Source organism: Eleutherodactylus coqui, chromosome 2 (genome assembly GCF_035609145.1).
Source record: "Eleutherodactylus coqui strain aEleCoq1 chromosome 2, aEleCoq1.hap1, whole genome shotgun sequence".
NCBI lineage: Eukaryota > Metazoa > Chordata > Amphibia > Anura > Eleutherodactylidae > Eleutherodactylus > Eleutherodactylus coqui.
Window position 1 is genome coordinate 92,504,411 of NC_089838.1, and position 60,948 is coordinate 92,565,358.

A 60,948-nucleotide genomic window follows, 5' to 3' on the forward strand; every position below is an offset into this window, starting at 1 on the left:
TTTTAGTTTTTTATGCCCAATAAAACTAAAAAACGGGGGGGAAAGTCAGTGAAAAAAGATATTAAAAAATTGCTTTATATGTCTCGGAAAAAAAATACAGCAAAAATATTTTTTGTAGCTGAAGAAAAAAAATAGGACAGTAAAAACACCACATGTGTAAAATCCCTTAAACGTGTCTGGTTGTTAAGGTGTTAAATACACTTGTAAAAATTATAAAAGTATTATGGAGGTGATACCCTTATTGGCTAAACAGAAAAATTATATTTGCAAGCTTTCAATGCTACTTCGGCCTTTTCACTAAGCTATGAGATTTTTTACTTTCACCTTCAATCAATCACATGATGCAGCAGCACAGCATTAGTTAATAGTATCCCATTTTTGCCTGCAGTGGGGGCAGTATAATTATCTTATTTTTTATAGTCGCCTAAATAAGCTACAGCCCATAAGTATACAGTCAGGAGGATGAGCTGTGATCTCCTCTATTATAACTGCGTGACATGAGCTGTGTGATTACCAGCAGTAACTGTGAAAGGAGTGCTTGTGCTCCTCTGTAAGCAGTTTTTGTGATTGCTCCATGTAACAGCATCACACAGACTGAGACTCTGACTACAAAATAAATATATCACCCCCAAGAAGATCTGAGCTGGTCAAAATTGAGTTCACGTGACCACCTGAGGAAAGAAACTGAGAAATTAAGACAGAAATAACTGATCAAAGTAACACTAGCTGATATATATATATACTGTGGTGGGTGTGGGGGGAGGTAATAGCTACATAACAAATCAATTTAAAAAAAAATCCCTGGACTGGCTTTTTAATGCAGGGATTTTTATGTTCAATCAATTTTATTAAATTTCCAAATATACACTTAAGAAACAGTACCATCATCAGGAATACCTTCTCATGACCTTATCGGTATAGCATCTGACACAGCTAGGTACAAGGTATCATGTCTCAAATAACATATAATACTTCTGTATCTTTTAACCAAGAGAAAATGAAAATTGCACATGGTAGAAAATATTTTAACTAAACAAAACAAAACGTATCCGGGCTGGGAGGGGGGAGGGATGGAGGAGATAGAAAAACAGGGGAGGGGGAGGAGGGGTATAGGGCGTAGGGGCGACCTCGCTTACCCTTGTCGAATGTTGTCTACTAGGCCAGGCTGCCTGTCTCCAACCAAGATTTGAAGCAGTCAGAGGCTCTCATTGCGATCCAAGGGCTCCATAGGTCGTGGGTGCCCGCTCTCTCTTCCTCACTCTCAGAGCCCTCCTCTTCATATCTCATGAGTAGGTTTAACTTCTCGGTCCAAAGCAATCTCGAGGGAGGGGTCGTGGATCTCCACAAACCAGGGACGGACATCCTCACCGCCAATATGACCAGCCTCAGAAGGTCCGCCTTTATTCTGGCAATGTACCCAGGGAGCATCCAAAGGAGGGCCATCTCCGTTGTTATGGACACCGCCGATCTCGCCATCTCGTTGTAAATTTCTACATTGTGCCACAGGTCTCTAACTGGGGGGGATTCCCACCATATGTGGAGCAGTGTTCCTGGGCCGTTTTGACACCTCCAACATATCGGAGGGATCCGATTGTCGAGTTGGTGCAGCCTCGACGGCGTCCAGTACCAGCGGGATAAGATTTTGAAGTTCTGCTCCTGTAGCCTGCCGAATCCAGAGCTCTTGTGACACATTTGGAATGCTCTCTGCCAATCAGCCTCAGTTTTGCTCTCGCGCAGCTCAGTTTCCCACTGCCCCGTGTATCCGGGGGGTTCGTCCCTTGTCTCCTTTTTTAGCAACATCTTGTAAATGATGGAAATCCCGTGTTCAATAGGAGTCGCTGTCATACACAGGGACTCAAATGGCGTCATCTGCTTACATCCACAACCTCCGGGCGTCAAGGACTCCACGAATCCCCTCACTTGAAGGTAGCCCAGCCAGGTTCCCGGGGGAGGGGTCTCGCTCCCGTATATCTCCACTAGGGATTTCATTCCGGCATGCGTGACCACGTCTCTAACTCTTGCGGTCGGGGCGTCGGGTAGGGACAATAATGATGTTTTGTTCTTAGTTGCTGGAAACTGTGGGTTGACCAGTAGCGGTGTGAGGGTCCCCGGTATAGATACTAGCCCTAGTCTCGGGGCAAATGTCCCCCAAGTCCTGAGGACCCCTAGCATGAGGGGTGACAAGGATTTTATGTCACCCAGGAGCCCTTTAAGGATCCACGGGGCCCCCTGAATCCCCCTGGCATCCCTTTCGTATTCCATTTCTACCCATATTTTTGACATTCTGCCTTGCATTAGGGTGAGGACAAAGTTGGCCAGGCTAGCTTTATAGTATAATGCAAAATCAGGGAGTCCCAGTCCTCTTTCCTCTTTAGCCCGTGTAAGCAATCTGTGGCCCCATCCATATGAAGTTAATGATTAGCGAGCGGATATTGAGAAGGTATTGCCAGTTGTGGCGTATCGGGAGGGTTTGGCAGAGGTATAAGAACTTTGGGAGGGAGTCCATCTTTATGGTGTTAATCCGTCCCGTCCAAGATACGTACAATGGGCTCCACCTATTCAGATCCGCCTTAAGGTTATCTGCATAAGGGAGAAAATTTTACTCAAAAATCCGTGCCGTATCTGCTGGGAGCTGGACCCCTAGGTATTTTATGGACACGGACTTCATTTGAAGGGGAAGGCCTCTGAAAGTGCCTCGACCTCTGCCTGAGGGAGAGATACGTTGAGAATCTCAGACTTCTGGAGGTTGACCTTAAAAGTACTAACCCGACCGTATCTTTCAAATTCCCTCATCACCACCGGTAACCCCACCCTAGGGTTCGACAGGAACAGGAGGAGATCGTCTGCGAACAGAGCCATCTTGTGCTCAGAGGGACCCTCCATCTGACCCCTGCCTGAACCGTTTTTCCTGATGGCGTTAGCCAGGGATTCCATGGATAAGGCGTACAGCAAAGGCAAGAGGGGGCAGCCTTGACGTGTCCCGTTCTTTATCTGTATGGTGTCTGACAGACTACCATTTACTCGCACTCTTGTGGAGGGGCCATTGTATAGGGCCATAATCAACTCTCTCATCCTCTGCCCCAACCCCACCCGACGGAGGGTTCCCTCCAAGAATCTCCACCTGACCCTGTCGAACGCCTTTTCTGCATCCACCGCCAGCAGGCACAGCGGCCTACCCGCAGATCTCGCGCGGTTGATCAGGGAAATAGCTTTAATAGTATTATCCCTGGCTTCTGTACCGGGGATGAATCCTACATGGTCCTTATGTATTAGGCCTGGTATGTGGCTATTGAGCCTGTTTGCCAAGATTTTGCTAGCATTTTTACGTCGATATTTAACAGGAATATAGGCCTGTAACTGGCGCACGAAGTGGGGTCTTTACCCGGCTTTGGGATTACCACTATGTAGGCCTGGAGGGCCTGGGGGGGAGGGGACTTCCCTTGGAGATCTTGTTAAAAACTTGTGTCAAGAATGGAGATAGTTCTTCTGCGAAGAGTTTAAAAAATCTAGCCGAGAACCCGTCAGGGCCAGGGCTTTTCCCTATCTTGAGGTTTCTGATTGTTTCAACTACCTCTTCACAGGTAAAATCTTCCTCCATAGCCCCAGACTCTCCCGCATCCAAAGGGCCCGGGCCATAGTCATCAAGATAGGAGCTTTCCTCTTCTCTCTCCCCGTCTACTACCTGAGAGGGCCGTTCTATATCGTATAATTTCTCGTAGTACAGGCGGAATTCCTCTAGAATATCTTTAGTGGCGACCGCAATCCCACCTCTGACCCTCTGAATCTTGCGGACGAACGTTGGCTGAGTTCTAGGATGAAGCACTCGCGCCAGCTTACGTCCCCGACCTCGTACGCTTCCCTGCGGAGCCTATCTCTGAAAGCTAGCGTCTTTTGATCTAGGATTAATAGGATCTTTTGCCTCAACGCCGATATTTCGGCTCGACAGATGTCGTTCGGGGACTTCTTGTTTGCTAACTCCCTCTCCTGCAGTGAGAGCAACAGATTTTTCAGTTCCTTTGAGCGTTCTCTTTTTAGTCTCGCCCGTGCGAAATTAGGATACCTCTCAAGACACATTTTAAAGCTTCCCATTTGAGTGGGGACCCTGTAGGGTCATTTTTGTGGTCAGTTAAGAAGTTATTTATGGCCAGTTTAACTTCCTGGACACAAAGGGGGTCTTTCAGGATATTATCATTTAATTTCCACCCTCATATTCGGGGGTCTCTTAGGCTGCCGTCAAAATCTGCATATACCGGGGTGTGATCAGACCAGACAAACGGTCCGAACGAGCTCGCGGGCTGGGAGTCGAGGAGGGCATGGGAGATCCAGATGTAGTCGAGTCTGCCACAGCTATTGTGGGCTAGCGAGTGGAATGTGTAGTCCCTGACTCCCGGGTGCAGCAGCCGCCAAAGGTGCACTAGGTGCATATTCCTCAACTCCTTCAACAGGGATCGTGTAGCCGAGCGGGAGACAGAGGACTTACCTGAGAACGAATCCAGTTCTGGGTCCGCAGTCAGGTTGAAATTGCCCCCCAAGATGATGGAAGTACCGTCCGCGAATTTCGATAGTTCTCTCAGAGCAGCGCTTCCGAAGGCGGTCCGTCCCTGGTTTGGGAAATAAAGATTAGCCAGTGTGATTAATCTGCCGTATAAGTCAACTTTGGTAAAAAGGAACCTGCCCTCAGGGTCACTCATTATGCCAAGGGGTTGAACCTGTAGAGAATTGTGAAATGCTATGGATACTCCGCCCGCTTTGCAGGACAGGTTTGGGCTGTGAAACCAGGATGGGTATGTTTTCGTAGAGCAGGAGGGGATCTCCCCAGACTTGAAATGTGTCTCCTGTAGGAGGAGCACTTTCCTCCCTTTTTTCTGCATGGGATAAAGGATTTGTCCCCTTTTGGAGGGCATATTCAACCCCTTGGCATTGTAGGAGCACACAGTCAGGCTAGCCATGGTCTCCCTGTCGAGAGAATTCTCAGCAACATGTAAGTGAGGTCAAGGTTAGGTAAAGGGAAAGAGGAGGTTGGGAGGGATCCGGGATGGGTTGGGCGGGAAGGGAAACACATAATTAACATTAGTTGGCCTTAACAGGGCCTCACCAAATTACATAAAAGAGAAAGAAAAGAAAAAAAAAACTAGACTCTAACACACTATCCGTTAGTGCAGCTAGGAGCTGCCTATTTTAAATGGAGGAGAGGGGAAACCGCAGACGGAGGTCTGCCCCCGCCTTCACCGCTGGTCAGTAATGTACCTGTATCCTCTAGCGAGGAGAGAGAGAGAGAGAAAGGGAGAAAGAAGAGAGGGGGGGGGAAGGAGGGAGGGGAGTAGGGAGAAGAAGGGGAAAGAAGAAAAAAAAAAGGAGGGTGGGGATAGGAAAGGAGAAAGTAAGGAAGATTTGCTTGTCTGCAGACTTCCGTTGTGTCCACCGCAGGACCCTTAAACATCTTGAGTGGAGGGGATCAGTAGCTCGGGTATGATGAGATTGTTCTTTCTTGGCCTCTGGCTCGGGAGGCTGCCTCGAGGACTTGCATCAGCATAGAATTTTCCGTCCGTCTTGTTGTCCGACGGCCTTCATTCAGCTTCTTGCTCTCTCGCCAGTCTTCTTCTGGCCCCTTTTGTTGATTCGCTTGCGACTTGCCACTCCATTCTGGGTGGGGGGACCGACATCCCTCCTATTTTGGGCCAGTCCAGGATTGCTATTTGGGGTAGCTCGAAGGTCCCCAGAAACCTGGGCAGGTCTTCCAGATGTCTGAAGACCGCAGTTTTCCCATCTTTTTTGGCTTGAGGTTGCAAAGGAAATCCCCATCTATATGCGATGTCCTTTTCTCTTAGGACGTTCAATAGCGGTTTGGGGGCTCTCCGGAGTTGAAGCGTGCGCTTGGATAAGTCCGTATATAAGGCCACCGAGCGACCCTTGAACGGTACTTCCTCCATTGTTCGTGTTCGTTGCAGGATTTGGTCTTTTTCTCTGCAAAAGTGGACATGGCAAACCACGTCTCTGAGCTTCGTGGGGTCCGACGGTTTTGGGCCTAGCGCCCTGTGCACTCTGTCTAACTCTAAGACAGAATCTAAGGGTATTTCTAGGAGATGGTTGAATCGTTCTGTGACCCAGTCTTCTAGTTGGCTATTGCCGATCTCTTCCGAAAACCCTCTGATGCGGATGTTATTACGTCTATGACGGTTTTCTAGGTCGTCCAAATGGTTGGTTAATTCTGCAATTTGATGTGCTTGCATTTCCATAATGTACACATTTTCTGACAGGGTGTTTTGAAACTTGTCTTGGGTCTCCTCCACTTCAGCTACCCTCTGACCTATGTTTCTAATGTCCTTTTGCAAGACTGCAATGTGTTGTTTGTGAGCTGCATCCAACTTCTGCAGCAGATCATTCATTTCCCCTTTTGTGGGGATAGCCTTCAGATGGGCCCTCCAATCCCATTCGTCATCAGTTGTCTGGGGAGTGAGAGCTGTTCCTTGTCCAGGTTGGCGCGTAGAGCTAGGGCTCGGAACGTCTTCTTTTCTGGCCTTGTGGGAGGGTGTGGTCCGCCCTTTCCTCTAGGGGGGTCCTTCTCCTCCTGGGGCCGCGGGCGTACTATGGGCCACTGGTCGTTCCATGCCTCGGGGGGCCTCTGCGGGAGGTGGGTGGGAGCAGGGTCTGGACTCCTCAGGTGCTGCGCATCTGTGCTGCAATCCGTACTGCATTCTGGGACTACTTCCATGTCCCCCTGCTTCTTAGGGCTCTGATGTGTTGCCCGGGGGTCTGCTTGTGGTCGGCTGGACATGGGGGGCACTTTGGGGCTGAGGACAACGTGTCCTTTATTGCCTCCTTTCATAGGGGAGCCAGCCTTCTCTAACTGGAGGGGTTTGCTTGCTGCTGCTGCTGCTGCCCCCTTGCTGTTGGCCGCGCTGCTGCACTCCTTCCCCCCTCCTTCCTATACGTCTCCCTCTTCACCTGCCTGCCTTGCCGGTATGCGGCTGGTAGCTGCCTCCACCGACTTTCCTTCCCCTGGGAGCACAGGTGAGCTGCTGGCTTGCGGAGGGCACAGCGCTTCGGCATTCTGCGCTGCTTCCTCCTTCTCTCCTTTCCCCTCCCGGGTCGGGCGGCGCGGCGCCATCTTGCCTTTCCTGTTCGGTGCTGGGGTCTCGTCGGGCGAGCAGAGGAAGCGCTCCATAGCTGTCGCGGCTGTTCACAGCGGGTGGCTGGAGGTCTCTGGCGTCTTCTTCCTCGTCATAATCCTGGACTCACGGGTCTGTGGCGGCTCGGGAGTCTGATTTTCCGGCGGGTCCGGCGGGAGCTCAGGACGGGTGCGACTTACTCCATCCGCGGTAAGCCACGCCCCCCCCCCTTAATGCAGGGAGTTTTGTGTTATTGCTAGAGATGAGCGAACATACTCGGATAAGTGGTACTCGCTCGAGTAATTGGCTTTATCCGAGTACCGCTGTGCTTGGGGCTAAAGATTCGGGTGCCGGCACGGAGCGGGGAGCTGCAGGGGAGAGCGGGGAGGAACGGAGGTAAGATCTTTCTCTCCTTCTCTCCCGCCCGCTCTCCCCTGCTCCACGCTGCGACTCACCTGGCACCCGAACCTTTAGCCCCGAGCACAGCGATACTCGGATAAAGCCAATAACTCGAGCGAGTACCGCTTATCCGAGTAAGCTCGCTCATCTCTAGTTATTGCACATTAAATTGTGAGTCCATCACTCCATTTACATGGGACAGCTGTCGGCTAAACTATCTGCAACAGGGGGGGGGGCGTTACCGCTAGTTAGCACTCATGCAAAGCATTTAGAGAGGCAGATCAGCACTGAGTATCGCTCACTTCTTGCTGACTTCTTGCTCAGCGCTTCACATTCTGTGAAATTGTTTTTTATTACTATTAAAATGCGATTTTCACAGCGATGAGTTTCTGCAGTCCTCATTCACTTTCATTGTACTGTACATTGCTGTGTAATTTTGACTCGCATTCCACAGCAATTCTGCTATGTGTGAACATGTGGCAGATGTGTTGTAAAAAATTCTACAAGTGTTCCATTCACCTGAATGTGATTTGCAAAAATCCATGTACTGCTCTCAAAAACAACCCAATTCAAATGATTGGAACTGATTTTCAGTCAAAGGGATTTCTATGAAGATATCATTAAAGGGTCACTGGTGAAAACACATTTTTCCATCTCTGCTTTCCGCAACTGATTGCTATTACACTCTGGAGGTCTCCTTTGTGTATTGCAACTACTTCTATGCAGTTCAGCCCCCTGTCTGATACTTATCAGCCACCATCTTGAAAGTGAGATTTTTAACTTTCAGTTTCAAATCAATTCTATGACGCATCAGTACAGCATTAGCTACAGGTTGTACGATTTCTGCCTGTTCAGAGGACAGTTTAATTATTATTACGTTCAATATTTACCTAAATAAGCTACAGACAGGAGGATGAGCTATATTCTCCTCTATTATAACTGTGTGACAGGAGCCTCCAATCATCATTAGTAACTGTGATAGGAATGTCTGTGTCCTACTCGGCAGTTTCTATGGTAGGATTCAGACATCAGCATCACTCAGATTATGAAATTGACTAGTTTCAGACAGCATAAACCCAAATAGATCTGAAATAATCAGAACTGAGATTACATGACAATGTGAAGAAAAATAGGTCAGAAGTTTCAGATACAAAGGAATAACTAAAGCCCCATTTACACGCAAAGATGATCGCTCAAAATTCGTTCAAAAGATAGCTTGAATGACAGTTTTGAGAGATCATTTTACATAAACTACTGTAAGTAGCTTTTTAGCTTCATTTGCATACAAATGAGCCCCCATTTGTGGTAAGCAGATAACAGCAGGAGGTCAAATGATGGAAAAGTGAGAGTACAGGGGATGACCTGGTAGGTACATTTTGGGAAGAGAAGAGCACCTACTCCTCCATCACATCTGTCATTCAGTCAGTGCAGCAGGGGAGGCTGTGTCAGACTGCTGTATCCCCATTTCTGTGAGAGCTAGCAGATTAAGGCCTCATGTCCACGGGCAAAATAAGAATTAAAATCCGCAGCGGATTTTAACTCTTCTCCTGCCCGCGGATCCGCACCCCATAGGGATGCATTGACCACCCGCGGGGTAGATAAATACCCGCAGATGGTCAATAAAAGTGATTTTAAAAAAAATGGAGCATGAAAAAATCTGGACCATGCTCCATTTTCATGCGGGTCTCCCGCGGGGACGGCTCCCGCGGGCTTCTATTGAAGCCTATGCAAGCCGTCCGGATCCGCGGGAGACAAAATTCGGAATTTACTCACACGCTCCGTTTCTTCTCTTCGCGGCGGCGCCATCTTTTCTCCGTCGCGGCCGGATCTTTTTTCTTCGGGACGGCGCATGCGCGGTGCACGTCTCCGAGCCAAAGAAAGAAGATCCGGCCGCGACGCAGAGAAGATGACGCCGCGGCGAAGAGAAGAAACGGAGCGGATGGGAGGTGAGTTTATTCTCATTTATTCTTATTTTCAGCGCTCATGTCCGCGGGGCAGGAGGGACCCGCTGCAGATTCTACATGTAGAATCCGTAGCGGGCCTGATTTTCCCCGTGGACATGAGGCCTTAGAGATTTAGCAGTAAAAAAGTCATGGATGGTCGGGAGTTTATTACATGCTGACTGGCAGTTCCAGAGCATACATTTAAAGGAGTCAGGGGAAAGTATGCATGGGCTAGCAGTTGGGCTTGAGGGTTTTCTTAGTGAGTCAGGCAGGCCCAGGCAGCGACCCTCTTTAAAAGGGGCAGGGCAATAGCCCACAATGCTGTACAGAAGCAATGAGAAATCCAATCCTGTGCCACCTCCGTCAGGAGCTGCAAACGTGGGCATAGCAATGGGGAATCCATGTGCCACACAGTATTCATTCTGTCAAGGTGTCGCATAGCTCAATCCACACTGCAAGGGGAAAGCCGTCTGCGCTCTGCCCTCTACCCAAGTCAGTCAGTGCCTTTGTGCCAGACAGGTCAAACACCGCAATGGGAACTAAGTTTGCACCAACAGCATAGGTGGGTCCTAGGAAACCCAAGACATGAACAAAAAATTGATCTGAGCGGCCAAACATGGCAGACTTGCACCGCGCACACGACATAGGCCTCGGTCCACAGCTTCAGCAATCCTAGGCAGGAAGCGGACTTTCACTGCACCCAGGACATAGGCCTCTGCACAAACCCTCAGCAATCGCGGGCCTACAGCGGACTCCAATGCTAGCGTAGCTGTGCACATCTCATTAGCACTGTATTGCTCCTGTAGTTTGTCCCAATGCATTGCCCAGCACAGCTGAGGTAATGTCAGATTAAATGCAGGTGGGCTTCAGCCCACACTGTATGCCCCAGTCAGACTGGGGTTCTTTATAAGTGGACACATGCAGTTACAACTCCGTGAGGACCGACAGCATGGGTGGGTCCCAGGAAGCCACCGGCAGGTACATAAATATATCCCATTACATTGCCCAGCACAGCTGAGGTAAGGTCAGATTAAATGCAGGTGGGCTTTGGCCCACACTGCATTCCCCAGTCAGACTGGGGTTCTTTATAAGTAGACACATGCAGTTACAACTCCGTGTGGACCGACAGCATGGGTGGGTCCCAGGAAGCCACCGGCGGTACATAAATAAATCCCATTGCATTGCCCAGCACAGCTGAGGTAACGTCAGATTAAATGCAGGTGGGCTTCGGCCCACACTGCATGCCCCAGTCAGACTGGGGTTTTTTATAAGTATACACAGGCAGGTACAACTCCCTAATGTGAAGTCCGTGTGGACCGACAGCATGGGAGGGTCCCAGGAAGCCACCGGCGGTACATAAATAAATCCCATTGCATTGTCCAGCACAGCTGAGGTAACGTCAGAATAAATGCAGGTGGGCTTCGGCCCACACTGCATGCCCCAGCCTGACCGGGGTTTTTAAAACATAGACACAGGCAGGTACAAATCCCCTATGTGAAGTCCCTGTGGACCGACAGCATGGATGGCTCATTGGAACCCACCAGCGGTACATAAATAGATCCCATTGCAGTACCCTGGACAGCAGAGCTAACGTCAGATTAAATGCAGGTGGGCTTCGGCCCACAGTGCATGCCCCAGTCAGACTGGGGTTTTTTATAAGTATGCACAGGCAGGTACAACTCCCTAATGTGAAGTCCGTGTGGACCGACAGCATGGGAGGGTCCCAGGAAGCCACCGGCGGTACATAAATAAATCCCATTGCATTGCCCAGCACTGCTGAGGTTACGTCAGATTAAATGCAGGTGGGCTTTGGCCCACACTGCATGCCCCAGTCAGACCGTGGTTTTTATAAGTCAACATAGGCAGGTACAATTCCCTAATGTGACGTCCGTGTGGACCGACAGCATGGGTGGCTCCCTGGAACCCACCGGCGGTACATAAATAGATCCCATTGCAGTGCCCTGGACAGCAGAGCTAACGTCAGATTAAATGCAGGTGGCCTTTGGCCAAGAATGTTTTCATTGTTGGAGGAGGAGGACGGGGACGTTTTTAAGGCAGTACGTGTCCTGTCCCCGTGTCCGTGGTTATATGCACCTTCCCAGTGACCGCGTCGCTGAAAAGTTGTCGCGCCTGTGGAACCTGGAAGTGCGGCCTCGCCACCATCATGTCTTTGGGAAGCCTCCATTTCCACTACCCTGTAACATTGCAGTAGCAGCAGTATATGCAGAGTCGAGAATTAGCAACATTTCAGCGGTAAGAGTATGCACAAACCCCTAACATTTCATTGGCAGCAGTGAGGACAGACCCCACTAACATTTCATTTGCAGCAGTATATACAGACCCCAGTAACATTTCAGTAGTATCAGTATAGACAGACCCCAGTAACAGTTCAGTAGTATAAGTCTAGACAGACCCCAGTAACATTTCAGTTCCAGCAGTATTGACAGACCCCAGTAACATTTCAGTAGTATCCGTTGCGACATGCCCCAGTCACATTTCAGGTCCAGCAGTGCAGACAGACCCCAGTAACAGTAACGTTGAAGCAGTATGGGCAAAGCAGCAGATTCACATTTTCCTTGCAGCAGGGTAGGGAGAGCAAAGTATTTGTAACATTTCAGCAGTAGCAGTATAGTCAGACCCCAGTAACAGTTACGTAGAAGCAGTATGGGCAAAGCAGCAGATAAACATTTCCCTGGCAGCAGTGTAGGGAGAGCATAGTATTGGTAAGTTTTCAGTAGTCGCAGTATAGACGGCCCCAGTAACAGTAACTTAGAAGCAGTAGGGACAAAGCAGCAGATTCACATTTCCCTGGCAGCAGTGTATGGAGAGCATAGTATTGGTAAGATTTCAGTAGTAGCAGTATAGACAGGCCCCTGTAACAGTAACGTAGAAACAGTATGGGCAAAGCAGCAGATTCACATTTCCCTGGCAGCAGTGTAGGGAGAGCATAGTATTGGTAAGATTTCAGTAGTAGGAGTATAGACAGGCCCCAGTAACAGTGACGTAGAAGCAGTATGGGCAAAGCAGCAGATTCACATTTCCCTGGCAGCAGTGTAGGGAGAGCACAGCATTTGTAACATTTCAGTAGTAGCAATATAGTCAGACCCCAGTAACAGTAACGTAGAAGCAGTATGGGCAAAGCAGCAGATTCACATTTCCCTGGCAGCAGTGTAGGGAGAGCGTAGTATTGGTAAGATTTCAGTAGTAGGAGTATAGACAGGCCCCAGTAACAGTAACGTTGAAGCAGTATGGGCAAAGCAGCAGATTCACATTTCCCTGGCAGTAATGTAGGGAGAGCATAGTATTGATAAGATTTCAGTAGTAGCAGTATAGACAGGCCCCAGTAACATTAACGTAGAAGCAGTATGGGCAGAGCCCACTATTAGTTACATTTCTGTTATAGCAGTATAGACCTGCCCCAGTAACATTTCCGTTGAAGCATTATGGGCAGAGCCCAGTATTAGTAAAATTACAGTAGTAACAGTATACACCAACCAAGGTAACATTTCAGGAGCACAAGTATCGGCAGACCGAAGTAACATTTCTGTTGCTGAAGTATAGTCAGACCCCTGTAGCATTACTGTGGCAGAAGTATAGGTAGGCAGAACAGAGTTACATTTCTGTAGCAAAAGTGTAGGCCAACCCCAGACACAGTGGTGTACCATGAGTGCAGGAGAAGCCCATAAAAATTACTTGGATTACATTGTAGGTGAGGACCCGAAAAACTGTTGTACCGACAGTACAAATGTACCCCAGAAAAATTGCCCATGCCCAACCCAGAGGGCAGGTGAAACCCATTAATCGCTTAGCGTACTGTGGCTTAATTTTTAACTAGGCCTGAAGGCAGCCCAGTCAAAAAAACAATTGGTTCAGGTGGAAGTTTCAATGCTTAAATGAGAATCGAAACAGATAAATATTATTTAGAAAAGTTATATGAGCCTTTTGGCCCACAGAAAAATTGCCCGTTCGCGGTGATTACGAGAGGTTTCAGGAGGAGGAGCCGGAGGAGGAGGACGAATATCATACACAGATTGACAAAGGTATTTAGGTAGTGCTGCTGTCCGCTGGTGGTGAAGAGAAGTCTGGGGAAATCCAGGCTTTGTTCATCTTTATGAGTGTAAGCCTGTCGGCGCTGTCAGTTGACAGGCGGGTACGCTTGTCCGTGATGATTCCCCCAGCTGCACTAAACACCCTCTCTGACAAGACGCAAGCCGCAGGACAAGCAAGCACCTCCAGGGCATACAGCGCTAGTTCAGGCCACGTGTCCAGCTTCGACACCCAGTAGTTGTAGGGGGCAGAGGCGTCACGGAGGACAGTGGTACGATCGACTGCATACTCCCTCACCATCTTCTTACAGTGCTCCCTCCGACTCAGCCTGGACTGGGGAGGTGTGAGACAGTCTTGCTGGGGAGCCATAAAACTGAAGTTTACCATCAGTTTGTCCACCAGGGCCCTGTGGTATTGCATCACTCTCAAACCCCTTTGCTCTTCGGGAATGAGAGTGGAAAGGTTCTCCTTATACCATGGGTCAAGCAGTGTGTACACCCAGTAATCCATAGTGGCCAGAATGCATCTAACACGAGGGTCACGAGAAAGGCATGCTAACATAAAGTCAGCCATGTGTGCCAGGGTACCTGTATGCAACATATGGCTGTCCTCACTAGGAAGATCACTTTGAGTATCCTCCTCCTCCTCCTCCTCCAGCCATACACGCTGAATAGATGAGAGGCAATCAGCATGGGTACCCTCTGCAGTCGGCCCATCTGTCTCTTCCTCCTCAGGCTCCTCCCCCTCCTCCTCCTCCTTCATGCGCTGAGATATAGACATGAGGGTGCTCTGACTATCCAGCGACATACTGTCTTCCCCCGCCTCCGTTTCCGCCTGCAACGCATCAGCCTTTATGCTTTGCAGGGAACTACTCAACAGGCAAAGCAGAGGAATGGTGACGCTAATGATTGCAGCATCGCCGCTCACCATCAGGGTGGACTCCTCAAAGTTTCCAAGGACCTGGCAGATATCTGCCATCCAGGCCCACTCCTCTGTAAAGAATTGAGGAGGCTGACTCCCAATTCGCCGCCCATGTTGGAGTTGGTATTCCACTATAGCTCTACGCTACTCATACAGCCGGGACAATATGTCGCAAAGCAGTCGGTGCACTGGCAGATTAAACCGATGTTGCAGGGTCCGCAGGGTGGCAGCGTCTGTGTTGGACTTGCGGAAATGTGCGCTGACCCGGCGCACCTTGCCGAGGAGGTCTGACAAGTGTGGGTAGCCTTTCAGAAACCGCTGAACCACCAAATTAAAGACGTGGGCCAGGCATGGCACGTGCGTGAGGCTGCCGAGCTGCAGAGCCGCCACCAGGTTACGGCCGTTGTCACACACGACCATGCCCGGTTGGAGGCTCAGTGGCGAAAGCCAGCGGTCCCTCTGCTCTGTCAGACCGTGCAACAGTTCGTGGGCCGTGTGCCTCTTCTCTCCTAAACTGAGTAGTTTCAGCACGGCCTGCTGACGCTTGCCCACCGCTGTGCTGCTGCGCCGCGCAACACCGACTGCTGGCGACGTGCTGCTGCTGACAAATCTTGATTGCGAGGTAGAGGTTGCATTGGAGGAGGAGGAGGAGGGTGGTTTAGTGGAGGTGGCATACACCGCCGCAGATACCAGCACCGATCTGGTGCCCGCAATTCTGGGGGTGGGTGGTACATGAGCGGTCCCAGGCTCTGACTCGGTCCCACTCTCCACTAAATTCACCCAATGTGCCCCTCAGGGAGATATAGTGGCCCTGCCCGCCTGTGCTTGTCCACGTGTCCGTTGTTAAGTGGACCTTGGCAGTAACCGAGTTGGTGAGGGCGCATACGATGTTGCGTGAGACGTGGTTGTGCAGGGCTTGAACGGCACACCGTGAAAAATAGTGGCGACTGGGGACAGAGTAGCACTGCCGCCGCCATCATGTTTTTGAACGTCTCAGTTTCCGCCAGCCTGTGGGGAGCATCTCCAGGCTGATCAATTTGGCTATGTGGACATTTAAAGCTTGAGCGTGCGGGTGCGTGGCGGCGTATTTGCGCTTTTGCTCCAACGATTCACTTAGCGACAGCTGGACGCTGCGCTGAGAAACATTGCTGGATGGGGCTGAGGACAGCGGACGTGAGGGTGTGGGTCCAGGCCAGGAGACGGTCGTGCCTGTGTCGTGAGAGGTGGGTTGGATCTCAGTGGCAGGTTGGGGCCCAGGGGGGAGAGGCAGTGGCGCAAGCTGGAGGCGGTGAACGGCCATCGTCCCACCTTGTGGGGTGCTTGGCCATCATATGCCCTCGCATAGTGGTGGTGGTGAGGCTGCTGGTGGTGGCTCCCCGGCTGATCTTGGCGCAACAAAGGTTGCACACCACTGTTTGTCGGTCGTCCGCCATCTCAGTGAAAAACTGCCACACCTTAGAGCACCTTGGCTTCTGCACGGTGGTTTGGCGCGAGGGGGTGCTTTGGGAAACAGCTGGTGGATTATTCGCTCTTGCCCTGCCTCTACCCCTGGCCACCCCACTGCCTCTTCCAACCTGTCCTGCTGCTGCAATTGCCTCCCCCTCTGAAGACCTGTCCTCAGTTGGCTTATCAGACCAGGTGGGGTCAGTCACCTCATCGTCCAGCGGCCCTTCCTCTGAATCCTATGTGCGTTCCTCCCTCGGACTTACTGCCCTCACTACTACCTCACTGATAGACAACTGTGCCTCATCGTCATCGTCCTCCTCACCCACTGAAAGCTCTTGAGACAGTTGCCGGAAGTCCCCAGCCTCATCTCCCGGACCCCGGGAACTTTCCAAAGGTTGGGCATCGGTCACGACAAACTCCTCCAGTGGGAGAGGAACCATTGTTGCCCAATCTGGGCAGGGGCCCAAGAACAGTTCCTGAGAGTCTGCCTGCTCTTCAGAATGTGTCATTTTCATGGAGTGAGGAGGCAGGGAGGAAGGAGGAGCAGCAGCCAGAGGATTCAGAGTTGCAGCAGTGGACAGCGTAGAAGACTGGGTGGTCGATACATTGCTGGATGCACTTTCTGCCATCCACGACAGGACCTGCTCACACTGCTCATTTTTTAATAAAGGTCTACGACGTGAACCCAGAAATTGCGATATGAAGCTGGGGGCCCCAGAAACTGTCCTCTCTCCTACGTCCGCAGCAGCCGGCTGCGATTCACCTGGACCAGGAACTCGTCCTATGCCCACACCCTCACTTGGGACTCCGCGTCCTCGACCGCAACCGCGTCCACGTCCTCTGCCCCTACCCCTACCCCTCAGCATGCTGGATTAAGAATCGAGCAAAGACAGAGCGGTGTAAGAATGTTTGTGAATTATTGCCGCGCAGTTGGTGGCTGCCAACGGTAATATAACGCAAAATGAAGCCAGAGATAAATTATAAGGAAGGCTGCACTTAGGCCTTGCTGTGAACTATGCAGTTTGGATGGACGTGAAGTCCCACAGGCCACGCAGGCAAATACACTGGGTCACCGGTAGCCGTAAAAAGGAAGTTTTTTAAAAAAATCTCCTTATTTTTCTATGCAATGCAGGCTGAGGCTATGCAGTGTGTATTGCACTTTTAATCTATGGGTGTTGGGCAGACCGTGCACTTGTGAGACAGCACACGTATAACACAGAGCGTTGTAAAAAATGTGTGGTTTCTTGGCGTACACTTAGAGGCAGAGTAAACTGAGGCAACGCAAAGTGCGGACAGAAAAATGTTTAAATGAAGGCTGCACTTAGGCCTAGCTGTGAACTATGCAGTTTGGATGGACGTGAAGTCCCACAGGCCATGCAGGCAAATGCACTGGGTCACCTGTAGACGTAAAAAAGAAGTTTTTTTTTTTAAATCTCCTTATTTTTCTATGCAATGCAGGCTGAGGCTATGCAGTGTGTATTGCACTTTCAATCTATGGGCGTCGGGCACACCGTGCACTTGTGAGACAGCACACGTATAACACAGAGCGTTGTAGAAAATGTGTGGTTTCTTGGCAGACACTTAGAGGCAGACTGAACTGAGGCAACGCAAAGTGCGGACAGAAAAATGTTTAAAGGGGTTGTCCCGCGGCAGCAAGTGGGTCTATACACTTCTGTATGGCCATATTAATGCACTTTGTAATGTACATTGTGCATTAATTATGAGCCATACAGAAGTTATCAAAAGTTATTCACTTACCTGTTCCGTTGCTGGCGTCCTCGTCTCCATGGTTGCCGTCTAATTTTCGCCGTCTAATGGTCTTCTCCTTTTCTCAATGGGGCTCCGTGTAGCTCCGCCCCGTCACGTGCCGATTCCAGCCAATCAGGAGGCTGGAATCGGCAATGGACCGCACAGAAGCCCTGCGGTCCACCGAGGGAGAAGATGCCGGCGGCCATCTTCAGCAGGTAAGTAAGAAGTCAGCGGAGCACGGGGATTCAGGTAAGCGCTGTCCGGTGTTCTTTTTTAACCCCTGCATCGGGGTTGTCTCGCGCCGAACGGGGGGGGGTTGAAAAAAAAACAAAACCCGTTTCGGCGCGGGACAACCCCTTTAAATGAAGGCTGCACGCAAGCTCTGCTGTGCAATACAGAGGTACTACAACTCCCAGCAACCACGGGGTTAAATGCACACGGTCACCGGTTGCCCTAACAAAGAACCGTTGGGGTTCTTGTAGACAGGATTCTACACTACCACTGTCCCTGCCTGACCAATACTGCCCCTATACTCAAGTACAGACTGCAGACTGAGAACGCTACAGCCTGCACGCCCGATATACATTAAAAAAAAAGTGCAAAACTGCTCACAGCAGCCACAACAGTAATGCACTAGGTGAGCTGTGGCCCTAAGAAGGGCCGTTGTGGTTCTTGAAGACGCTAACACTGTCCCTATAGCAGCAGCAACACTTTCCCTGATCTCTTTTAGCGTGTGTCTGTGTGGAGCCGCGGGCGGGGCAGATTTAAATGCTCGGGGATCACTTGATCTCGCCAGCCACTCACTGCAGGGGGGTGGGATAGGGCTGGAACGTCACAGGAGGAAGTTGTAATGCCTTCCCTGTGCTTCTGTTGGCCAGTAAAGGGCGCAAATTTCTCAAGGAAGGAAATGTAATGGAGTCGACTGCCGCGTAGTGCTCGTCTCGAGTAACGAGCATCTCGAACACACTAATGCTCGGATGAGTGCACTCGCTCAACTCTATGTGTAACATATATAAAGTGTTTTTTAATTCAATGTAAGGAAAAAAAAGTTTGTAAGTTTACAACCCACCAAAAGAAGAACTGTTGGTTAACCACAGTTTTTTCTTTGATGACTGTGACATCATATTTACTGAACTACATAAAAATGGGAATATTTATATTCAGAAGGTATTTTAATGTTTTATTTCATTTTTTGTTGAGTTATATTCAGATAATTACTTTTTTTGGAGCTAATGATTTATCAATTAACGCAGATAAAGTAATCCAGGTGATAAATCTTTTAAGAGAATATTTACAGAAATAATTTAAATGTTTTTGTTTTCTTAACTTTTTCTTATTTTGACCAAAGTCTGATAACTTGTTTCCACAAGAAATAAATTAGATAATTACCGCACAAAGTATGCTTCATTCCATTAGGCAGATGCATTTGAAGCCAAGACACATCTAAGATGCCTATTAATAGTTAAACTATCCAGGTTCCCCCAAAATAAGACCTACCCCAAAAATAAGCCCAACCCTAATTTTCAATGAGGCTAGAAATGTAAGCCCTACCCCTAAAATAATCCCTAGTTACACTACTTAGAAAAGAATACATTACCTAGCAGGCTCAGTCCAGGTCCTTCCCACTGCTCTCTAGAGGTTTGGCGCGCTCCTCAGCCACTCGTACAACATCACTTCCTGGATATGGGATTCATAAATCCTACCTCTAGGAAACAATGGCTGTGATTGGTTCTTCGACCACTGCTCAACCAATCAATGCAGCGCTGGACGAACCAATGTGATGACTGTAATTGACTGTGGCTCAGCCAATTCATAAATCCCCCTCTAGAATGCAATTGATTGAGTGAGCAGCGGCTGAAAAACAATCAATGCAGCACTGGATAAACCAATTACAGCCATCGTAATAGTTTATCCAGCGCTGCATTGATTGGCTAAGCAGCTGTCAAAGAACCAATTACTGCCATCACTTTCTGGAGGTGGGATTTATGAATCCCTTAACCAGGAAGTGATGTATGAGCGGCTGAGGACAGCAATTTTTGTTAGCAAAAATTAATATAAGACAGAGTCTTATTTTCGGAGAAACACGCTTATAGGTGCAGGGAACTTCCATTATACAGGTATAGTTAGCAAAACCAGAGTTTGGTGCACTGTATCTAGTGCCTCAGCCTGCTGAGGAGCCACATCACCAACCTTTTGTAGTTTGTGAACTATTTTCAGTAATAATAGCTAGTGTTGAGCCACACTGAATATTAAAACGGAAAATGCCAATTATATAAACTGATCATCATCATTAACATCCTGCTCATACTGCTGAAACATCTCTGACCTGTCAAGGTTTGACCTCTCAAGTGTCCTGTAGTTTTTGACACCATGACATAAGCAGCAGATCCTTTAAGTCTTGTAATTTGCTAGGTGGAGGTTCCGTGGATCAGACAGTTTTTTCCATATATCTCACAGATGTCCAATAAGATTGAGATCTGGTGAACTTTACAGATAAGTCAACACCTTCAATTCGTTTGTGTGTCTTCACACCATTCCTGTGCAATTTATGAAGTGTAGCAGGATGTAAGAGGTCACCCCCATTAAGGAATACTGTTGACATAAGGGGGTACACTTGGTCTGCGACAGTGTTTAGGTAGATGGTAACATCTACAGGAATGCCCAGACCCAAAGTTTGTCAACAGAATATTACCCTGAGCATCACGCTGCCTCTGCCATTTATCGTATTCCTATACAGTATCCTGGTGCCATCTCTTCCTTGGGCAAGCAAAGTTGCATTGGCGCTCGGGGTGACACTACCCTTTTAGACAGCGGTGGAGGAAGGAGCTGCGTTCAGTACCGTAACCACTGACAATGAGGCGCACCAAGAGGCTCATATAGAAAAATATACTGTATGAAAAAAGTTTGTACATTACCCCTGGGGGATCAGCTTAGGATCTATAGACAGATGAGAAGGCTGTATGTCTAGACAGTGGGATGCTTTGCAGCCTTCAGGCCAGTCCCACACAGGCGTTTTTTACAGCATACGGAGCCTACATTGATTTCAATTGTGCTTCTCAGACGAGCGTTTTAGCGTGGCATTTCTTACGCCGCTCGAATTGAACGCTGTCTATTCTATTTTAGTGCGTTGCAGCGCTTTTTACCGCACCACATCAACCATTGTAATGATGGGGTGCATTAAAAACGTTCTTGAACGCTTTTGGAAATGCTGTTCCAAAATTCTGTAAAACGCTGCATTTCAAAATGCTATGTTTTTGCAAATACCTGTGTGAGACTTGCCCTAGTTGGGAGTATAGATTAAGAGTCCGACAGATGTATATCTCTGACAGAATACTCCAAACATGACAGGAACAGGCTTTTACAGTAAAGAACCCCTTTCTATGTTGGTGTAGAAACCTTCTTTCCTCTAGATGTAGAGGGCGCCCTCTTGTTACCGTCACAGTCCTGGGTATAAATAGATGATGGGAGAGATCTCTGTATTGTCCCCTGATATATTTATACATGGTTATGGGGTCGCCCCTCAGCTGGAGAGAATACTGTTCTCTTTTGTGCTGACAACTAATGAAAGTATCTGCTGTATGTCACAAGCATAACCTATGAAATAACCGTCATGGATTATTGTTAGACACAGTAGCTATTACTATTAATCAGTCACTAACCTCATTACAGAAATTTCCAGTGATTAATCTCCTCCATAGAGTTGCATTGCGCACATCTACATTTGCTTATTCTGGCTCATGAAGATAGAGTACAAAGATGATTCCTTTAGATGATTAATCACTTAACATACAACATAAACTAAAGAAAAAGCTGCTGAAACTACAAGTCACACTAGAGCTTGGAAGTTGGATGCTCCTGTGACTCGGGCTCCACGGGTTATAGACCTCATTTGTATAATGGGAATGCACGATGTTACAACTGATGACACAATCTCTCATTCTAACTTCCTTATCCTGTGGTTTCCTGGTTCAGCTTCCATGATTCTCCTTCATTCCAGGTCTGGACAGTCTCCGGGTCTTTGCCACATAGTTCACAATGAGCTTTTCTTATACGTATATTGTATATACTGTATTGGTTCTATTACGAGCTTTGTATACCACACTTGGGAATCCAATTTTATACTTAGCTCTGAATTCTTAAATGTCCTAGTCTATTGTCTCTTGTTGCTACAGATTTGTTTCTAAAATGGACCACTCATAATTTAGTAATAATCTAATATATATACATCTTAATGTACCTTTACGCAGGACAACTATTGGGCATGTGAGCGCCCAACAGTTTTCACACTGACTAGCAGCCCATGTAAACAGGCAGAGAAGAACGACTGTCTATTTACATGGGCTGATAGTTGCTTGGTTTATAGGTGAACTAAAAAAACAGGCGACTCCAATAAGTGAGCGATGTCTAGCCAATTTCATGTCGGTGGCCATGTGTACAGGCAGTCACAGCTAGTCCTGAGTTAGTTGTTTCCAGCGGTTATTCAGGCGATATTCGCTCCGTGTAAAAGTACCTTTAGCCTGATGTGCTGCGGCTTAAGGGTGCATTCCCACGAACGTATATCGGCTCGGTTTTCACGCCGAGCTGATATATGTCCTCCTCATCTGCAGGGGGGGAGGGGGAGCCTGGAAGAACCAGGAGGAGGAACTCTCTGCCTCCTCTCCATCCCTCTGCACTATTTGCAATGGGGAGAGGTGGGACGGGGCGGGGCTAATTCTTGGACCTTAGCCCCGCCCCATCCTGCCTCCTCTCATTGCAAATAGTGCAGAGGGGCGGAGAGGAGGCAGAGAGGGGGCGGGAGCTCAGGCGTGAAAATCGAGCTGATATACATTCTTGCAAATGCACCCTAATTAAAACAACTCTGCTCTCATTTGCATGCATCATCTACTACTATACTCTACACGTTGCGTATTCCCCGATCGGAAGAAAAATTGCAGCATGCTCTATTTTGCTGCAAACTCCACGCAGCAAAAGCCATTCAAGTCAATGAAGACCGCCTGACCTGCAGCCCATGCGCAATCAATATTGTGCATGGGCTCCCGCTGCAGAATCTGACCCGTTTGTGTGAGCCTGGCATTAAGGTGGGGGAGCAAGATAAACCCTATACTTTTAAAATATAGGGCAGTAAACCCATCAGGCCCTGGGGCCTTGCCATTCGCCAGGTGTTCACCATACAGGAGATATAACATATCATGTGTAATTTATATGATTTTTCCATGAAAAGGGTTTAGCAAGGGGCTTGTGTTTTTTTTTCTTGTTTTTTTTGTAATTAAAGTTTAGTGACTTTTTTTCAGTAATTTTTAGTCCTACAAGGACTATCATTTATATACTACACTGCACTACATATGACAGAAGCCTATTGGAGCTGATTGGCTGTGTTACATGGCAGATCCACTGAGCTCACGATCTTCTCGGCACTGGACTCCTAAACCTCCCATGCCATATAAATACGTATAGGGCATGTTTTGAGGCAAATTGGTTGTCACTAACTGGTTACATTTCTATAGGGTAATTCTTGTCTTGCCAGATAAACAATTTAACCCCTTAGTGACAGCCCAATAGTCTTTTTACGTCCTGCTGTTGCAGGACGTGTATGGAGGGAGACAGCGCCGCTGTTTATTAGAGCTGACACCCGCGGGCAATAGCCGCAATCGGCCATACGGTTCTGACAGCGGCATTTAAATCCCCCGAACGATGTTCGGGGGTCCCGCACGGTCCTCCTCGCGGTGAGATCGGGGGAGCCGTGCAGGTGTCATGGCAGCTGGGGGCTTTCTAAAAGGCCCCAGGGCTACCTTGGGAGACTGCTTGTCAAGCCATCCCTGTGGGGTGGCTTGATAGACTGCCTGTCAAAAAGCAGTATGACATAATGCTATAGCATTACATCATACTGCAGGAGCGATCAAAGCATCGCTGGTTGTGGTCCTCTAGGAGGACTAAAAGAAAGTGTAAAATTAAGAACAAAAAAGTTTTACTAATTATAAAAAAATAAATAAAAATAAAAGTTAAAAAAAAAACCCTTTTGCCATATTTGCAATAAAAAATCTAAATAATGAACCAAAAATACGTGTTTGGTATCGCTGCATCCATAAAAGTCCGATCTATCAAAGTTTTACCTGCACGGTGAACGTGGTACGAAAAAAAAAAAAACGCCAGAAATGCACCTTTTTGGTCACCCAATCTCGAAGAAAAAAATGTAATAAAAAGCTATCAAAAAGTCAATTGCATGCAAAAGTGGTACCAACGAAAGTGACAGGATGTACTGCACAAAATGAGTCCTCACTCAACTATGTCAACGGAAAAATAAAAAAGTTATTGTGCGCAGAAAATGAACACAAAAAATAATGTAAAAAAATTTAAATATCTTTAAAAAAAATACAAGTACTACAGCAAAAAAAAAAATATACAAGTTTGGTATCGCAGTAATCGTACTGACCCATAGAATAAGTTATCAGGTCATTTGTGTTGCAGTTTGTGCGCCGTAGAAACAGGGCACACCGAAAGATGGTGGAATGTCATTTTTTTCCATTTCTCTCCACTTAAAATTTTTTTAAAGTTTTTCAGTACATTATATGGTACATGAAATAGTACCATTAAAAAATACAACCTGTCCTGCAAAAACCAAGCCCCCCTACACCAACGCTGATTGATAAATAAAGGAGCTACGATTTTTTTAAAGGGAGGAGGAAAAAACAAAAATGGAAACAAGCAAAAAAGCTCCGTCACTAAGGCATTCAGTTCAAGGTGTATATGGGTGGTTTCACATCTGTGTTGCAACCTCTGGTAAAAGGTTTTGTTGCAGATCCGGCACAAAATACCAGAATAAAAACCGCTGCATGTAACACTTTTTCTTCTGGCTAAAAGCTGGGTAGCTGGGTGGAAAGCGAACAGACCCCATTATAGTCAATGGGGTCTGTTCTGAGTTGTTCAGTGCCAATCTAAGACGGAGCCGTTCGGCCACGGGGACTCCCCTTTCCTGCTCCCCAAAGGCTGAGTTCACACAGGGCGGAATTGCCACGGAATTTCCGTGCAGACTTTCCACATGAAAATTCTGCATGCATTCTTAAGCTAAAGACTGAGAAGCATAGTGGATGAGATTTGCAAAAATCTGGTTCCCATGCTGTGGACAGTCCACGCGGAAACTGACATGAGGCACAAAATTCAAACCCACAGCATGTTGATTGTATCACCGTATCTGCTGCAGGCTCTCTACTCTCTATGGGGAGAGATTCCTGCAGCAGAATACAGACGGACAAGCCGCTTCAAACCCGCGTGGCTTTTGAAGCAGCCTTTCCACTGTGGAAATTTTGCAGGATAACTGTAAGTAGCCTTGCAATGGAGACTTCTGACTATAGAGGAGTAGACTAGCACTCGAAGGACAACGGGCAAAGGAACACTAAACCTACAAAAGAATGAGGAATGTAAACAAAGGAGAAGCCTTTCCATACTGTTAGGGCCCATATACATCAAACGATTTATCATTTGAAGGAGCGAATGACATCAGAGTTCGCTCGGGCAGCCTGTTTATGCAGACAGATACATCGTCATTCAAACAAGAAATCGTTCAGCCTTTCACATTCATTGTATAAGTGAATGACAACGGCTGGATGATCGGTAGTTAAACCGAACAATTACTGAATGGACCAGCGATGATTTTTATGCCTGCATAAAATGATTGCTGAATGAAAACCTGATGATTTATCATTCATTGTTTGGTTGTTGAATAGGTTTACTCTGAACAATTATCATTCATTATTGCTCATTGGAACGATTTAAAAAAAAATTGTTTCCTTGTAAAAGGGCCTTTACTTAGGCCTAATGTCCCTGGGTGGATTTGAATTGCAGATTCCACGTGGGGCACTAGTAGGGAAAGCAGGAGGTGAATATAAACCCCCCAAAACTTCACTGTGGACGTGAGTTTTCTTCACATCCGCAGTGAAGAAAATAGAAGACACAGACAGCACGCAGAAGACCCGGACGGGTATGCAGTGTCCTCGGCCACCGGCAGGGTGGGATTCCGCTCTCCCGCATGTGGAATCTGATTCGCCCATGGACATTGGGCCTTAGTCTACAAGATCTTCTGCATGACAATGAAACAATTGTACAGGATGCTTGTGAGAACAGAGGGATTCATTTTCTTCTGATCAACACAGGGGTCTGTCGGGAAAATGTAATAGGAGGCAGCGATTTCATTAGGAGTGAAGCCTTCTACAACGCTTTGGTCTTCAACCCTGATGACGACATCTGACTTCGCTACTCAGACCGGGGGAGGACACTCAGCCATTCAATAAGGATCCCGAGCAGCAACTGTTTATGACCTCCCCGGAGGATAGTAAATGCCCAGAAAACTTCTTTAATGCTTTGTCCACAAGTTGACCATAAAAGTATTTGTATAAAAGTAATTTGTATCAGGATTTGTTGAGGCCCATTTAGACACAACGCATTATTGCTCAAGCCCCCTTTTTTAGGTGTGTCTAAACGCGCTGCCATCATGCACTTTTCATGCACTATTCGTTTATTGCTGACTTCAAGCCAGCTTGAAGTGCTGCGGGATAGTGCTGATAGTATTGTATCAGCCAGCTCGATAACAATGGAGCTGAATACAGATAACAGACCCCCAGCTGTTATCTGCATTCAGCGAAAGGCTTAATTTGCAAACTAATAAGTTACTAAGTAGCTGAGTAGCTACTTAGTAGTTTATACAAAATGATCGCTCAAAACTGCCATTCAAGTTATCTTTTGAACAAATTTTGAGCGATGATCTTTCCGTGTAAATGGGCCTTATGCCAAACTTAGGAGTGGATCCAATATACAAAGACTAAACTCTTTCCATTATACTGTTTCTCTGTAGTCCTAGGTAGTAGGTAGAATTGTTTGTCAATCTTCAACACTGAAAGGTTACCAGAATATCTCCCTGTCATGCTGCTAAACTCCCTCCCACCTCCCTTATCCAGCAGCTGCCATAGGCTCCCATAGGAGTCTATGGCACTAGCCGTATTCCGGGCGGAAAATCGCTCATCTGAACACATGCATTGGAAACTAATGCATCAGATGAGTGGCGTATATCAGCCGGCCGTGAAAACGCAGCCAATATACGCTCGTGTGAATAAAGCCTGTGCTCGTGTGAAAGAGCCTTAAAGGTGATATTTTTTTTGTTTCTTAGTGTAGATTTCCACTAATGTATTTGTGCGGCATATTACACTTTAAGAAAATCGTGCATGCAATACACAGTGAATAGAACCCATTGATTTCAATGGGTTTGTTCACATAAGCGGTTTTTGCGCACGCATTTTATTTGCGGAAAAAAATACCCAGCATGCTCCATTTTTCTGCTTATTTATGCAGGTAAAGAGCACATATTGAACCAATTAAATTATCCTAATTGCGCATTCCAATGAATAGGACCCTGGTTGCATGTTTTTTGTGCATGCAAATGCGCACAATTTGCAGGCGCAAACAGCACATTAAAACACACACATGTGCGCATAAATATGCAATGCCCATTGCGCAAATATGCATGTAAATGCGCTTATGCCCATGTGACAACAGCCTTTGTCCCGAAATATTTAGATTCTTTTTTTGGGGGGGGGGGGGGGGACGTATGAGGCTTTGTTATTATTTATAATTGGAGGGAATAATATTTAATTAATTCTGTGGGTCTTCTTTAGAGAAAAATATTCAGAAATAGGGAAAAAATACAGTATTTCCTCATTTTTCAATCCTATTTTTTAAGGTAGTTTGTTCAATTAATAATATTTACTCCCAAAATGAATCCTCTAGTTCTCCTGTGTATAACAACATCAACAACTTCACACGTGTATATAGTGTAATGTATAGCATCGCCGTAGTGGCGAAAGCACAGACCCGATTTTAGCTATAAATCGACCTTTCTTCCTTAGCTTTAGATAATCATCCAAGTACAGAAATGTTTTAGTAAAGGCACAAAAGCAGATCGGGTCTCAGCATAAAACAGAAAAATGGTGGCTGAAGGTTTTACATGAATATTTGACATTTTTCGCTTATATGTTTTACATTTTATTTTATTTTTTCATATGTTTTAGTGTTTTTCTTTACTATGGGGGCACAAGTTAGCATGGAGCACATTATCTGTGTGTTACAAGCTGTCCCCATATACAGATCACTGATTGGTAACAACCTATTAGATCACTGTTAGCATAAGGCTGCATTCCCACAAACGTATATCGGCTCGGTTTTTACGCCGAGCCGATATACGTTGTCCTCATGTGCAGGGGGGGGAGGATAGAAGAGCCAGGAGCAGGAACTGAGCTCCCGCCCCCTCTCTGCCTCCTCTCCACCCCTCTGCACTATTTGCAATGAAAGGAGGTGGGATGGGGCGGGGCTAAGTTTCGAGAATTAGCCCCGCCCCCAACCACCTCTTCCCATTGCAAATAGTGCACAGGGGCGGAGAGGACGCAGAGAGGGGGCGGGAGCTCAGTTCCTGCTCCGGGGGAGAGGCAGGGGCGGGGGTGGGGCTCATTCTCGGAACTTAGCCCCGCCCCACCTCCTTTCAATGCAAATAGTGCAGAGGGGCGGAGAGGAGGCAGAGATGGGGCGGGAGCTCAGTTCCTGCCCCCGACTCTGCCAGGCTCCCCCCCCCCCCCCCCTACACACGAGGACAACGTATATCGGCTCGGCATGAAAACCGAGCTGATATACGTTCGTGGGAATGCACCCTTAAGGTGCTTTTAGACGAAATGATTATCGTTCAACAAACAGTCCAAATGAGCAATAGTGAGTAGAGATGAGCGAGCACCAAAATGCTCGGGTGCTCGTTACTCGGGACGAAATTTTCGCGATGCTCGAGGGTTCGTTTCGAGTAACAAACCCCATTGAAGTCAATGGGCGACCCGAGCATTTTTGTATATCGCTGATGCTCGCTAAGGTTTCCATTTGTGAAAATCTGGGCAATTCAAGAAAGCGATGGGAACGACACAGCAATGGATAGGGCAGGCGAGGGGCTACATGTTGGGCTGCATCTCAAGTTCACAGGTCCCACTATTAAGCCACAATAGCGGCAAGAGTGCCCCCCCCCCCTCCCAACAATTTTTACTTCTGAAAAGCCCTCATTAGCAATGCATACCTTAGCTAAGCACCACACTACCTCCAACAAAGCACAATCACTGCCTGCATGACACTCCGCTGCCACTTCTCCTGGGTTACATGCTGCCCAACCCCCCCCCCCCCCCCCCCCCCGCACGACCCAGTGTCCACAGTGCACACCAAAGTGTCCCTGCGCAGCCTTCAGCTGCCCTCATGCCACACCACCCTCATGTCTATTTATAAGTGCATCTGCCATGAGGAGGAACCGCAGACACACACTGCAGAGGGTTGGCACGGCTAGGCAGCGACCCTCTTTAAAAGGGGCGGGGCGATAGCCCACAATGCTGTACAGAAGCAATGAGAAATATAATCCTGTGCCACCGCCATCAGGAGCTGCACACGTGGGCATAGCAATGGGGAACCTATGTGCCACACACTATTCATTCTGTCAAGGTGTCTGCATGCCCCAGTCAGACCGCGTTTTTTTATAAATAGTCACAGGCAGATACAACTCCGCAATGGGAATTCCGTGTGCACCCACAGCATGGGTGGCTCCCTGGAACCCACCGGCTGTACATAAATGTATCCCATTGCAGTGCCCTGGACAGCAGAGCTAACGTCAGATTAAATGCAGGTGGGCTTCGGCCCACACTGCATGCCCCAACCTGACCAGGGTTTTTAATTCATAGACACAGGCAGGTACAACTCCCTATTGTGAAGTCCCTGTGGACTCACAGCTTGGGTGGCTCCCTGGAACCCACCGGCGGTACATAAATGTATCCCATTGCAGTGCCCTGCTCAGTAGAGCTAACGTCACATACAATATAGGTGTGCTTCGGCCCACAGTGCATGCCCCAGTCAGACTAGTAATATGTACCTTAACAGTAACCGCGTTGGTGGGAATGTGGTGGCGACTGCGGACCTAGTAGCGCGGTTTTATTTAGTTGGCATTGCAGTGCCCATCACAGCTGAGGTAATGTCATGTTTAATGCAGGTGGGCTTCGGCCCACACTGCATGCCCCAGTCAGACTGGGGTTCTTTAGAAGTGGACACATGCAGTTACAACTCCGTGTGGACCGACAGCATGGGTGGGTGCCAGGAAGCCACCGGCGGTACATAAATATATCCCATTGCATTGCCCATCACAGCTGAGGTAATGTCATGTTTAATGCAGGTGGGCTTCGGCCCACACTGCATGCCCCAGTCAGACTGCGGTTCCTTAGAAGTGGACACATGCAGTTACAACTTCGTGTGGACCGACAGCATGGGTGGCTCCCTGGAACCCACCAACGGTACATAAATATATCCCATTGCAGTGCCCATCACAACTGAGGTAATGTCATGTTTAATGCAGGTGGGCTTCGGCCCACACTGCATGCCCCAGTCACACTGGGGTTCTTTAGAAGTGGACACATGCAGTTACAACTCCGTGTGGACCGACAGCATGGGTGGGTGCCAGGAAGCCACCGGCGGTACATAAATATATCCCATTGCATTGCCCATCACAGCTGAGGTAATGTCATGTTTAATGCAGGTGGGCTTCGGCCCACACTGCATGCCCCAGTCAGACTGGGGTTCCTTAGAAGTGGACACATGCAGTTACAACTCCGTGTGGACCGACAGCATGGGTGGGTGCCAGGAACCCACCAACGGTACATAAATATATCCCATTGCAGTGCCCAGCACAGCTGAGGTAACGTGAGCTTTAATGCAGGTGGGCAAAAAAGTAATTGGATTACACTGTAGGCGAGGGCCCCAAAAAATTGGTGTACCAACAGTACTAATGTACGTCAGAAAAATTGCCCATGCCCAACCAAGAGGGCAGGTGAAACCCATTAATCGCTTTGGTTAATGTGGCTTAATTTGTAACTAGGCCTGGAGGCAGCCCAGTTAAAATAAAAATTGGTTGAGGTGAAAGTTTCAACGCTTTAATGAGCATTGAAACGTATAAAAATTCTTTACAAAAATTATATGACTGAGCCTTGTGGGCCTAAGAAAAATTGCCCGTTCGGCGTGATTACGTCAGGTTTCAGGGGGAGGAGCAGGAGGAGGAGGTTGAATATTATACACAGATTGATGAAGCTAAAAGGTCCACGTTTTTGATGGTGATAGAGAACAATGCTTCCATCCGCGGGTGCAGCCTACGTATTGTTTAGGTATCGCTGCTGTCCGCTGGTGGAGAAGAGAAGTCTGGGGAAATCCAGGCTTTGTTCATCTTGATGTGTAAGCCTGTCGGCACTGTCGGTTGACAGGCGGGTACGCTTATCTGTGATGATTCCCCCAGCCGCACTAAACACCCTCTCTGACAAGACGCTAGCCGCAGGACAAGCAAGCACCTCCAGGGCATACAGCGTGAGTTCAGGCCACGTGTCCAGCTTCGACATCCAGTAGTTGTAGGAGACAGAGGCGTCACCGAGGACGGTCGTGCGATCGGCTACGTACTCCCTCACCATCCTTTTACAGTGCTCCCGCCGACTCAGCCTTGACTGGGGAGCGGTGACACAGTCTTGCTGGGGAGTCAGAAAGCTGTCAAAGGCCTTGAAGAGTGTTCCCCTGCCTGTGCTGTACATGCTGCCTGATCTCCGCGCCTCCCCTGCTACCTGGCCCTCGGAACTGCGCCTTCGGCCACTTGCACTGTCGGATGGGAATTTTACCATCAGTCTGTTTGCCAGGGTCCTGTGGTATAGCATCACTCTCAAACCCCTTTCCTCTTCGGATATGAGAGTGGAAAGGTTCTCCTTATACCGTGGGTCGAGCAGTGTGTACAGCCAGTAATCCGTAGTGGCCAGAATGCGTGTAACGCGAGGGTCACGAGAAAGGCATCCTAACATGAAGTCAGCCACGTGTGCCAGGATACCTGTACGCAACACATGGCTGTCCTCACTAGGAAGATCACTTTCAGGATCCTCCTCCTCCTCCAGCCATACACGCTGAAAGGATGACAGGCAAGCAGCATGGGTACCCTCAGCAGTGGGCCAAGCTGTCTCTTCCCCCTCCTCCTCATCCTCCTCCCCCTCCTCCTCCTCCTCAACGCGCTGAGATATAGACAGGAGGGTGCTCTGCCTATCCAGCGACATACTGTCTTCCCCCGCCTCTGTTTCCGAGCGCAAAGCGTCTGCCTTTATGCTTTGCAGGGAACTTCTCAAGAGGCATAGCAGAGGAATGGTGACGCTAATGATTGCAGCATCGCTGCTCACCATCTGGGTAGACTCCTCAAAGTTTCCAAGGACCTGGCAGATGTCTGCCAACCAGGCCCACTCTTCTGTAAAGAATTGAGGAGGCTGACTCCCATTGCGCTGCCCATGTTGGAGTTGGTATTCCACCATAGCTCTACGCTGCTCATAGAGCCTGGCCAACATGTGGAGCGTAGAGTTTCACCGTGTGGGCACGTCGCACAGCAGTCGGTGCACTGGCAGATGAAACCAATGTTGCAGGGTGCGCAGGGTGGCAGCGTCCGTGTGGGACTTGCGGAAATGTGCGCAGAGTCGGCGCACCTTTCCGAGCAGGTCTGACAAGCGTGGGTAGCTTTTCAGAAAGCGCTGAACCACCAAATTAAAGACGTGGGCCAGGCATGGCACGTGCGTGAGGCTGCCGAGCTGCAAAGCTGCCACCAGGTTACGGCCGTTGTCACACACGACCATGCCCAGTGTGAGGCTCAGCGGCGCAAGCCAGCGGTCGGTCTGCTCTGTCAGACCCTGCAGCAGTTCGTGGGCCGTGTGCCTCTTCTTTCCTAAGCTGAGTAGTTTCAGCACGGCCTGCTGACGCTTGCCCACCACTGTGCTGCCGTGCTGCGCGACACCGACTGCTGGCGATGTGCTGCTGCTGACACATCTTGATTGCGAGACAGAGGTTGCGTAGGAGGAGGAGGAGGAGGAGGGTGGTTTAGTGGAGGAAGCATACACTGCCGCAGATACCACCACCGAGCTGGGGCCCGCAATTCTGGGGGTGGGTAGGACGTGAGCGGTCCCAGGCTCTGACTCGGTCCCAGCCTCCACTAAATTCACGCAATGTGCCGTCAGGGAGATATAGTGGCCCTACCCGCCTGTGCTTGTCCACGTGTCCGTTGTTAAGTGGACCTTGGCAGTAACCGTGTAGGTGAGGGCGCGTACAATGTTGCGGGAGACGTGGTCGTGCAGGGCTGGGACGGCACATCGGGAAAAGTAGTGGCGACTGGGAACTGAGTAGCGCGGGGCCGCGGCCACCATCATACCTTTGAAAGCCTCCGTTTCCACAACCCTATACGGCACCATCTCCAGGCTGATAAATTTGGCTATGTACACGTTTAACGCTTGAGCGTGCGGGTGCGTGGCGGCGTACTTGCGCTTGCGCTCCAACACTTGTGCTAGCGACGGCTGGACGGTGCGCTGAGAGACATTGGTGGATGGGGCCGAGGACAGCGGAGGTGAGGGTGTGGGTGCAGGCCAGGAGACGGTAGTGCCTGTGTCCTGAGAGGGGGGTTGGATCTCAGTTGCAGATTGGGGCACAGGGGGAGAGGCAGTGGTGCAAACCGGAGGCGGTGAACGGCCTTCGTCCCACCTTCTGGGGTGCTTGGCCATCATATGTCTGCGCATGCTGGTGGTGGTGGCTCCCCGGCTGATCTTGGCGCGACAAAGGTTGCACACCACTGTTCGTCGGTCGTCTGCACTCTCAGTGAAAAACTGCCAGACCTTTGAGCACCTCGGCCTCTGCAGGGTGGCATGGCGCGAGGGGGCGCTTTGGGAAACAGTTGGTGGATTATTCGGTCTGGCCCTGCCTCTACCCCTGGACACCGCACTGCCTCTTCCAACCTGCCCTGCTGCTGCACTTGCCTCCCCCTCTAAAGACCTGTCCTCAGTAGGCGTAGCAAACCAGGTGGGGTCAGCCACCTCATTGTCCTGCTGCTCTTCCTCCGAATCCTCTGTGCGCTCCTCCCTCGGGCTTACTCCAATTACTACTACCTGAGTGATAGACAACTGTGTCTCATCGTCATCGTCCTCCTCACCCACTGAAAGCTCTTGAGACAGTTGCCGGAAGTCCCCAGCCTCATCCCCCGGACCCCGGGAACTTTCCAAAAGTTGGGCATCGGTCACGACAAACTCCTCTGGTGGGAGAGGAACCATTGCTGCCCATTCTGGGCAGGGGCCCGAGAACAGTTCCTAGGAGTCTGCCTGCTCCTCAGAATGTGTCATTGTAATGGAGTGAGGAGGCTGGGAGGAAGGAGGAGCAGCAGCCAGAGGATTCAGAGTTGCAACAGTGGACGGCGTAGAAGTCTGGGTGGTCGATAGATTGCTGGATGCACTTTCCGCCATCCACGACAGGGCCTGCTCACACTGCTCATTTTCTAATAAAGGTCTACCCCGTGGACCCATTAATTGTGAGATGAATATGGGGACGCCAGAAACGTGCCTCTCTCCTAATCCCACAGCAGTCGGCGGCGATACACCTGGATCAGGAGCTCGGCCTGTGCCCACACCCTGACTTGGGCCTCCGCGTCCTCGCCCGCGTCCACGTCCTCTAGGCCTACCCCTACCCCTCAGCATGGTGTATTACCAGTAGTGCAGAAACAGAACGCTGTAATTAAATGTGCCGCTTATTGGCCTGTGGTTGGAGGCTGACTTCGCTTACGGAATGCACAGCAGAGCAGGAAAGAATTTTGCGCAAGCCTGCTGTAACACTTAGCTGGCTGCGTATGAATTAGGACAACTACCCCCAGCAGAGACGCAGTACAGTCAGGACGGTCACAGGCAGCCCAAATACATTTTTTTTCCCAAATTTTTTTGGAAAAGCCCACTGCGTATATAGACTGGATATGTCTTTCACTGTCCCTGCCTCACCACCACTACTGGCCGTGGACTATGTAAAATTACAGCAGACTGTTTAACTCTGGACAGGATGACAGCGGTGATGTAAGAGGCAACGCAGAGGCAGGAAAGAATTTTGTGCAAGCCTGCTGTAACACTTAGCTGGCTGCGTATGAATTAGGACAACTACCCCCAGCAGAGACGCAGTACAGTCAGGACGGTCACAGGCAGCCCAAATACATTTTTTTTTCCCAAATTTTTTTGGAAAAGCCCACTGCGTATATAGACTGGATATGTCTTTCACTGGCCCTGCCTCACCACCACTACTGGCCGTGGACTATGTAAAATTACTGCAGGACGCAATGCTCTGGACGCAGTGCTCTGCACAGCCGATATACAAAAAAAAATAAAAAATGTGCAACACTGCAAAGAGCAGCCTCAACAGTACTGCACACGGTCAGATGTGGCCCTAAGGACCGTTGGGGTTCTTGAAGCCTAAAATCACTCCTAACGCTCTCCCTATAGCAGCTCCGGCATCAGCAGCACTTTCCCTGATCTCTGTCAGAATGCATCTGGGGCGAGCCGCGGGAGGGGCCGATTTATATACTCGGGTGACACCTGATCTCGCCAGCCACTCACTGCAGGGGGGTGGTATAGGGCTTGAACGTCGCAGGGGGAAGTTGTAATGCCTTCCCTGTCTTTCTATTGGCCAGAAAAGCGTGCTAACGTCTCAGAGATGAAAGTGAAAGTAACTCGAACATCGCGTGGTGCTCGCCTCTAGTAACGAGCATCTCGAACACGCTAATACTCGAACGAGTATCAAGCTCGGACGAGTGCGTTCGCTCATCTCTAATAGTGAGCAATAACCAATTCAGTTTAAACATGAGCCAACGACTAAACAGCAAACGATAAGCATTCGCTTTACGCTCGTTGTTCATTTTATGCCGGCATAGAAGCCATCCTTGGCTCATTCACTTATCATTCAGTTTAAACAGCGCTTGTACAGTTCTTCTCATTCACTTACAAAGCCAGTTTGAATGACTGAATGTTTTTTTATTTGAACAAGTCAACGATGTATCTGCTTATATGAACAGGCTGCCCGAGCGAACGAGCCAATGATGTATCTACTTATATGAACAGGCTGCCCAAGCCAACGAGCCAACGATGTATCTGCTTATATGAACAGGCTGCCCAAGCCAACGAGCCAACGATGTATCTGCTTATATGAACAGGCTGCCCGAGCCAACGATGTATCTGCTTATATGAACAGGCTGCCCGAGCGAACAATGTATCTGGTTATATGAACAGGCTGCCCGAGCCAACAATGTATCTGCTTATATGAACAGGCTGCCCGAGCCAAAGAGCCAACGATGTATCTGCTTATATGAACAGGCTGCCTGAGCGAACGAGCCAACGATGTATCTGCTTATATGAACAGGCTGCCCGAGGGAACGAGCCAACGATGTATCTGCTTATATGAACAGGCTGCCCGAGCGAACGAGCCAACGATGTATCTGCTTATATTAACAGGCTGCCCAAGCGAACGACCTAGCTCTGACATTATTCACTCAATTAAACAATAAATTGGCTCGTCTAAAAGGACCCTTAGCAGTATCTGTATTCATAGCCAAACAGAGAGGATGCACATGGAGTCCTCCCAGCAAGCCTGCTGTTGTTGTTAGCAGTGTAGTTGTTCACAACCCTCAGCGACACTCAAGGCGAGCCCTCTTCATGTTTTTCGGTTTTGCACTGCTTCTTTCAGTTGGTTGATATACATATCGGTATCAGCCATCGAGTTCTTTGGCGATCGGGTCTTCTTTTGCCACTGATCTGTCCAAGCATTATAGATTTTTCTAGCGACTCTGCTCACAGTACATGGCCAAAATACATGAGTCTGAGTCAAGTAATCTTGTCCTCCAGTGATATATTGGGTCCTATACGATTCAGGACTTCTCTGTTTATTACTCTCGCCGTCCAGGGTAATGCAGCAGCTTTTGCCAGCACCACAGCTCACATACATCAATCCTCCTATCAACTTTTTTTGCAGTCCAGCTTTGACATCCAGATATGGCTATTGGGAAAACGATGTTTTGCACTATCCTGCGCTTAGTTGGGATGCTGATATTCCTACTTTTCCAGCTTTTGTCCATTTTAAGCATTGCACTTTGCCCCAATGCTATTCTGTGTTTTATCCCTGGCATAGATTCTCCACCCATGTTAGTTTTTGAGCCAAGGAAGATGAAGTTGTGCACACATTCTATGACCCGATTGTCGATTTTGATTTGAATTTTGCCATTTTTGGCAGTTGTCATAATTTTAGTCTTTAAATTCTGGTAGAGGCCCATTTTTTCAATTTCAGTTTTATTCTTACATATCAGCCGCTTCAGACCTGTGCAACACCCCAGAGTGGAGACCCTGGGCATCTGACTAACGTGAAGAGCTGGGAGGGATAAGTGTTGGCTTGTCACAGCAGCACTTACCAGGCTTTGGTCCCAGAGGGATGACACGCAGCCAAGGCCAGAGTAGGATCGCAGTTCAGCTTAGGCACCTCTATGATAGGGAGTGCCGATAAACGGGGTGAGTAGTAGTTCTTATCGCTCATGATGCCACCCTTCCCACACCGGTAAGCTACGAGTTGGAGAAAACACAGATTTGTGTATAGTAGCTTGGGTCCCCAGGAACGGTTAGGGCCCTGTATAACTTTACTTAAGGACTCAACTTTACAAAATAGGTACAGTTCTCTTTAAGTGACAGCAGACTAGAGCTCAGGGAGGATACACAGGATGATACTGGATTTACAGTCCACATTATCTGTATAGTACCAGTCCTGGACTAGGAGCACTCTAGAGGAGGAAGGAGGTCACTCCACAGACAATTATTCAAAGGAAGGCTTAAACAATAAACAGCCCGCACAGCAGGAGTGTGGGTGTAAGGCAGTAGCATACCTCTTTGCGGTGACCCTGATATTGGATGGCCACACATGAAAAGCCTGTAGTGTGAACTGGTACCTGTGCGATAGGTTCCACTATACAGAACTATTGTAAGGTATGCTCTTGGGCTTTCTCTCTCTGATGGCGGGACTCACTCCATTCACATCCACTCTCCAAGCACTACAGGATACCGCTCCTCCTCTTCCATCTTCACCTACATGGAAGCTGAAGGTAATTCCATGTTGCTCTGTGTTAGCACTCTCTTGGGTCCCTGAACAAGATCCTACACAGATTGAAGATAGAACTCTTCCTGCTCTCAAGCACTCCTATATGTACACACTGTCACTCACACTACATGACAAACTGATACATTTACACACAGGCAATTTTTTTTTGTTTATCCCCTCAAGCACCGCAGCAGTACAACACACTGGATATGAGAAGACAAGCTTTGCATGGTACATCTAAATAGGACAAACCATGTATGACATTTATGGGGGGGGGGGACCAGGATAGTGTTCTGGGTCACTACACCTGCTTCTATTTCTGCAAGCAGAGTTGTCATCCGTGAAAGGGAGATTGTTGATGTTTCTTCCACCTATTCTCATCCCAAATTTCCAATTTGTCTAGGTCCATTTTCCACATGATCACAGGCTGCAGCCCTTTGTCAATTCAAAGCCAAATCTGTGCCCCCATACTGGGTTCTCACAGTGGTTTCTTGATTGCCTACAAGCCAGCATATGTGTAGAAGCAATTCCCTCCCTTGCGCCTCACAATAGGACCTCATCGTTCCCATGCTGCCAGGGCACAACAATCCCAGGCCTCCTGCTTCTTCAAAGCTCCTGCTATGGCTATAATTAACAGATTCTAATTCAGGTGCAGTTATAAGGACCTGAACCAATCAGTTTCCGATGTTGGTACCTGGACTAAATGCTGTTAAAGGGGTTCTGACAAAAAAAAAAAAAAAATTGTACTCCCCTTGCCTGGCCCGATCGCCAGGCATGTCCCCTCCAGCCGGCATCTTCTTCTGTGCCTTTAAAGCAGAGCAGGAGCGGTCAAAAAGACCGCTTCCTGCTCTGGTCCGTCCGGCACTTCCGAGGTCAACGGGCGGACCGCCACAGCAAGCACGTCACAAGCAGTGCTTGCTGCGGGCGGCCCGTCCGTCCGGCTGAACTCCGGAGTGCTGCGCATGCGCAGTGGAGACGCAGCCCGTCCTGACTCCTGTCAGAGGGCACCTCTCCACTGCGCATGCGTGCGATCCCGGAGCGGCGCGGCTCGTGCAGACAGAAGAGGAGGAGCAGCGCCTGCTGGGAGATGACCCCCCGATGTCAACAACAACAGAAGACAAGGTAAGTATTATCTTTTTATGCTTTAGCAGCCATTAAACCGTGGGTTCCCTGGGTCCATTAGGCACACCAGGGAACAATGGCTGCTAAAGCATAAAAACATTCTTCATGTCAGAACCCCTTTAATTAGTAGGAGCTTTGAAGAAGCAGGAAGCCTGCTGAAAGGGGGACTGTAAATCTATAGAATCTCAGCAATCTGGCACGCTGCTTTATGCTGTATGCTTATGTGAGGTGGTCAGGAAGGCGTTAAAAGGAACAGGGCAAAGTGGGAAATGTTCAGATGGTAATTACTGCCCAGAGGAAAGTTCTGATATGGATGATTCGAGTAATTCTCACAAATGACGGCATGATCGCAGTGGTTAGCAAAGCCTTACTCACTTCAAAACCTAACGTTATTACTATAACATTCTTCATTTTGTAAATAGTTAACCCAAACAAGATCTATAGGATAAGACTTTCTGCCACACTGCTGTCATAGTCTAAAAACATCTAAATGGAAATCACCCCATGATGAAATTCAACAACGATCTCATTCATTGGGGATTTTAATGCGGTCATGGAGATAAATTTGGCCAGGTTAAGGTCAATTCAAAGCAATTATATGGCGTTAGAAACTGCACTGTATGAACTGGATAAAGAACGTGCCTGGTTAGATTCGTGGAGGATACAAATAGAGATTAAAGTGACCATGTGTGTATTAAAACACAAAACCATGTCATGGAATAATTTCTCATACCATACCCTATCCATTTTGGATAGAGTCACTTAGTCGAACAGATTTATCATTTGAATGAGCGAATGTAATCGCTGGCTTGTTAGCTCATGCAGCCAGTTTATACAATACCTAGTTGTCTCATTCAGTCCATCACATTCATTGTATAGGCAAATAAGGACTAAATGAGCGCCGTTTAAGGCCTCTTTCACACCGGCTACCAAACGCATGTATGTGAAGTGAAGCCCATGGTTTCCAATGGGTTCTTTCAGGCTACAAACAATTGCTCATGTGAAAGAACCCATTGGAGACCACAGGCTTCATATATATGCATCCTGTAGCAATGATTTTGTAGCCCGTGTGAAAGAGGCCGTAACAGAGCAATCAGTGAATGAGCCAACAACGATTTCTATGCCAGCAGAACGACTAGTGAAAAGTGAATGATTGTTTGGCTGTTGGTTTGCATTTAGACACTCTCGTTTAAAGATTTTTTGAATAATATCATTCCGTCTACCTTTTTTTGTAGATCTTTTGATTTATAGTGTCAGTTATATGTATATAAAAAAAAAATTCCAGCAGCTCCCATCCAGTGCTGCAGCAACAAGCAGCATATTTATACATTTCTTTTCTCTGAACAGCCTCTCACACGTCTGTTAGGTCATAGTCAGACGACGGTTACACCAGCAGATCTCAGACACAACTCAGACAGTAGACAGACAACCCTCTGGAAGAACAGCAGTGTTAACCCTTTCCAATCCACCGTCTGCCGTCTAAAGACATTATGATTTTAGGCTGTACAGCTCCGATGTTGGAAGACGTCCATCGGGGTTCTCTTACTGTATATTGTCAGCCTCTCTGCTGTCGAAGCCTATCCAACGTGTCACTTCATGCAGTACTGGCTTTAGCCAGCAGATAGCGCCGTTGTATAACAGCAGAAAAATAGTAAGCCCCCTAGGAAATCCAGGATACAAATTGGATTGGAAATTGTTAATAGTCCAAATGGCTCTAGTGGGGGTCTGCATGCTGTCTGTGGAATGTGGCCAGCACATTCTCTAATATATGACCGTCGGAATGGGTTCTTACATTGTCAAATAGTAGAAATTAAAGAAATACATTGTATTGTGTATAGAAATACATAAAAACACTAAAATGACAACATGAGGCAGGTTTGCGTTCTCCCATTTAATTTTGTGTATAGTGACTAACATTTTGTTAAATGATCTACCAGAAATATTCAGTGCGCCATTGGTGGCTTCTTGTTAGATTCTAACAGTTTCACTAGGAAGCATTACAGAAGTGCTACAGGTATAAGGCACGAACTGCTCAAAGATAACATGAAACTGTAGCCATGTGCTCATACAATTTCCATTTCTACATAAACCGTTGTAAAAGACATTTTAAGACAGTAAATCACAGCTCAACAGAGGAAAGACCCCTGATCTTAAACTACAAAGTGCTAATATATTCCCAACTACCCATTTTCTTTGAAAACTCTTCAGGCTAAGGCAGAGGAGACCCCATTAAGTCTCTCAATGATCTCACAAATTTAGACATAAAAAGAGCATCACATAAGAGAGCTCCACTATTCAAGTATTTCATGCTCACAATTTCATGTAAATAAGGAATCTCACTAGAAAGTTTAAATTTTTTTTTAGTGAAAACATTCAATATTGCAGGAAAATATTTAAACAGTCCCTTTCCCCTTTTTTAGACAGCCCCATAGAGATTTCTAAAAATTATCCAATTCAGACTTCTCTACCCATTTTTAATTCAAAATACCCATCAAAATAGTATCACTTTGCACGTAAAGACTTGGCATCATTAGTTTAGCAAAAGTGCAATAAGACAATGCGCTAACTGCAATGCACGGACAAGGATTGCATTATTACTGTGTTGCATAAGTGAAGTTGTCTTAAATATTCAGACAACTTTTTTTCCCCCTAGAAACCACTGCGGAAGGAAGGCAGTTGTCCCCTGGACAACCATTTGACCTGCTCTTTAAAAAAGAAAACCATTTAAAAAGTGACCAGCAACCTTAAAACCTCCTTCTTGGCATCTGGGACCTTTAGGTATTAAAATCTACAACACTACAGCATTAAAATATCTTTTTAAGTGAAAAACACTCATGTCCTTGAGCCCCCACACTGCACACACTTGCTGGTCTTCGTTTAATTGCAAAGTAGTGCACATGTGGCCCACTTGGCAGAAAGGGGAACTTTAGTTGTATAGGGGTTTTCTGCAAATCTAGTGAAGAAATGGATACGATCAATGGAGGACTAAATTTTGATTATGTCCCTTGTCCTTAGATGTTGCATTTATAGAATACTCAATTTAAGGACAACAGTGTCTAGGTTACTATTAAAGCAGATGGTAGGGGTAACCGTTAGACTAAAGTAGTGCTTAAGAAAGTTTAACGGCATGTACATTTAGTTGCAATCATATCTTGATACTCTTTATAAGCAATAGAGTTATCAGGTTCAATCGTTAGTACGCTCATGGGTCGATAATCGGATGGGACACAAGAAGGTCGAGGAATTGATGAGTCCACTTTTTCATAAATTATATTTTGAACTATGGTGTGTACTGGAGAGCCATACTTCTGACCAACCACCCTAGGGCAATCTCCTTTACAGTAATCTGGACTGTACCGATGTGGCACTAGGATCCATTTGTCCCAGTTCAACTGACTGAAACTAAGTCGAAATTTATGAAGCTCACATTCATTTTGATGGTACACAAAATCCTTAAAAAGCTTGCTGAAATTGTATGCCATCGACTCTACAGTTGGGCTATTCATTTCGACATCTTGGCCCCTACGATGGCGAGACACTTTAGTTGCTGGTACATTTTCTGGTAGATTATTTAGGTGTGAGAGGATGTGTTCACTAGACCAGTTCAGCGGTTCCATAAGCATTTGTCTTCTATGATGGGCCTTGTTGCTCGTGTCATTTAAATACAGAAGTAGACCTGGTGGAGATCTCGTCATTTCTAAAGGTCTCATAATCCCAAAAATATGGTGGCGTTTGTTCCAAAGGCATGTCAAGTTAACGGACAGATGAATTATTTGCCTGCTTGAAACAAATGGTTGAAGGAGAGTAGTTACATCAATCTCAACCCAACGCTGTCTGTTCTGGAGTTGGAATTCAAACTTGTGGGGAACTGTAGGACAGATTGGGTCTGCAAATTCACCATCCATGATTTCCAGGGCACAAGTGCAGGTGATGTTGGAGGAGGAATGTTGCTTGTTAACAGAGTAAAGCAAAACCGATCGAAGGTTCTGCTCGAAGACTGATATGCTGTGAATATGAAAAGTCAAGTCCTGGGATTTCATAGGTCCTGAATCGGGGGAAGAAAAAAAAAAAACTGATTAACAGGCACAATAATGCACAATATAACCATCAGAAGCCTACCCACACCACCATTATAATTCATGCATTATTAGAGGTACAGTTTAAATATACTACTGCATAAAATTCTATATTGCCCAGAGAATGGCTGTGATTGGCTAAGTGTCACAAAGCTTAGCCAATAGGATGCAGCACTTCCAGGAGGTGGGGGTTTTTCAATCCCCAGCCAGAAGAGATGAACAGTGCTGGGGACCAAGAAGAACATGCAGCGAAGCCAGGCAGCGCTTCTAAAGGTGAGGTTTAGTTTTTTTGTTGTGTCATCTGTGTGAAGAAGTCCTAAATCAAATAAACCACATGGCTATGTGGGTAACTGTACTTGTTGTGTGCAGCTCTCACACATTGAAGGTCCACTTAGCAGAACACATTCTTCTATTTCTGCATCAGAAAGAAATTTGAATAACCCCCCCTACCCCCCCTCCTTGTAAGAGCCCATGCAGATGGCATGACTAACCTTACCGTTACCGTTGGTACTGAAAAAGTTACAGCCGTTACATGGCGTTAACTTGGTTCACAAACCACTAGCCAGAGAAGCATTCTGGTTTCTTAAACTTAACAGCAGATTTCCTCCTGCAAGTCTTTATTATAGAACCAATCTATGTATTTAATAGAGATGAGCGAACGTACTCGTCCGAGCTTGATGCTCGTTCGAGTATTAGGGTGTTCGAGATGCTCGTTACTAGAGACGAGCACCACACGATGTTCAAGTTACTTTCACTTTCATCTCTGAGACATGCTATGGGGAGAGCATTAGGTGTTATTTTAGGCTTGAAGAACCCCAACGTTCCTTCTTAGGGCCACATCTGACCGTGTGCAGTACTGTTGAGGCTGCTTTTAGCAGTGTTGCACAACTTGTTTTTTTTTGTATATCGGGCGTGCAGACCATTGCGTCCTCAGTCTGCAGTCATTTTATGCAGTATAGGGGCAGTACTGGTGAGGCAGGGACAGTGGGAAAGGTGAAAGATATACTGTCTATATAGGCAGTGGGCTTTTTCAAAAAAATTGGGGAAAAATACTATATTTGGGCTGCCTGTGACAGTCTTCAGTGTACTGCGTGTCTGCTGGTGTAGTAGTCCTAATTAATACGCAGCTAAGCGTTACAGCAGGCTTGCACAAAATTGTTTCCTGGCTCTGCTGTGCCCGTTACATCACCGCTGTGATAGCGCCAGAGGGAAATAGTAAACATAATATACGCTGCATACAGTATCTGACTGCTGTTTCAGCTCACCAGTTAAAAAAAGGGAAGCCAAATACTTAAGGCGTACCACTGCCCTTTGGCGACTTGACTGCTTCTGCGCTGTCAATTCCACTAGCTGAGTCATACGCACCTACGTCTCACTACAGGCGTGCGCAAAATTGTTTCCTGGCTCTGCTGTGCGTTCCGTAAGCGAAGTCAGCCTCCAACCACAGGCCAATAAGCGGCACATTTAATTACAGCGTTCTGTTTCTGCTCTACTCGTAATACACCATGCTGAGGGGTAGGGGTAGGCCTTGAGGACGTGGACGCAGGTGAGGTCGCGGAGGCCCAAGTCAGGGTGTGGGCACAGGCCGAGCTTCTGATCCAGGTGTATCGCAGCCAACTGCTGCGGGATTAGAAGAGAGGCAAGTTTCAGGGGTCCCCAGATTAATCTCACAATTAATGGGTCCACGCGGTAGACCTTTATTAGAAAATGAGCAGCGTGAGCAGGTCCTGTCGTGGATGGCGGAAAGTGCATCCAGCAATCTATCGACCACCCAGACTTCTACGCCGTCCACTGCTGCAACTCTGAATCCTCTGGCTGCTGCTCCTCCTTCCTCCCAGCCTCCTCACTCCATTATAATGACACATTCTGAGAAGCAGGCAGACTCCCAGGAACTGTTCTCGGGCCCCTGCCCAGAATGGGCAGCAATGGTTCCTCTCCCACCAAAGGAGTTTATCGTGACCGATGCCTAACCTTTGGAAAGTTCCCGGGGTCCGGGGGATGAGGCTGGGGACTTCCGGCAACTGTCTCAAGACCTTTCAGTGGGTGAGGAGGACGATGACGATGAGACACAGTTGTCTATCAGTGAGGTAGTAGTAATTGGAGTAAGTCCGAGGGAGGAGCGCACAGAGCATTCGGAGGAAGAGCAGCTGGATGATGAGGTGAATGACCCCACCTGGTTTGCCAAGCCTACTGAGGACAGGTCTTCAGAGGGGGAGGCAAGTGCAGCAGCAGGGCAGGTTGGAAGAGGCAGTGAGGTGGCCAGGGGTAGAGGCAAGGCCAGACCGAATAATCCACCAATTGTTTCCCAAAGCGCCCCACGCGCCATGCCACCCTGCAGAGGCTGAGGTGCTCAAAAGGTCTGGCAGTTTTTCACTGAGTGCAGATGACCGACGAACTGTGGTGTGCAAGTTTGTCGCGCCAAGATCAGCCGGGGAGCCACCACCACCAGCATGCGCAAGCATGTGATGGCCAAGCACCCTACAAGGTGGGACGAAGGCCGTTCACCGCCTCCGGTTTGCACCGCTGCCTCTCCCCTTGTGCCCCAACCTGCCACTGAGATCCAACCCCCCTCTCAGGACACAGGCACGGCCGTCTCCCAGCCTGCACCCACACCCTCACCTCCGCTGTCCTCGGCCCCATCCAGCAATGTCTTTCAGCGCAGCGTCCAGCCATCGCAAGCGCAACTGTTTGAGTGCAAGCGCAAGTACACCGCCACACACCCGCACGCTCAAGCGTTAAACGTGCACATAGCCAAATTGATCAGCCTAGAGATGCTGCCGTATAGGCTCGTGGAAATGGAGGCTTTCAAAAAACATGATGGCGGCGGCGGCCCCGCACTACTCAGTTCCCAGTCGCCACTACTTTTCCCCGATGTGTCGTCCCAGCCCTGCACGACCACGTCTCCCACAACATTGTGCGCGCCCTCACCAACACGGTTACTGCCAAGGTCCACTCAACAACGGACATGTGGACAAGCACAGGTGGGCAGGGCCACTACATCTCCCTGACGGCACATTGGGTGAATTTAGTGGAGGCTGGGACCGAGTCAGAGCCTGGGACCGCTCACGTCCTACCCACCCCCAGAATTGCGGGCCCCAACTCGGTGATGGTATGTGCGGCGGTGTATGCTTCCTCCACTAAACCACCCTCCTCCTCCTCCTACGCAACCTCTGTCTCGCAATCAAGATGTGTCAGCAGCAGCACGTTGCCACCAGTCGGTGTCACGCGGGGTGGCAGCACAGCGGTGGGCGCCAGCAGGCTGTGCTGAAACTACTCAGCTTAGGAGAGAAGAGGCACACGGCCCTGCTGCAGGGTCTGACAGAGCAGATCGACCGCTGGCTTTCGCCGCTGAGCCTCCAACCGGGCATGGCCGTGTGTGACAAAGGCCGTAACCTGGTGGCGACTGCAGCTCGGCAGCCTCACGCATGTGCCCTGCCTGGCCCACGTCTTTAATTTGGTGGTTCAGCGCTTTCTGAAAAGCTACCCACACTTGTCAGACCTGATCGGAAAGGTGCGCCGGCTCAGCGCACATTTCCGCAAGTCCAAGACAGACGCTGCCACCCTGCGGACCCTGCAACATCGGTTTAATCTGCCAGTGCACCGATTGCTGTGCGACGTGCCCACACGGTGGAACTCTACGCTCCACATGTTGGCCAGACTCTATGAGCAGCGTAGAGCTATAGTGGAATACCAACTCCAACATGGGCGGCGCAGTGGGAGTCAGCCTCCTCAATTCTTTACAGAAGAGTGGGCCTGGTTGGCAGACATCTGCCAGGTCCTTGGAAACTTTGAGGAGTCTACCCAGATGGTGAGCAGCGATGCTGCAATCATTAGCGTCACCATTCCTCTGCTATGCATCTTGAGAAGTTCCCTGCAAAGCATAAAGGCAAACGCTTTGCGCTCGGAAACGGAGGCGGGGGAAGAGGATACTGAAGGGAGCTTCCTAGTGAGGACAGCCATGTGTTGCGTACAGGTACCCTGGCACACATGGCTGACTTCATGTTAGGATGCCTTTCTCGTGACCCTCGCGTTACACGCATTCTGGCCACTACGGATTACTGGGTGTACACACTGCTCGACCTACGGTATAAGGAGAACCTTTCCACTCTCATACCCGAAGAGGAAAGGGGTTCGAGAGTGATGCTATACCACAGGACCCTGGCGGACAAACTGATGGTAAAATTCCCATCCGACAGCGCTAGTGGCAGAAGGCGCAGTTCCGAGGGCCAGGTAGCAGGGGAGGCGCGGAGATCAGGCAGCATGTACAGCACAGGCAGGGGACCACTCTCCAAGGCCTTTGCCAGCTTTATGGCTCCCCAGCAAGACTGTGTCACTGCTCCCAAGTCAAGGCTGAGTCGGCGGGAGCACTGTAAAAGAATGGTGAGGGAGTACGTAACCGATCGCACAACCGTCCTCCGCGACGCCTCTGCCCCCTACAACTACTGGGTGTCGAAGCTGGACACGTGGCCTGAACTCACGCTGTATGCCCTGGAGGTGCTTGCTTGTCCTGCGGCTAGCGTCTTGTCAGAGAGGCTGTTTAGTGCGGCTGGGGGAATCATCACGGATAAGCGTACCCGCCTGTCAACCGACAGGCTTACACTCATCAAGATGAACAAAGCCTGGATTTCCCCAGACTTCTCTTCTCCACCAGTGGACAGCAGCGATACCTAAACAATACGTAGGCTGCACCCGCGGATAGAAGCATCGTTCTCTATCACCATCAAAACCGGGGACCTTTTAGCTTCATCAATCTTTGTATTATATTCATCCTCCTCCTCCTGCTGCTCCTCCTGAAACCTGACGTAATCACGCTGAACGGGCAATTTTTCTTAGGCCCACAAGGCTCAGTCATATTACTTTAGTAAACAATTTTTATACGTTTCAATTCTCATTAAAACGTTGAAACTTGCACCTGAACCAATTTTTATTTTAACTGGGCTGCCTCCAGACCTAGTTACCAATTAGGCCACATTAACCAAAGCGATTAATGGGTTTCACCTGCCCTCTTGGTTGGGCATGAGCAATTTTTCTGACGTACATTAGTACTGTTGGTACACCAATTTGTTTGGGCCCTCGCCTACAGTGTAATCCTAGTACTTTTTATGGGCTTCGCCTGCACTCATGCTACAGCAAGGTGTGTGGGGTTCGCCCACACTTTTGCTACATAAATGTAACTGGGGCCTTGTGTATACTGCAACTACTGAAATATGCAAGAGACTTATCTCCCTAAACTGCTGCAACGGGAAGGTTACTGTGGCCTGTCTTGACTGCTACTACTACTGAAATGGAACTAATACTGTGCTCCCCCTATAATGCTGCTAGTGATATGTTACTGGGGCCTCTCCCTAATGCCAACGCTGAAATGTTACTAATTCTGGGCTCTACCTATACCGCTGCTAATGCTATGTCACTGGGGTGTGGAAAGGGAGGCTTCCCAAAGACATGATGGCGGCGAGGCCATTTCCCACCAACGCGGTTACTGTTAAGGTGCATATAACCACGGACACGTGGAGAGGACACGTAGTACCTCAAAAACATCCCCCTCCTCCAACAATGAAAACATTCTTGGCAAATACCTTTGCATAGGTCCGTCTGGTGGCAGTCCAAGAATTTCACCTTTACCGACACGAGAGCCCTTCCACCATCCCCCCGCCACGGTCCACTTAATCCTGGCCACATTCCGAAAACCAACTAAATAAAACCGCGCTACTAGGTCCGCAGTCGCCACCACATTCCCACCAACGCAGTTACTGTTAAGGTACATATTACCAGTCTGACTGGGCCATGCACTGTGGGCCGAAGCACACCTATATTGTATGCGACGTTAGCTCTGCTGTCCAGGGCACTGCAATGGGATACATTTATGTACCGCCAATGGGTTCCAGGGAGCCACCCATGCTGTGGGTCCACAGGAACTTCACATTAGGGATTTGTACCTGCGAGTGTCTATGTATTAAAAACCCCGGTCAGACTGGGGCATGCAGTGTGGGCCGAAGACCACCTGCATTTAATCGGACGTTACCTCAGCTGTGATGGGCAATGCAATGGGATATATTTATGTACCGACTGTGGCTTCCTGGGACCCACCCATGCTGTCGGTCCACACGGAGTTGTAACTGCATGTGTCCACTTCTAAAGAACCCCAGTCTGACTGGGGCATGCAGTGTGGGCCGAAGCCCACCTGCATTAAACCTGACGTTACCTCAGCTGTGCTGGGCACTGCAATAGGATTTATTTATGTACCGCCAGTGGGTTCCAGGGAGCCACCCATGCTGTGGGTCCACAGGGACTTCACAATAGGGAGTTGTACCTGCCTGTGTCTACTTTTAAAAAACCCCAGTGTGACTGGGGCATGCAGTGTGGGCCGAAGCCCACCTGCATTTAATCTGACGTTCGCTCTGCTGTCCAGGGCACTGCAATGGGATACATTTATGTACAGCTGGTGGGTTCCAGGGAGCCACCCATGCTGTGGGTGCACACGGGATTTCCATTGCGGAGTTGTACCTGCCTGTGACTATTTATAAAAAACCCCGGTCTGACTGGGGCATGCAGACACCTTGACAGAATGAATAGTGTGTGGCACATGGGTTCCCCATTGCTATGTCCACGTGTGCAGCTCCTGATGGAGGTGGCACAGGATTGGATTTCTCATTGCTTCTGTACAGCATTGTGGGATATCGCCCCGCCCCTTTTAAAGAGGGTCGCTGCCTGGCCATGCCAACCCTCTGCAGTGTGTGCCTGCGGTTCCTCCTCATGGCAGACGCACTTATAAATAGGCATGAGGGTGGTGTGGCTATGAGGCCAGCGTGTGGCATGAGTGCAGCTGAAGGCTGCACAGGGACACTTTGGTGTGTGCTGTGGACACTGGATCATGCGGGGGGGGGGGGGGGGTTGGGCAGCATGTTACCCAGGAGAAGTGGCAGCGGAGTGTCATGCAGGCAGTGATTGTGCTTTGTTGGAGGTAGTGTGGTGCTTAGCTAAGGTATGCCTTGCTAATGAGGGTTTTTCAGAAGTAAAAATTGTTGGGGGGAGGGGGGCACTTTTGCCGCTATTGTGGCTTAATAGTGGGACCTGGGAACTTGAGATGCAGCCCAACATGTAGCCCCTCGCCTGCCCTATCCGTTGCTGTGTCGTTCCCATCACTTTCTTGAATTGCCCAGATTTTCACAAATGAAAACCTTAGCGAGCATCGGCGATATACAAAAATGCTCGGGTCGCCCATTGACTTCAATGGGGTTCGTTACTCGAAATGAACCTTTGAGCATCGCGAAAAGTTAGTCTCGAGTAACGAGCACCCGTGCATTTTGGTGCTCGCTCATCTCTAGTATTTAACCAAGATGTTTTTTCTGCATATGTTCAGTATTTGCATATTTTGAGGAAGGGGCCTAAGTAGATTAGTGACCAAGCTTTTTTTCATTTTCTTATTTTCGTTTTTTCTCCCCATTTTTAAAAATCGTAGCCTTTATTTATCAATGAATGTAGCTGTATGAGGGCTTCTTTTTTGCAGGACGAGTTGTATCTTTCAATGGTGCTTTTTAATGTACCATATAATTGACTGAAAATTGTTTTTTTAAATTTGTATGTGGAGAAAAGGTAAAAAGAAATTCCACCATCTTTCAGTGTCTCGTTTCTGCGTCGCACAAACTGCAACAAAAATGACATAACTTTATTATATGGGTCAGTACGATTATAATACCAAACTTAGTTTTTCGTACTAGTATTTTTCTTCAAAGATATTAACTTTTTTAAATTTTCTGCCAACATCTGCCACATTAAATAGCTTTTATTTTTGTGACAGTTGTGAGGGCTCATTTTTTGCAGGACATTTTGTAGTTTGTTGGTATCATTTTGGAATACATAAGATTTTGATCGCTTTTAATAGCATTTTCTCTTGGAGACAGGGTGACCAAAAGAGCACATTTCTGGCATTCTTTGTGCGGGTCAAATAATGCATCACTTTGATAGATTGGACTTTTACCGATGCAGCGATACCAAATATGTATTTCTGTACACACACACACACACTTATTTTTAGTCCCCAGAGGGGACAACAACTTGTGATGCTTTGCTCATTCCTGCAGTATGATTTAATGCCATAGCATTACATCATACTGTGATCAGGCAGGCAGGATCATAGGCATGGCTTGATACTGCCAAGACTACCCTGGGGGCCTTTCACAAGGCTCCCCAGGTGCCATGACACCCACACTGTTCCCTGCGATCGTGGGTGGCTGTACAGAACCCCCAAACGTCGTTTAGTAGATTTAAATGCCACTGTCAAAATTGACAGCGGCATTTAAAGGGTTAATGGCTCCGATCAGCCGCACGGCTGATTGGAGCTGTTGCTGCCAGGTATTGTCAGTAAGAAACAGCCAGCACCTGTGTTGTACGGAGAGAGATCTCTCTTCATGCATAGACCACCGATATAGGCCATTATAAGGCCTATCAGCAGTCACAAAGGGTTAGATATAGTTTGTATGCATTTTGTTTGGTCACTTACATGAGTATTATTACTGCATATTATCTGCGCTTTTCTGGAGGGGTAACATCTCTTCTTAGGGAATGCACCAAGAAGGTGAATGAGGAAACTTAAGGTCATCCATGCTTCTCTGGATAATATGCAAATAATGAAGATTGAATAATATCTCTGCAGCGCCACCTATTGGATAGCAGCATTCCTGCAAATCAATGCTTGACCCTTTATACAGATCTGTAGAGCAATGATTGGAAATAATCATTGCTCTACAGACCCGTATAAAATGGTCAAGCATTGATTTCAACTAATGCTGCCATCCAATAGGTGGCGCTGCAGTGGTATTGTTCAATCTTCAATATTTGCATGCGTAATACGTAGCACACAGCAAATACACAGGTAAAATGCATATTTGCTGTGTATTTTAAGTCTCTATAGCTTATATTGGCACACAGTACACCAAGACAGGACATGCTGCATTTTTCATATGCAAAAACACGCAGGTGTGATGGGTCCAATACAAATCAATAGGTTTTTAACACCACATTGCATGTGTGAAAAATACATGCATAATACACAGTGACAATACTCATGTGAGTCCCAAGGCTGTTCGGGAGTTTAAACACATTAGAAAATATTTTCATTCATGTGCACATCCATATTTTAAGGGTTTTCGATCTAGGATTTACAGCGCTGAAGACTACTTTTCTACTCCAAGTTTCTAGGAATCTGGTTCCGTGGGTTCATCTATGAGGACTGCTAGTGCTTTGCTACTTTCTTTCAAGGCATTGAGTTGTATCACATTTATCGTTTACAAACATTTGTAACAATCTTTACTGTACATTAGAGATTACTGGTTCACACAGGGCGGATTTGCCGCGGCAGATCCGCCCGTGGCCGCTAATCTCGGGATTAGCCAGCCATGTGGATGAGATTTCTCAGAAACCTCGTCCACACAGGACACCTAATCCGCTGCGGTAAATCCGCAGCCGCGGTTTCAAAAGATGCAGCATGTCTATTTACTTTTTTTTGTTTGTTTAACGTCGCGGCCGCGCTCTCCTCTATGGGAGCGCTGGCCGCAATGGAAAAGCATGCGGCCGAGCCGCTTCAAAGCCGCCGCGGCTTAAACCGCGGCGGTTCTCCCGGTGGAAATCTTGCAGTTTTTGCTGCGGCCAAACCGCGAGATTTCCGACGGGAATCCGCCCTGTGTGAACCCAGCCTTAGAATGTACAAGTGGCAGTGTGCCGTACTGTAGGCTTTGCATTCTGCCATGTGGACAAGCTTACGTCAGGCTTTCCAACTTCAATATCATCCAGGAAACTCCTGGGGTAAAAAAGGAGAAATTACCCAGATGAGTTTAGATAACAAAAAGCAAAACCGTAGCCCCCAGGGATAGTACCAGGCATTCTGAGTATCAAAACCAAAATGTATTACCAAAGGGGCCAAAACAAACCCATTGGTGGCTAGTGGCTACCTGTTTAGGTAGGGCTATGTTTTTTCTAAAAGACTTTCAAAATATTGAAACTGCAGGACCCCTGCATCATATTGAATATGGATAAACCAGTCTGTATATCATACCGCAGCCCAATGACAGAGACCCTAGACATCTCTATGAGATACGTTTTGTGCCTGTAACATAGTATTCAGGTCCCCGCTGCAGATTTGGGGTACCAAGTGTTTATGAGAATATACATGAGAAGATATGTACTGAGGACTTCAATTAAAAAGCTAAAAGGATTACAATTAATAAAGTTTATATATTGTTTTAGTTTTTACTCCTTTTGCACAAAACATTTTTAAAAGAATTGAATCAGAATAATCGCATTCCAATGCTTTTACACAGTTCAGTTTCGCTCGTTTGAATGACGAATGAGTGTAGCGGGGTAATCGCTCGCCATCCAGTTTCACCCAGCATAAAAAACAGAACAGTCTCACTTGTCGTGCGATTTAAAGCCTCATCATTCAGTGTTTTAAATACGAATGTGAACACTGAGCGGGAAGTGACGGCACATGGAGAATTGTGCAGTGTAAACGGTTGGCCCGTTCAGGTAATACAGTCACCAGCTTATACCCTTGGGCAAACAAGAATTGTCCTGTGTAAAAGGGGCATAGGACCTGTAGCATTTTTATTTTTCCAGCAGCTGAGTGAATCGAGGTCTTTTGTGTGAGGGGTTAGTCCATATTTGTACTTGTGGCTTTTGGATTGCTTTATATTGTGTTTTTTGAGAGCTGAAAGAAAAATTAGGAATTTTGGCTATATTTTTTTTTTTTTAAACTATTTTTAGGATGTCCACTGTGTGCAATAAACAGATAATTTGTTTATAAAATAAAAAAGAGATCAGCGTTTAAGGATTTTTTTTTTTTAGTATTTTATCCATTTAAAATGGGTTTTATGGTTTTTTTAACTGGATTTTTCTTTTTTAAAATTAATCTTTATTGAACTTTTTTTTACACAGTTTTTTAGCATTATGGAGCTTGATGTGATCTTTCAATCACTTGGATAGTACACTGCATTACTTATGTAGTACATTCTACTAAGCCTATGACAGCAGCGTATTAGACTGCGCTGGAGGCGGTGCCTATTAGACTGAGTTACATGGCAAACATGGAGGTCTTTATCAGACCTCCAGCTGCCATGGGAATTAGAACCTTGCAACTGCACTGTGGGGTGCTGATGGGTGACAAAGCCACAATCAATAGCAAGCAGCATGTAAGCAGATAACGGGTGGGGCATGTTAGTGGTTAAACTGCCAGGTTGCTTTTCTCTTGGTAGCTAGAACAGGTGCCTGGCTGCAGGTAGTCAGTCAAGCAATTGCCTGAGGCTTTATTCCCACGAGCGCACATCGGCCGCCATTTTCACAGACACACGCTACATTGGGAAAGGAAAATCCGGTAGACGGGCGCACAAATCAAACATTTGTGTGCCTATTCAGATGGTCTGGTGAGCACGGCACAAATCTGCCAAGCTCACCAGTCCATTGCCCATTTCCCCTCCCTTTCCATCACAGGCTCACCTCTCATTCCTCCCACTCATTCTGTGCTATGGTAAGGGGCGGAGCCAAGTGCTGGTCCACCCCGCCTCCTCCCATTGAGGGCTATTGACAAGGGGTGGGGAGAGCGTGGGTGCTTAGCTCAACCCACATCCCACCTCTTGTACATAGCCATCAATTTGAGGTGGTGGGGCAGACATGCACTTAGCTCCGCCCCCGTTGCACAGAACGAGCAGGGAGGAGCAAGAGGTGAGCGTGCTAAACTCCCTCCCTCCTACAGCCGCTACCACGGGCTCCATAAGAGCTCTTATTGGCTTGGCCGGGTGTTTTGTATGTCTTGCAAATACGCCCTTATGCATTGGAATCCAATGTACCAGATCACAGCGCCTATCGTCCGGCTGTGAAAACGATGGCCGATATGCGCTCGTGGAGAAGAGCCCTAAAAAAAAGATGTACAGGCTTAAAGTCTATTAGGGCTCCTTTACACTGGCAATAAAATCGTGTGATGTGTGCTACGACGTGCGCAAATATGAAACCCATCCAAATTTGTGAGGTTTTCCTGCATGGCATAGTTTTTTGATGCAGAAAACAAAATCACAGCAGGTCCTTTCTTTTGGTGATACTCATTGTTTTCAGGGGGAGAACATCACAATCCCCTGCTGCTGCAGGGGATTCCTTTAGCGAACTACTCCCATTGATTTTAATGGAGCCAGCGCTGCTGCCTACGGCCCCATTGAAGTCAATAAGAAGAACGCCATCTCCGGCCACAGTTGTGACAGCCACAGCAGGAGATTCTGTCAACCTTGATGTGAGGCAAGCCATTTTCCGTGTGAAACTGCCTCACATCCAGGGCTTTACAGAAGCACAGAGCGATCTCACTCTCGCCCGTGTGCAGGAGCCCTTAATGAGATCAGTAGTAAGTCATACTGGTAGTCACTAGGGAGTTAAACAGAGTCAGTTATATTGAGTGTACTTGTGGCTGGATATGATCTTTTCTCTGTGTCTGTGGCTCCCTTCAATGCAACATCAGACAAGAAAAAAAAAATAGTTTATTGCCCCATAGTTTGTTGCCCCATAGTTTGTTGCCAGGCAACATGGCAGAAGATCAGATATCACTATAGTAAATGGCATACATCAGGCACATCAGCCATACTCTGCTGCCATTATATTTTTTTATTTCTATGGCAGAACAGGAAAATATAATGCCTTGATGCATATGTAAATGAAACCCGTCAAGGCTTTTTTCACATCCACCTCTATCGTAGGCCGCCATGTTTTGTAGAACCTCCTGCTACCAATTCATATGACTAGGGTTTGTAGAATCCATGCATACTCAAGTCTTCTAGGGTTACATTCAGATAGTGCATCCAAGTGCTTAACCACACCAGTTCCTTTTCCACAGTTTAAAGTAAAAAGGCGATTTGACGACACCACGTGAATGTACGCTTGCAACAAATATCTCATGTCTACACCAGGAAAGTGATGTGTGTAGCATACCCATCAGGAAGGCATACCAAGACTGCCTTCCACATATCCAAAGAATCCAAGAAGAGCAAGCACAAGAATGGCAGTTTGACAATACCAATAGATATAGTAGTGTATATGGTTAACGCTGACCTTTTGCCTGCTTGGAGCCCGGTTTACACTCTGTCTTCGGCGTGAAGAGCCGGACTGTGTTATAGTCAGCATTCCTGTGTACCCTGGGTACCCCCTCCTTGGTGGCGGACATCTTATAGAGTTTTTTCATGTACTTGATGGCTATAGATTGGGGAACCGGTGTTCCTTCTCTCCAGCTTGGGCGCTCTGACAGCTCCTTGAACAGAGGGGGGAGCAGCTGTAAGGCTTGGCTGTCATACACCAGTTCCGAATCACTTGCAAAGGAGGAGAGAAGCCAGGTGGAAAAGTACAACATGGCTACAAAAAGTGTCACCGCCATTCCTTGGAGGAGATGTAGATCTCTATCCAAAGCCCTCCATGACCATCAGCAGACTGCTCCAGGGAGTTTGCTCTGCTGTTTTCTCCCTTAAATGAGCTTCAGCTGCTCTTTTTTTTTTCTTACTGAAACCCTTAACCCTTTTACTGCCAGAGACTTTGGTAACATGGTGCCATATACAGTACACACTGAACCAAAACTTTTAGTACTATCAACTGCACAATGATATCAAGTTGTGGCCATTATTGCATGTTTTTGCCATGTCATAGCAGAGGGTTATCGTTGGTGGCCAGAACACCTGTCGAGGGCATATTGAACATTCAGAATATATCACTTGTTTGTGCCAAAAGTTTATTAACATTCTCCACTTGATGTGTTCATATTAAAGCCTTGCTTGCAGTAATCAGCTCATTAACTCTAGGAATGCTCCACTGGGCCAACTTTTACAGAGATGAGTTGATTTTTGTAAGAGATGAATACACTCCATTGTTTGAGTCTAACCTTTTTTTCATGCCTAAGGCTCCATTCACACAGGGAAGTTCGGTTGCAATTAAAACCGTACTAAAAAGTGCATCGGTAAAACCTTGTGTACTTTTGCCAGAGTTCTAGTAAAATGTGGCAAAAACCTCACACAGTTTTAGGGTGCATTCACACGATCGTATATCGGCTTAGTTTTCACGCCCAGCCGATATACGGCGTCTCTCTCTGCAGGGGGAGGAGGCTGGAAGAGCAGGGAGCAGTATTCTGAGCTCCCGCCCCCTCTCTGCCTCCTCTCCACCCCCCTGCATTATTTTCAATGAGGAGAGGCGGAATGGGGGTGGAGCTAATTCCCAGAACTTAGCCCCACCCCCGTTCCGCCTCCTTTCATTGCAAATAGTGCAATAGCACTGCTCCCGGCTCTTCCAGCCTCCTCCCCCTGCAGAGAGAGACGCCGTATATCGGCTGGGCGTGAAAACCCAGCCGATATACAGTCGTGTGAATGCACCCTAAAAAAGGCATTTTTTGGTGCATTTTTAATTACAACTGAACTACCCCGTGTGAATGGAGACATACGAGCACGGAATTACCGCAGCTATTAGCTGCGCAAAAAAATTCGCAACTAGCGCTGCAGAAAATCATTTGAACAGGGTTTCCCTGCTGGTAAGAGTAAGGGATTCCCCAGCAGTGAGATTCTGGGGTTACCCTGCAGAGGAGCTAGAGGGATTCCCAGCAGCGGGGGAATCCTTCCATCTCCCTGCAGGGGAACCCTGGTATCATGCTGCTTGGGAATCTTTTATTCTCCCTCTGCCGGCCACCTCGCATAGTCTCCCATAGGAGTCTATGGAGGCTTCTGTGCTTTGTGTACCAAAGATAGGTCGGGTACTATCTTCACACAGCAGGGAATTTCAGTTGCTGATGTCCTTTTAGGTGCAATTTTTTTGTGCAGCTAAAATTCCTTTATCTGAATGTTTCCATAGGAAACTATTGGTTCTAATAGTCATATTTTTTTTTTTGCGGAGGTAAGTTAGCTGTGCAAATTCCTTCATGGGAATGAGGTCTAAGGCTGCCTTCACACTGGTTTGCAAATCAAGCAATATTTTTGCGGAGCAAGACCCACAAATAACGCACACATATGAGCCCCATTCTTTTGAATCGGGTCACACACATTAGTGATGTTTTCCTGTATGGCACCGTGATATGATGCAGGAAACAAATCGCAGCATGTTCTAGCTAGCTGCGAGATCTTGCATCAGAGCCCCATTGTTTTCAATTGGGCCGGCAGCAGCAATGCTGGCCCCATTGAAAGCAATGAGAGAAGACCGCGATCCTCTGCCACGACTGTGACAGCCATGGTTGGGATTCCCTTCGTCCCCGCAGTGATGCAAGGCTGTTTTCACGTGAAAACACCTTGCATCTGTGGGGCTTTCACATTTTGGCAACTGTGATATCGCCGTCGCAGGTGTGAAACTAGCCTAAGGGCTCTTTCACACGACCGTATGCGTTTTTACGGTCGCCCCACGTACGCGCCACAAAATCGCAGGAACGAAGGATTGCCGCAATCGAGCTGTCTTCTTTTCCCAGCTTTGAACTCCCCTTTTTTTCTGCTCCCATAGGAGTCTATGGGAGCTGCTAGCATATCTCAGCCAAAGATAGGGCAAGATCTATCTTTGGACCCAGCATATAAAATCAGCGAAATGGTGGCATACGGGCTATTTTTCCCGCTGCAATTTGTTTACGCGCCCAAAAATCATTCACTACGTATTTGTGCTGGGCAATAGAACACATGAAACTAATTAGGCTAATTAGCCACTTCAATGTACAGGATGTGTCTGCAGGGTATTTTGAGTTCTCAAATGCGTACAATTTGCGTGCGCAAAATGTACAGTAAATAATTCAGTTGCACAGAAATACGCAACACCCAATGTACAAAAATGCTGTGCAAATGTGTGAGCAAATACGCATACGTCCATGGGAATCTGCGTAAGGAGTCGCCAATTATTTCCTATGGGATCTTTTTAAAAAGTAACGGGAGCTCAGAGCACTGCTCCTGGCTCTTCCAGCCTCCTCTACCTGCAGAGAGAGATGTCGTATATCGGCTGGGCGTGAATACAAAGCCGATATACGTTCATCTGAATCCACCCTTCCGTAAACTACTCGAGCGAGTAGTGCCATGACAATTTTTAGGTTGACTTGAATTTAATGATCAGCTAGCAGTGCACAAAAAGTGCACTGCTAGTTAGTAAGAAGTGAGTAAGGCTTCCCTCACACAGGAGTTTTTGTATAGCTTTTAGTGCTGCTTTTTCAGCACAGTGCTAAACGCCGTACCAGGCACCCATTTATTTCAATGGGCCTGCTCACACAAGGTTGAAAACACAGTGTCTTCAACGCTGCGCTTTGACAGCGATGCATGTTCTATTTTTGACCGTTTTCAGCCCTGTGTCGCCCATTGAAATGAGTGGGCAGCAGTTTCAGCGCTGCCAAAAATGCGGCACAACTTGGTACCGCACTTTTGGCCACGCTAAACGCCCTAGCTACAATGCCTGAGTTAACAAAAAAAAAAATCAAGACTCACCTTGTAGGTGATGTCGCTGTCCCCGGCGGCACTCTCGGAACTTGTCAGCCAGCACGGGAACTTCTTCTCTGCTCACGGGGGATTTCAAATCCCTGCCTCCAATGAGAGATTGCGCTGATTGGCTGAGCACTGCTGAGTGACAGCCCACTCAGCCAATCACAGCCAGCACTGGAATCGTCCAATCACAGCCATTCATTCATTGAATGGCTGTGATTGGATGCATCCAGTGCTGGCTCTGATTGGCTCAGCCAGCTATCACTCAGCGGCGCTTAGGCAATCAGAGCAATCGGCCGGCTTCACAAGGTCCTGACAGCGACGTCACCAGCTAGGTGAGTATTGATTTTTTCCTTTTATCATCAGCCTTGGCTGCGCTTTCAGCTGTGCTGAAAACGCAGCTAAAACGCTGGCATAATGAATGCTAGCACTGCTGAAACTGGACAGAGTATGCAGTAAATGCAACATTGAAAAGCGCTGCATACTCTGCAAACACCTGTGTGAGGGAGTCCTAAGGAGAAAAAATGAAGTTGGAGAGAAGTAAGTTGGGAAGAGAGATTGAGGAAGAGGAGAGATGGTCTGACACTCATGCCAGAGCCCAACCATACCAAGAACCCTCCTTCTAGCAGCTACTTCAAGAGAGTATGAAAGCCTGGACATGCCAGAACTGCATGTGAGTACAGTGTAAGAACCGCATGTAACCAAAGAAAGAGAGAAACCGCAAGTGTGCGAGAAAAAGCAAGTGTTTGACAGTAGAGAGAAAGAGTTTAAAGGGGTTGTCCCGCGAAACAAAGTTGGGGTATACACTTCTGTATGGCCATATTAATGCACTTTGTAATATACATCGTGCATTAATTATGAGCCATACAGAAGTTATTCACTTACCTGCTCCGTTGCTGGCGTCCCCGTCTCCATGGTGCCGTCTAATTTTCAGCCTCTAATCGCCCGATTAGACGCGCTTGCGCAGTCCGGTCTTCTCCTTTCTGAATGGGGCCGCTCGTGCTGGAGAGCTGCTTCTCGTAGCTCCGCCCCGTCACGTGTGCCGATTCCAGCCAATCAGGAGGCTGGAATCGGCAATGGACCGCACAGAAGACCTGCGGTCCACCGAGGGTGAAGATCCCGGCGACCATCTTCGCAAGGTAAGTAAGAAGTCACCGGAGCGCGGGGATTCGGGTAAGTACTATCCGTTTTTTTTTTTTAACCCCTGCATCGGGTTTGTCTCGCGCCGAACGGGGGGGCTATTGAAAAAAAAAAAACAACGTTTCGGCGCGGGACAACCCCTTTAACTGGGAGGAAAGATCCTACAGATAACTAGGACTGTGGATGCATAATGCCTAGGGAACCCTCACTGCTTCAACACTATGCAAATTATTGTGTGCAATAACTGTTTATTGTTACTGCCCGAAGATTTTATGTAAACGGACAGGACCGAATGTTCTCTTTCAGAAAATACTCTGTGTTTGGACTACTTTATTCTATCAGAGGGATCTGCCACAGAAGATGGAACGTTGGCGTCACGGTCACAAACAGGACTAAAAGATACCCTTAATTACTAATTGTTGGTCTCCCTCTTTAGTAACAAGGTCGGGTGCCTAGGCACCCTTAGTGAGGAGATGGTAGAGCCCCCTGACAAGGTTATTTCTCTACCCCACTGTCTCCTTGGCTAAGGACCTACTCCTTCGACGCTGTAGAGCCATACAAG

At 47.9% G+C, this 60,948-nt stretch overlaps 1 protein-coding gene across 1 annotated transcript; it reads right to left on the bottom strand.

Moving 5' to 3' along the window:
* Positions 1-40,670: 40,670 nt before the first annotated feature.
* On the bottom strand, positions 40,671-56,178 carry GDF9 (growth differentiation factor 9). Its single transcript, XM_066589817.1, has 2 exons — positions 55,885-56,178; positions 40,671-42,773 (listed from the first exon to the last, which is right to left on the bottom strand). The coding sequence occupies exons 1-2, from the start codon at positions 56,012-56,014 to the stop codon at positions 41,848-41,850; spliced, it is 1,056 nt and encodes a 351-aa protein (XP_066445914.1). The 5' UTR covers positions 56,015-56,178; the 3' UTR covers positions 40,671-41,847.
* Positions 56,179-60,948: the final 4,770 nt, after the last annotated feature.

What these genes read in the sequence shown, in the direction of transcription:
- GDF9 (XM_066589817.1), bottom strand. Translation starts at nt 56,014, where the DNA reads ATGAAAAAACTCTATAAGATGTCCGCCACCAAGGAGGGGGTACCCAGG. An exon ending in GGGCTCCAAGCAGGCAAAAG is followed by an intron (nt 42,774 to 55,884) that starts GTCAGCGTTAAC and finishes CCCCCGATTCAG; the next exon opens with GACCTATGAAATCCCAGGAC.